The following is a 72,089-nucleotide window of genomic DNA, read 5'->3' on the forward strand; positions in this document are numbered from 1 at the left end:
AGTTTTCCTTCATTAGCTAACCTGTCAAGATAAATTTAGGATCCACGGTTTTTCATTTTGTTGTCCTTTCTGGAGTCCACTTTCTTGCCCATGGAAGGAGGACTGGTTTCCTCAGAAGCAGCTTGAAGTGCTATGTTTTGCTTTCAAAAAAAGGGTAGATGGGACTGTCTCAATGGTAGATGTAGACCCAATAGTTTGGAATGTATCGATGCAAATACACTTACTCTGCTCAGATGGACAAAGGGAGACAAAAATGCCAGTCATCTTGGCATCCACAATCAGCAAACTAGAAGTAGATAAATTTGATCCAGTTCACTCTTGAAATATACTCAGAGTCGAGTGTGGATTTCATGCTCTTTATTCAGCTCATAGTAGTGAGGAATGGAAGTTCCCCTGAAATGTCTGCTTTATATACATTATTTACACAATGGGCCCCACGTAATTGGCTAATTCCGGGATTCTCCTGTAGGTTGCCGATTCATTTCCACCTGGAGTTGGATTGGATGGCTCCTGCGGACCAGTCAGACTGCTGCATTTTGGATCCTATTCAGCTCAGTACATAACAACTCTTAAAGGTGATCCTAACTATTTCACACTCACCAAAGCACTATGCAAACTGAAACATAGCTACCTTTCAAAATCCATACTTCTCTTAATGTTGCAATGCAATTCTCCAGTCAAATAATAGGCACAGAAATGCATGGACCAGGTAAAGTCTCCTTGATGATCTACTTTCCCAGGCTGATGAGCGCCACCTGCTCCTCTTGTCTCTCTGAAGCACATGCAGAAACTGCCTTCTTGACCGTTGTCCCCAGTATTGGTCTTGTCTGTTCAATCCACCAAAGTCTGTTTTTGCATGAAAGGAAGTCACTGTGGGTTTGAGAACTGTCAGCTATCCTCACCTGCTTCAGTCAACTAGTCAAAGCGATTTCCCAGGGTGTGGACACTGTCACATCCTGACAGCTTCTAGGAGACACAGGTGAGAGCTGAATGCAGGCTAGGGACCAAATGTGGAGTATTGGAGGAAGGGTAGTACCTCTGTCGTGTGACACCTTGCATGAGACTTACTAGTTTAGAGAAAACGTATGTGTGTGGTGGGATGTGACAGAGGTATTTAACATTATCATGGTTTGGAAGAAATGGAATAAAAGGTTAATACTGGAACTCGGGAATATTCAGTGAAGCTGAGTGTTGGAAGATTCAGGACAGACAATAAGGAGTACTTCTTCATAGTGCATAGTTAAGCTACGACATTCACTACTACAGCATGTAGTGATGGCCACCCACCAATTTGGATTAGACAAATTAATGGAGAAGAGGACTATCAGTAGTTACTAGCTACCATGGCTATGTTCTACTTCTGCTGTCAGGTGTAGGATGTCTGAATACCAGTTGCTGCGACCCACAAGTGGGGAGGGTGCTGATTACTTAGGTCCTGCTTGTGGTCTTCTTCTAGGTTACCTGTTGGCCACTACAACTCCCATCAGTCCCAGTTAGCAGGGCCAACGGTCAGGGGTGATGGGGGCAGGAGTCTAAAATGTCAGGAGGACAATCGGTTGGAGAAATCGAGTATGGCTGATGTTCCAATTGACAGTGTATCCTCAAGTCAAACATAATAATGTTTCTGGGAGCCGCCCAGAGTGGCTGGGGAAACCCAGCCAGATGTTGTTGTTGTTTAGTCGTTTAGTCGTGTCCGACTCTTCGTGACCCCATGGACCAGAGCACATCAGGCACTCCTGTCTTCCACTGCCTCCTGCAGTTTGGTGAAACTCATGCTGGTAGCTTCGAGAACACTGTCCAGCCATCTCATCCTCTGTCATCCCCTTCTCCTTGTGCCCTCCATCTTCCCCAGCATCAGGGTCTTTTCCAGGGAGTCTTCTCTTCTCATGAGATGGCCAGAGTATTGGAGCCTCAGCTTCAGGATCTGTCCTTCCAGTGAGCACTCAGGGCTGATTTCCTTCAGAATGGATAGGTTTGATCTTCTTGCAGTCCGTGGGACTCTCAAGAGTCTCCTCCAGCACCAGAATTCAAAAGCATCAATTCTTCAGCGATCAGCCTTCTTTATGGTCCAGCTCTCACTTCCATACATCACTACTGGGAAAACCATATACAGACCTTTGTTGGCAAGGTGATTTCTCTGCTCTTTAAGATACTGTCTAGACCCAGCCAGATGGGTGGGGTATAAATAATAAATTATTATTATTATTATTATTATATTATAATGTTTCGCATTCTAGCAAGGAAGGCACTTTGAAGGGAAGAAACAGAGCTTGATGTAAGGCATCACCATTCGCTAGTCCTGGGCAAAAATATTGGATCCATCTTCCTTGTGGGTGGAAGGGATACGGCTGAGAGGGTTAGGAACTTAATGGGACTATTGAGGGCAGTCCAATTGATCAGAGCTGTATTTTATCCTAGGTAAAGGAGGGCAGGGTAGAGGACAAAAGTCTCACCTGCAGTGATGGGTTGTGTGCCCCTGTGCTGGAGCTGCAGCCATTAGGCTGCCCAGCAAGAGAACTTCACACCACAGGAACAGGTTATAAATTGGCTTAAAAAGGTAAAGGGACCCCTGACCATTAGGTCCAGTCGTGACCAACTCTGGGGTTGCGGCACTCATCTCACTTTATTGGCTGAGGGAGCCGGCGTACAGCTTCCAGGTGATATGGCCAGCATGACTAAGCCACTTCTGGGGAACCAGAGCAGTGCACAGAAACGCCGTTTACCTTCCCGCCAGAGAGGTACCTATTTATCTACTTGCACTTTGATGTGCTTTCAAACTGCTAGGTTGGCAGGAGCAGGGACCGAGCAATGGGAGCTCACCCCATCACGGGGATTCGAACTGCCGACCTTCTGACTTGCAAGCCCTAGGCTCTGTGGTTTAACCCACAGCACCACCCACGTCCCACACAAATTGGCTTATGCCCAAGCTATTCACCTAAACTGGGTTTTTGCAGATGGTACTGAGAGGTGCATTTTAATGCTAGCTAATTAGAAAGTAAATCTAGCGATAAAAATGTTGGCTGAAGTGTTGCAATAACCCCTATCTACACTCCCAGATTGCGTGGAGGTGTTTCTGACCTCTAGCCATTCTCTATCCCTGCCACACACAACTTCCCTTTTAACTTTCCAGCACTTATTAGAAGCTCCAGTCAAACCGTTACACTGCCTTTGAAAATGAAGAAATTAATTCTGAACACCCCGTTTAATGTGGGGAAGGGGGAAAAGATGTCCATCGTTCCTTTCAGAGCATCGCCAAGGTAATTTTGCAACTGCCAATTGAACATTTATAGAGAACACATCTCAAAATGTTCAGCCAATGAATCCCCTGAGTGTCTCTGCTTCATTAACTGTTTACACGGTGACCTCAGTAGAAACTTCTAGCTTGGCGCAATCTCTATTTCTCACACCGCCTCAGGCAAGCCGGTGTAATGGGTCTCCGGGATCTTTTTAAATATCTATATTTTAACAATCCGCTCCAAACTGAGAAATATGGCATTAGCATTCTTAATCCTGCTGAATTAGCCATCCCCGCACCCCTTGTCAAGTTTATCTCTCTGTAGCCCTGGTAATGCTTTATAATTTGCTAACAAAGGCTTCTCTCATCTCCTCTGTCCTCCATTTGCACTCAGCCAGAGTGAAGGGGATACATTTGCATCGGAGTCTGGCGGTCATATTTCAAGGAACTCTAATTCTCAGCTTTTGCAAGCGACTGGGCTAACTGCTTCCACTCTCCTTTAATGGTGCCATTATTTGCATCATGAATCACAATGTCAAGGAAGCTCATGATATTTAAATTTTACGAGGCAGCCTTCCAAAGTAACAACTTTCTAACTCAGCAGAAAGTGGAGAGAAACGTTTTTTACCTTCCAGGGTAGTCGACTCGGCTTTGCAAGAAATCATTCCCCGGAGGCCATTGATTGTCCAGATTATTACCCTGGATGTCCCACTGTAGACATTCTACCAGGATAATAACTCTTCCTCTCCCCGCCCTCTCCAGCCCATGTTTCCACTTGTAAACAACAATATAGATAAATAGATGATATTAGTTAAAATCCCATGATAGGTGATATCATTTGACAAATGAGCTTTTGCTCATCAGCAATTTCCATGGCAGAAAAATAAGGCAAAGCGATCTCCCCACATTGTTCCCATTTTTATCATGTCATAAAAGGTCCTCCACTAATGGTTGAGGGTTCCATGGGTCCTGATGTATAATAATGAGGAAATAAGTCAAGTTATTGGAGTGGCAAATTCTGGTATTTTACTCCAAGCATCGCTTATCTATTCAGGATCTGTGCAGAAAGGGAAAGGGGGGGAAAGGAGACATTATTTAAAAGGGTAGTAAAGAAGATCTATTACCGCTGGAGGAACCAGCAGCCTGATTCATAGAACAGGGAAGTGGCAGTGCAATAGATATATTCGTATGCATCTGTAGGTTCGGATTAAAAGACTTGGCAGGACTGAATCAATCTGTGACATCTCCAGGCAGGTCCAGGAAAGGCTCCTCCTCAGTGTAGGCTGGAGAGTTGGGGAGAATGGGGCACTGGCCCTCCAACCTCAGTCTGCCCTCAGATACCCCCCCCCCATCTGCCTGGCTTCCTACAACCAGCCAAAGGGGTGACACTGACTGCTGAACTGGGTTATTGCAGGTAAAAGAAAGCCAGTGTGGTGTAGTGGTTAAGAGTGGTAGACTCGTAATCTGGTGAACCGGGTTCGCTTCCCCGCTCCTCCACATGCAGCTGCTGGGTGACCTTGGGCCAGTCACACTTCTCTGAAGTCTCTCAGCCCCGCTCACCTCACACAGAGTGTTGGTTGTTGGGGAGGAAGGGAAAGGAGAATGTAAGGTGCTTTGAGACTCCTTCGGGTAGCGATAAAGCGGGATATCAAATCCAAACTCTTTTCTTCTTCTTCTTCATCATCATCATCATCATCATCATCATCATCTTTCTTCACACAGTGCATAATCAAACTATGGAAATTTCTCCTGCAGGTGATAGTGATGACTACTTGAAGGAGCGTCTCCACCCCCATCATTCTGCCTGGACACTGAGGTCCAGCTCCGAGGGCGTTCTGGCGGTTCCCTCACTGCGAGAAGTGAAGCTACAGGGAACCAGGCAGAGGGCCTTCTCGGTAGTGGTGCTCGCCCTGTGGAACGCCCTCCCATCAGATGTCAAGGAAATAAATAACTATCTGACTTTTAGAAGACATCTGAAAGCAGCCCTGTTTAGGGAAGTTTTTAATGTTTGATCTTTTATCGTGTTTTTAATGTTCTGTTGGGAGCCGCCAAGAGTGGCTGGGGAAACCCATCCAGATGGACAGGGTATAAATAATAAACTAATAATTAATTAATTAATTAATTATATCAATAAATTTATTGGATTACTTAAGAAGATGTTTGAACACATTTGTGGAGGAGAAGACTATCAGCAGCTACTAGCCATGATGGGAGGTGTGCTGGCTTCTCCCCACGATTGAGGGGGGCGTCGCCGCATGATGTGTTCACACCACATGCTCACACCTCATTGCTGGTGCATGTGATGGGAGCACATCGAGTGGCATGAGCGAGTGACACAAGCATGCCACCGTGGAATATTGAGGAGGCTTGGCACCCTCCTTGAAAAATTGAGGGGCCTTCGAGCCCACCTAGTGTTGGGAAACTGCCAGGGAGATAACGTCCATCTGAGCCCCCAAGCCGGAGTTCTGGACGTCCATCGGCCTCCCGTAGTCACGCAGATCCAACAGTTAGGGGCACAAAGCCTTTGGAAACTCCTAGCCACATTCCTAGGCTGGTGCACCCTCTTTCAGCAGAAAGCACAGTCAAAAGCTTGCACCGCAGAAGAGCAGAAGAGCATATTTACAGACTTTATTTAGAACATGAACAGAACAAAAGAAAACACGTCCATTCTCAGTCAGCGTCTCTGACCATCTGGCAAAAACGAAAGGAATATCAGAACATAAACATCCTGTGAATAGGACATGCGCAGACTCTGTGACTCCCAAAGCCTGCTCCCTTTAAGGTGGAACGGAAATATCCTAACATCCTCCCCCTTTCCGTGTAACCTGTAGTACCTGTGGTTCAACCCAATTGCAACCTTTGTGTGTAAACCTTAAGTTGTTCTCTGTTAACAACCTTAGACAACAGATCAGCAGGAATTTCATTTCCTGCCATGTAGGACACCCGAATCAGTCCTTTCTGAATACACTCTCTTGCACGATGTAGCTTAATCTGCAAGTACTTGGTTCTCTGCTTGCAACTCTCGGAGTTCAGCAAAGCCAAACACGATCTATTGTCTTGATACACTTGTACAGGACATTTCACAGACACTCTGATGTCCTTAAACAGTTGCATCAACCATTCACAATCCATGAGTGAAAATGACAGAGCATTGAGTTCTGCTTCACAGGAACTTAGGCTCACTGTTGTCTGCTTCTTGCACAACCAGTCAAACAGGCAGTGGTTGTACATGTAGCATACTCCAGAAGTGCTTGTACCATCCGTGGTGTCACTTCCAAAACTTGCATCTGCAAAGATTTCAAGACCTCCAGTCTTCTGACTGGTGAACCTCAGCCTGTAGTGCATAGTCCCTTTCAAATAGCGGGCTATGCGCTTCAGAGCTTTCCAATCCTGAACCGTAGGATTGTTGGCATGTCTGCTAAGCAAATTACAGCTTACAGCAATGTCAGGTCTTGAACATCTGGCAATGAAATTCAGCTTGCCTAGAATGCATCTGTATAGCGTTGTGTCAGAAAACGCTTCAGCAGTACTGTCTACCTGGTAACCTGTCACCATCAGTGTGTCTGCTGGGTTTGCATCAACCAAATTCAACCTGGTTAACACATCAGCAATTTTCTGTGTTTGGTGTACCAGAAAATTACCTGCTTGGTCCCTCTCCACCTGCAGAGAAAGATAGTTGGATACCTCACCAAGATCCTTCATGTCAAAGTGCTCCTTCAGTTGAGCTAGGGTGCTTTGGTAAAAAGCCTGATTCTTCCAAAACATCAGAAGATCATCAACAAAACATAAACAATACAGTTTGTTTTGCCCCTCCTCCTTGACAAACACACACAGATCAGCTTTGCCCTGGTGAAAACCTAGAGAAAGCAATGTCTCAGTGAGTTTTGTGTTCCAACACCTGGCACTCTGCTTGAGACCATATAAGGATTTCCGCAGTTTACAGACCATTCCCTTCTGTATCTCCATCCCATCAGGTGGAAGCATGAACAGCTGTTCATTCAAAATCCCGTACAAAAAAGCTGTATTAATGTCGTGGTGGGAAACATGCAGTTTCTCCTCCGCAGCGACCTTGAGCATCAGCCGAATGCTCTCATATTTGACTGTGGGTGAGTAGGTCTCGTGGTAATCCTGTCCTGGTACCTGTGAAAAACCTCTGGCAACCAATCTGGCTTTGTGTCTGACTACCTTGCCATTCTGGTCTGTCTTGGCCTTGAAGACCCATTTGCTGCCAACCAGTCTCATTCCTGGGACTACCGGTACCAATTCCCAAGTTTGGTTCCTGTTCAAGGAATCAACTTCAGCCTTCATGGCATTAAGCCAAGGCTCAGCATCTTTAGAGGTTAACTCCTGAACCTCTTTGAAGCTTGAAGGTTCCCACACCTTCTCTGAGCTACTAAGAACAGCAGTTGCTGTCTTAGCAAACTCATCAGCATACCTCTTTGGAGGTCTGCCCTTGGTCGCCCTTTCAGACCTACGTACTAGACGCAAGTCTTCTGGACTCATCTCCTCTTTCTTAGGAGAAAAATGACCAATGGTGAACAGTGGTTCTTCCAGTTCATTGTCAGACGCATCAGATGGTCTGACTGAGGCTTTTGCGCTCTGGTAGTCTGCTGTGTCATCACTTTCACTGGCATCAGCAGCAGCGCCGCCCACTGAACTGGAATCCGAACTCTGATCATCATCATCATCCTCATCATCATCCTCATCCTCATCATCAGCAGCAGCATCCTCAGCTTTAGCTGCTTGCTTGACATCACCTTCATCCTCCTCTGGGTAACTCTGGAAAATTCCCACATTTTCCCCCCACTTAGGATTGTACTTGTGATGGGATGATGAGCTGCTTGTGCGTAAAAGCGTAGTCCCTCAGAGTCTGTGCAAGTTCACAAACCTCTGTCTGTGACGGAGCCCCTCAGACATGGCTCCTCTAGTCACTTGCAGATTCTGACAGTGGTTGTTTTCGGAAGCGTTTCCAGCATAACAGTTCCTTAACGGAAACACGTCTTCTGGACTCACGGCATGACAGTTTCCGGCGAGGCGTGGGTCTCCCTATGGGAACTTCAGATACCTCCCCACTGTTCTCGCTGGAAGTGTCTCTGAGCCCTCCCGCCTGCTCGCATTCCCTCAGAGATCCACTCCTCCCCCTGCTGGTTCCTGCTTCAGCTGTTGAGTCTCTTCCAGCCTCCCTGAGCCCCTCCACCACCTGTTCCTCCGATGGCAGTTCCCTGACATCCACCTCCCCTCCAGGGCCCCCCTCACCCCCTCCCGTTCCCTCTCCTCTGGGAGGTGAGGAGGTAAAACCCCGAAAAGAATCTTCTTCATCTTCAGACGTCTCGAACACTTCCCTCCATCGATCGCCGTCCCGGCTCGCTGAATCCTCCTCCTCCTCGGAATCTGTGAACCCCTCCAACTCCTCTTCTTCGTCTGTGGTGGCAAAGTATTCCCTCCGGAACCTCGCTACCGGTTGAGGCTTGCGTGGGAACCTCTGATGAAAAGTTTCTATTAAAACCTCGTCATTGACATCCTCTGCCCTGACCCAGGTGTTTTCCGACTCCGGTTCCCCTTCCCACATTACCAAATACTCTACTTGATCTCCCTTCCACCTGGAATCGAGGATCTCCGCTACATGGTAGCTTTGTTCCCTTTCCTCCATTGCTGGTCCCCGAGTGACCCTCCCTTCTCTGTCCCCTTTATACAGTGACAGCAATGACCTGTGGAAAACTGGGTGCAGCTTCATGTGGTTCGGTAACCGGAGTCTGAAAGCCACTGGATTGACCTGTTGTGTGATTTCAAATGGGCCCAATCTTTTGGGTCTTAACTTCTTACAACCCCCTTTGAACAGCCTTGGGTTGACAGCCACACTTGGTCCCCCACCCTAATGGTTTCACCTTCTCTCCTGTGTGTGTCTGCCTGCCTCTTATATTCCTCCTTAGCCCTGTCTAAGTTAAGTTGGAGCTGGCGATGGATCGCTTCCATTTCTTCTACGAACTGTTCGGCAGCTGGAACGCTCCATCTCTCCCCTTCCCCCCCTGGGAAAGCCCTGGGATGGCACCCGTAATTAGCCAAAAAGGGGCTCATCCCCGTGGACACGTTCTCCGCATTGTTGTAGGCAAATTCCGCCAATGCCAACTTCTCCACCCAATCATTCTCTCTGTCATTGACATAACACCTCAAATATTGCTGGAGGATGCCATTGGCTCTTTCCGCCTGCCCATTGGTTTCAGGATGCCGGGCAGTCGAGAAATTAACCTCTACATGCAGTAAGCTCATGAGCTTCCTCCAGAACCTGGAAGTAAATTGTTTCCCTCGGTCAGAAACCACCCTCAAGGGGGCGCCATGCAACCTAAACACATTTTCTACAAACAATTTAGCTGTTTCTTCTGCCGTAACAGCATGTGAGCAGGCTATAAAGTGTGCCATTTTGGTTAACAGGTCTACCACAACCATGATGGCTGTTTTCCCTCTGGACCTTGGCAGATCAGTCATGAAATCTATGGCCACTGCTTCCCATGGTCTTTCTGGTGTGGGTAGCGGTTCTAATAACCCTGCCGGCGCCCGCCTTTCCCCTTTGGCTCGCTGGCATTGGTCACAACTCCTCACATACTCCCGCACGTCTTCCCTGACCTTGGGCCACCAAAATTCCCTGGTCACCAGCCACATGGTTCTGTGTTGCCCAAAATGCCCCGCTGTGGGGCTATCGTGCAGCTGCTTGAGTACCTTCCCCCTTAACTCTCCTTCAGGTATATATAACGCTCCCTTGTAGTACAACGCCCCGTTTCTCTCCTCAAAACCTCCAGGTTTATCTCCCTCCCTCCTGAGTCCCCTGAGTTTGTCCTGGGCGTATTCATCATTCTCCGTTCCCTCTACCAGTTCTCTTTGCCCCACCAATGCCGCCCCACACACCCAGCGGTCCTCTGGAATGACATGTCTCTCTTCGGGTGCTCCCTCCCCCTCCAAATATTCAGGTTTGCGTGAGAGAGCGTCCGCCCTAACGTTCTCTGGGCCTGGCACGTAACAAATCTCAAAGTTAAATCTGGAGAACTCCTGGGCCCATCTCAACTGCCGTTGGTTGAGCACTCGTGCCGTTCTCCAATACTCTAGGTTCTTGTGGTCAGTGCACACTTGCACCTTATGTTGTGCGCCAATTAGCAGGTGCCTCCATCTCCGAAAAGCCTCATGAATAGCAAGAAGTTCTCGGTCGTACACCATGTAGTTCCTCTCGGATTTGTTCAGCTTTCGCGAAAAAAAGGCACACGGTCTCCACTCTGACTCCTCCTTCCCTGGCTGCAGAAGAAGCACCGCCTCTATGGCTCTGTCTGATGCGTCTGTTTCGACTCTCATCTTTTTTTGTAAATCCACATGCAGAAGTTGTTCTTCAGAGGCGAAGTCCCTTTTTAGCTCCTCAAACCTTGCTCTGCCTCCTCAGTCCAAACAAATTTCTTCTTACTGCTGAGACAGTCCGTTATGGGCGCCGTCAGGTGGGCAAAGTTTCGGATGAACTTACGGTAAAAGTTCCCAAACCCTAGGAACCTCTGCACATCCTTCTTTGTTTTGGGTGTTTTCCATTCCAGCACTGCCTGGACCTTGCCGGGATCCATGGCCAATCCCTTGTCTGACAGGCGGTACCCCAGGAACTCCACCTCCTTGGTATGAAACTGACACTTCTCCAGTTTCACCCACAGCCGGTTGGCTAGCAGCCTGCGCAACACTTCTCTGACGTCTCTCACATGCTGCTCCTCATTCTCAGAATACACCAACACGTCATCCAGGAAGGCCACACAATTCTTGTAAAGCAAAGGCCCTAGTACGTGGTTCATCAGCGATTGAAAGCACGCCGAGCCTGCTTGTAATCCAAATGGCATAACAAGATATTCAAATGCCCCCAAAGGGGTGAACATGGTGGTTTTCCATTCATCCCCTTTCCTTATACGTATCAGATTGTACGCCCCCCTTAGGTCCAGCTTGGTAAAAATCTTTCCCTTCCGCACCCTGTTCAAAATGTCATCTATTCTAGGCATGGGAAAGGCCAATGGTTCTGACACTGCGTTTAAGGCCCTAAAGTCACACACAAGTCTCGGCTTGTCCGTGTTTTTTTTATCCACAAAAAACACTGGACTACCTCCCACCGCTCTTGACTCTCTGATGAAACCCCTCTTCAGGTTCTTGTCAATTAACTCTCTTAGCTCCTGCATTTCTCTGTCTGACATGGCATACAACTTGCCTGCGGGGAGCTGCGCCCCAGGCAGTAAATTGATTTGACAATCAAAGGGTCTATGCGGGGGTAGTTGGTCAGCTTCCCTTTCGCTGAACACGTCGCTGAGATCTGCGTATTGTCATGGTACCTTCACCTTCTCCGTTACTTCTGTCCCTGCTAGGGTAGCTTGGGCTCCTGCTGAACCCTTTCCCTCCTTGCAGTGTTCTGAGCAATGTGCGGAACCAAAGGAAACCACTCTCTGATGCCAGCCCACCAGTGGATCATGTAACACCAGCCAGCTCATCCCCAAAATAATGGGAGCCCCTCCCAAGGTGGCCACATTAAACGCTATCAGTTCTGTGTGCCTTGCCACCTTCATTATCATTGGGACGGTCTGCAAGCTGACTTCCCCTCCCAACAGCTCCCTGCCATCGATCGTGGTCACCTGCAGGGGGTTGCTTAAAGGGATCGTCTGTATCTGGTGTTCAGCTGCAAACTCTTTGCTCATGAAATTGCAGGAGCTGCCTGAGTCCAACAGCGCCTTAATCTTCAGAGGGTATCCGTTTTGCAACTCTAGTGACACTTCTATCACTAGGGCAGGTTTGGGAGGTTCTGGCGTGGGCACTTTCACTGCTCTTTGGCCTGGCTGCTGTGCCCCGACGGTGGCAGCCAGGCGTTGGCTTTTACTTGCTCCGATATCTCCTCCACTCCTCCCTCAACAGCTCCCACCATCCCTTGCCATTCCTTCCTCTGGGGGCAGACTCTGGCAAAGTGACCTGGCTGTTGGCAGAGATAGCATTTCCGGGTGCCTTTTCCCTCCTTCCTACCCCCTTCACTGGGCTTTGAAACTGCGCGCACGCGCGCTGTTCCGATTTCCATCGGCTCTGCCGGCGGGAAAGCTGGCTCAGGAATGTCTGGAATGCGGAACTCCTTCCAACGTTCCCCCTTACCTTCCCGCCTCTCCAAGGCTCTCGCCTCCTGGCGCGCTCCTATGGTCAGCGCAGATTTGGTCAGCTGATCCATAGAAACCGCCCTGGGACTCCGGGAAAGTTCGTCTTTCACAGCCGAAGAAAGACCTTCTTCAAAAAGCATTTGAATGGGTTCCGCCGATAAATCCCAACCCAATCTGTGAACCAGCATGGTAAACTCAGTCCAGTACTCACGGACAGATCGGCTCCCCTGCTTGCAAGCCATTAACTGTCTGCGCACCACTCCCTGCTCAATATCGCTGGAAAACATGAGATCCATTGCACGAAAGAACTTCATTGTGTCCTTTAGGACGTCATTATGCGTTGCCATCAGGGGTCGCACCCAGTCCCTCGCCCCCTTTTCAAGGTGCCCAATCACGAAAGCCACTCGCGATTCCTCGTCAGGGAATTCATCAAACTGCACATTGAGGGCATATTGCATCTCTGTTCTAAAGGCATGGTAGTCCTTGGGGTCCCCCCCGAACTTCTGCACCAATCCTGGTACCTTTCTGGTGAACTGGGTGGCTTTCCCCTTCTTGTCTGCATCCTGAGCCCTTCTCTCCTCAAGCCTCGCCGTCTGCAGCGCCAGTTGGATCTCCAACGCCCGGTACCTTTCTTCCAGGCTTGGCCCTGCTCCAACTCCTGCTTCTCCAGTTCCGGCTGGGTCACTCATGATGCTTTCTCCTGCACAAACAGCTTACAGAGACTGTCGGAATGCTGTGATGGGATGATGAGCTGCTTGTGCGTAAAAGCGTAGTCCCTCAGAGTCTGTGCAAGTTCACAAACCTCTGTCTGTGACGGAGCCCCTCAGACATGGCTCCTCTAGTCACTTGCAGATTCCGACAGTGGTTGTTTTCGGAAGCGTTTCCAGCAGAACAGTTCCTTAACGGAAACACGTCTTCTGGACTCACGGAATGACAGTTTCCGGCGAGGCGTGGGTCTCCCTATGGGAACTTCAGATACCTCCCCACTGTTCTCGCTGGAAGTGTCTCTGAGCCCTCCCGCCTGCTCGCATTCCCTCAGAGATCCACTCCTCCCCCTGCTGGTTCCTGCTTCAGCTGTTGAGTCTCTTCCAGCCTCCCTGAGCCCCTCCACCACCTGTTCCTCCGATGGCAGTTCCCTGACAGTACTCAGCACTCCTTGTGAACTTTATGGATTTAGAGTCAGTCATCCATACCCTGTATGCACCTTTTTCGTACCCCATGAACAAACCATGTGCCCCACGCTTCCCAAGCTTGTTGGTTTGTTGTGTGCGTACCCACATGTCCGAACCAAATATTTTCATGTGTTTGGTGTTGGGTTTCTTGCCAAACATCTTCTCATAGGGGGTACAGCCAATGGGTGATGACAATCTGCGATTATAGGAGTAAACCAAATTCCCCAGAGCCTCCCCCCAAAACTTATCAGGGAGATTGGCATCATGCAACAAGGTTTTGATTCCTTGCAGCAATGTTTGATTTGCTCTCTCCGCAAGACCATTCATCCATGGCGATCTGGGCGTTGACATGTCATGCTGGATTCCCTTCTCAGTCAGGAAAGCTTCAAACTGCTGAGAAGTAAACTCCCCGCCCCGATCAGTAAACAAACAAGAAATACGTTTACTGTGCACATTCTCCAACCAAGCACAGAATTCCTTAAACTTCGGAAACGCTTGCGATTTCTGTTCGAGCAAATACACATGAATGTACCTGGAAAAAGAATCAATCAGAATCATGAAGTACCTTGCTCCTCCTAAAGAGGGCGCTAGTGGCCCTACCAGGTCTGCATGCACTAGCTGGTAGGGTTTGGAAGCCTGCCTGCTAGACTCCTTGCCTTTGGGAGCAACTTTCACCTTGTTCTCTGCACAAGATACACACTTCATGTGAAATTTACAGGGTTTGATGTTCAAACCCTCAACCACCTCTGGCATCTTGGCCAGTGCCTTCCAAGAGAGGTGACCAAACCGTCGATGCGCATCGTGAATGCAACCTGCATGAAGAACTTTGTTAGTTTGTGCAACACAACAAGAATCAGCATTAGATACAACAGCAGTGTCCTCATAAGTTATATGGAACAAACCATCCATAAACTTTGCATGCAAATAGTCCTCTTTGCCTTTACTGATGACACAGACGCTCCTCTTGAAGGAAATCTGAAAACCACGCCCAGTAAGCTGTGGGACGCTCAACAAGTTGCTTGCAGCGCCTGGAACATACAGTACACCGCTGATGGTTGTGTGCAAACTTGCAAGTTTCACAGTCCCTTCTCCTGCAATTTGCAACGTCCTTCCATCAGCCAGGTGGATCTCACCTTCCTGAGGCTTGAAGGAGATAAAGAGATGCCGATCCTTCGAGATGTGGCAGGTACAGCCTGAATCAACAACAAAACTGCCTTTGGCTGTTGGAGCAGTCTTTACAGCAAACAAACCCTTGTTTTGCAGTGGTGTGGGCTTTTGCAGCTTGCCCCCCTGCTGCTCCTGGCCATCAGACGTGCCTTTAGCCTTTGGTGAAGCAGTGCCAGCAAGCAAAACCTTGCTTTCCACTGGCGTGGGCTTTTGCAGCTTGCCCCCCTGCTTCTGGTCAGCAGACGTGCCTTTAGCCTTTGGTGAAGCTGTGCCAGCAAACAACGCTTCACCCTCCCTCTGCTCCTGGCCATCTGCAGACGCCTGCGTCTGGCTCTGTTTACCTTTGCCTTTCCGGCCTCTGCAAAGGCGATGACCTTGGTTCTCACGAGAAACAGAGCTCTCAGCTGCCGACTCCTTGGCTCCCCCTGGAGGCTGGAATGCTGCCTGGGATGACGTGACGGTCAGCTCCCCCTGCAGCTTGCAACCGGTGCCCTCAGCATCCCTGCATTCACTCGCATTCTGGGAAACAGCTAGGACCTCCGATGCAGTCAAACTCTGGGCTGGGATTATGGGCTTGTGAGCTTTCAACAAAGCATTCCACATTCCACGTGCAGTGGTGTTGCCAGCCAGCGTCTTAATTTCCTCAAGAGAGACGGATAAGACTATTACGTCAATGGCCTTCGAATTCTGGCCTTTCCATCTCTCTGTCAGAGGAACTGGGGGGGCCTCACTCACGGTATGCCACACCCCAAACTGACGCAGCAAAGATTCACACCATTTTGCCCAGGTTTCATAATTCTGCCCATCCAACCTAGGGCATTCAGCATTTCCATAAGCTTGGAAAAACTCCATTCCAGCTTTTGGCATTAGCCGTGAGTCTATTTTAACTCAGAGACGCTTTATCTTGGCAGCCATTAATCACGAAGCCTTTCTGGCTCGGCTCCCAGGCCAATTAATCTGCCGGAGATCAAAGACTCCTTGCGAGGTAAATAGAAAAGCCAAAAGCCTCCCTCATTTCTTTCGCTTTTCCCACCGTACCTCTTAAACGCAGTCTGTTGCAGCTTTACTCTCCTGTAGGTGCTTTGAATCTGGGCCCGAAACCTTGTTGTTGGGAAACTGCCAGGGAGATAACGTCCATCTGAGCCCCCAAGCCGGAGTTCTGGACGTCCATCGGCCTCCCGTAGTCACGCAGATCCAACAGTTAGGGGCACAAAGCCTTTGGAAACTCCTAGCCACATTCCTAGGCTGGTGCACCCTCTTTCAGCAGAAAGCACAGTCAAAAGCTTGCACCGCAGAAGAGCAGAAGAGCATATTTACAGACTTTATTTAGAACATGAACAGAACAAAAGAAAACACGTCCATTCTCAGTCAGCGTCTCTGACCATCTGGCAAAAACGAAAGGAATATCAGAACATAAACATCCTGTGAATAGGACATGCGCAGACTCTGTGACTCCCAAAGCCTGCTCCCTTTAAGGTGGAACTTAAAGGGATCCTAACACCTAGATGGCACCCCTGAATGATGGCTGTGCTATGCCTTCATGGTCAGAGACAGGATGCTTCTACTTACCAATCGCTGGAAGCCACAGGAGGGGAGTGTTGCTCTTGTGCTGCTTGTGGGTTTTGCACAGACATCTGGTTGGCCACTGAGAGAACAGGATGCTGGACCCAGCAGGCTCTTCTTATGGTCCCCCTTAGTCTCAGTGTTCCTTGTCAGGAGCTCATGCTACACTCGAGTAGGACCCTGGCAGAGACACATACCCGACTGGCATGTTCTCTCCCTCTTGATCATTTGTTCGGGAGCTTCAAAATCTTTCTTCTGCCTGAACATCACAGCAACCGATGCCAACAGACATCGGCACACTTAGGGATCCGCAGAGTTTGCGCAGCTTGCGTAACAGACCTCAGCAACTCAGCATTTTGGCTAATCTACTTTATTTACATATAAACACACACGGAGCACTGCAACATGGCTCCCTCCCTCTCTAGCATCAGACAGCAAAGAGAAAAAGAACAAAGGACAATAGTCCCACTTCACGGAACACAGTAACACAAACATCCTGTCTCCGTCACTTTCCACTCTGTGGAGTCAAAACATACACCTTCATGTGATAGACAAAAATTCCATGACTGCAATCATGGAGCAGGAATTTTAACTCTTAGAAGTCAGCAGGGATCTCTGCCTGTCAATGGCTCTGGTTCCACTTAGTGTTGGTCTCCCTGCCTTCCAGCTCACCAGTCCCATAGGGCATAAACCGCCACTGAGACCCAGAGAGCCACTGCCAGTCAATGGGGACCATGGGTTGCCAATGTGATGTCCTCCAGAAGATGCTGCTGGACTACAGTTCCCATCACCTCTGTTCATTCGCCATGCTTGTTGAGGCTGATGGGAGTTGTATTTCAGCAACATCTGCGTGTCGGCCAATCCTGGTGTAGACAATACTGAGCTAGAAGGACGAATGATCTAACTCAATATAAGGCAGTATATTAATATGTTCCTAGGGATAGTTGGAAGATAGACAATGCTGTTGGAAAATTGAAGTTCTGGCTCTTTGAGCTACCGGGATGGGAGACCATCTGGGAGCCATATGCAAGCAATATCTCTCACACTTTTAGAATAAAACTTTTCTTGCACCACACTGAATTTTTTATTCATAAAAAATACATTGGAAAACAAACAGACACAATTCCTAGCAGTGCTTGATTCATAACACAGAACACAACTACTCCAGAATATGATCATGGGACATCCAGAAAATATAAAACAATTCAGCTACATAAGAACACAAACCATTCCCCAAATATAATTATAAATGAGCATCTTACACATGTACCTTAATTATGTATACAAAGTCAATCAAATGTGTGAGCTTGATTTTGCCGGGTAATTTGAGGCAAACAAACTCTCATCTCACCAACACAAAGAAGCCTTTCTCTTCCTTGATCTTTAATATTTGTCAGAGTTGAAAATTACTACCCACAACAATAAGTCATGGAGAACTGTAGAAGAATAGTCAATGCTTTTGAAGAGAGGTGTGGATACTGTCTCTGATTGCATATCCATCTATACTGAAATATTTAAATGTTTCTTTGATTGTGCTTGAACCTTCCCATCACAAGAGTGTGGTGTGCCACACGCTTTGAGAACCACTGGTATAATGGCTCTTTAGCAGATGTAATATATACCTGGTGGGTAGCAATATGGTCACTTTCACTTACCAGGAGGTAGAATCAAGACAGTGGGGAGGTCACCACGGGGTACTCACACAGACCTCCTGTTAGAATTCCTGCTCCATGATTGCAGTCATGGGATTTTTGTCTTTCACATGACTTGGTATGTTTTGACTCCACATCGTGGGAAGTGACAGAGACAGGATGTTTGTATTACTGTGTTCCATGAAGTGGGACTATTGTCCTTTGTTCTTTTTCTCTTTGCTGTCTGATGCTAGAGAGAGAGGGACCCATGTTGCAGTGCTCCGTGTGTGTTTCTATGTAAATAAAGTAGATTAGCCAAAATGCTGAGTTGCTGAGGTCTGTTATGCAAGGTACGCAAACTCTGCGGATCCCTAAGTGTTCCGGTGTCTGTTGGCATCGGTTGCTGTGATGTTTGGGCTGAAGAAAGCTTCTGAAGCTCCTGAATGATTGACCAGGAGGGAGGGAACATGCCAGAGGGAATGTGTCTCTGCCAGAGTCCTACTTGAGTGTAGGCTGAACTCCTGACACCTCCCTGACACTTGCCCCTCTCCCTCCTAATAAGTGGCTCTCACCCCACTCCTGGGAAGCTAGCATTGCTGCTCTAACTGACGAGGTGAGCAGCTTCCTGGGAATAATGGGAGACTACCCTACTTGTGTCGTGGTGAACAGCCTGTTAAAAAGGAAGGAAGCTGCACAGGCAATAATTATTATTATTTTTAAAATCCCTTATCAGCCATGGATTCTTTTGAAGAATTTGGATACATTCCCCTAAGAGGTTTGTTGAAAATATTTCCCTCCAAGGACTCACAATTACTGGAAACATATTTGAAAAAGACTCATTTGTTGTAACAGACTAATAATTGGCATTCCGTCCTGTGTGTATTGCTCATTGTCCTATGTGTATCATTGTTGATTCCCTTTTATGAATGTCTCTTGAGTACAATATTGTATATCTTCATATTTCTGGGTCTTTCTTGCGTATTAGTATTTCAAAACCTACCTGCTCATTCTGCCCAAAGGGGCCCTGGGCTTAGGCCCCAAAGAATTGATGTGAGGGGACCACTGTCCTAGACTCAGAATTATTTAATTCAAGTATAGGATTTTTGAAAAAGCTCCAATTGGGTGAGTTTAGGGTTGTAGTTCAGAAAATGAGTAGATACCTTAACCCAGAAGAAGTAGCAGGTGATGCCCATTGGAACTAGTTTTGTTCCCATCCTCCTCTCTGCTAAGTTCTACAAGGATAGCACTAAGATGATGGAGATGAGGGCTTCATTCAGATGTGAGGATTATTCTGTTAGTTTTCCTGTTTATAATGCTACATTTCTATGCCTGTTCCTAATGTTCTTTATCACTACATTACCTGTCATATTATGGACCCGCCAGGTAATGCTAACTTTGGTTCACACCAATGGGTGTGGTGTGGCACAACAGCAGATGTCATTGGAAATGTCACCACTCTTTATGCGCATGCCTGATTCTGTTCCCTAATGAAAATGGCAGGCAAGAACTTCATGCCGGAATACTGCCCCAACCATGTCTAGTTCTGGGCACCACAATTTAAGAAGGATGTTGACAATCGGGAATGTGTGCAGAGGAGGGCAAAGACTCTCCTCCTGCAAAAGAGGGGAGTAGTTGTGGGCGGGAGCCGGTTCCCGCCTCAAGCAGGGGGGCGTTAGCCCCCTGCCTCCTCTCACCTCGCTGGTGCACCACGCCCACAGGCAGGCACCCAACCAGGTGCCTTCGAAGGGACGTGGATGGCAGCGTAAATCGCTGCTGCGCCAGCCATGAAGCCCTCACTCCTCGTCGTCCCGTTGCGAGTCACCCACCCTCCACTCCCTTAGAGATCAGGGTCTCAGTTTCTTTTGGCCTTGCTATGGACCTTAGGTTGGTCACCCCGGTTGTCCGGGGGGCCTGGTAGGAATTTTTCCATTTGGCATTAGGCTTTGTGGTTTTTTCGCCTACCACGTAGCAACTGTCACAACTTTCGTGGTATTAGTGGGTAGGTTAAGCATTGGAATAATGTGCTGTGGTGTGTGGAAGGGCTAGGTGTGACCATCGCCTACGCCTTCAATTTTTGGGTATTACATTAAAGGAATATGGTGGTCGTGTATTCTGTACGATGCCTGCGTGGCGGGAGGCCATGGCACGACCCTCGGTGACATCAGGGGAGAGCTTATAGTTGGATTAGCATCAACAGGCTCCACCTACTGGTGAATAAACCCCCCTCTCTAGACTCACCTCTCTCTGAGTGGGTGGAGTCAACTGACGTAATCCAATGCCTAAGCCAATACCTTTTCACTTGCTGTAATCAATAAAGTTGTAGCCTTTTCTTGCCCATTAACCTTATATCATGTGTCCGTGTGTTTTCATTCCACTATGCGGGGATCGGGTCCTCGAACCACAACAAAGTTGACCAAGGGTCTGGAAACCAAGCCTTGTTAGGAATGGTTGAAGGAGCTGGGTATGTTTAGCCTGGAAAAGAGGAGACTGAGGGGAGATATGAGAGCCATCTTCAAATATCTCAAGGGCTGTCACATGGAAGAGGGAGCAAGCTTGTTTCCTCCTGCTCTAGAGGATAGGACTCAAAACAATGGCTTCAAGTTGCAAGAAAGGAGAATCTGACTCAACATCAAGAAGAATTTCCTGACAGTAATAGCTGTTCAGCAGTTGAATAGACTCTCTTGGACGGTGGTGGACTCTCCTTCCTTGGAGGTTTTTAAGCAGAGATTGGAAGGCCATCTGCCATGGATGCTTTGGCTGAGATTTCTGCATTACAGATGACCTCCAGGACGTGTGTGTCACAATTCTATGATTCCATGAAATTTCATCACATGACATGATCCATGAAAATGGGGGGTGGAGGTAACAATGCAAAACTTCTGTGATTTTCTGGGTTAACGAGATTGCAAATGGATTTTTTCTGGAATCGGATAACATAGAAATGAGTGCTAATCCTCTACTAGATCTCCAGAAGTGGCTAGTATGTCATGTGAAAGATCATATACAATGTGGAAATTACCAGATAAGGAAACATCAGGAACATTTAATAAAGTGCTGCCCAAATGCCAACATGGACTGGTTGTCCAAGTAGGGGGCTGGGTGAGGGTCTATTGAGGTTGGTGGGGCACTGCCCCATTCATCCTAATGGGTCATTCCCCACTGTCCTGAAATCTGCCCACCTCTGCCCATCTGTTACACAGCTATGGCAGAGCCACAGTGCAGTGTGTAGGTCTCATTAGATAAGTATTTAGGATGTGGGTAATTAAATGAAGGAAGCCATCTGGAGAAAGTATGGGATCCCATTTAAAAACTGGAATGGGGTGGGTGAGGAAGTCCTGGATCAATGAGGACTGGAGTCATCTGGGAACGTGCTGTCTCTGAGAGAAGACAGAAAGCAAGCTGCAGGGGAAGGAAGGTTTATCAGCATTCTCTGTGGGGCTGGATTATAATGCGCCATAAACCTAATGGAGACCTGGGGGAAACCCAGCGAAGGCAAGCGAGGCTGAGAAAGGGATTTACTGCCCATGGAATTAACCGAGGCACCAGCCTTGGTTTATGCGCCAAGTAATACTTTGTAATAAATATAAACTGCTTTTTGAGCTAAAAGAAAAGCACGGTGCTTATTTCAGAGAGGTCAGGACTGTCTTACAGCTGTCCTGTGTGACGCTATTAATAATGTCCAGAACCAGCATTGATCTGACTTGAAGGGGACTTACAGAGCTTTCCCAGAAGACTAAGCTGGGCAGCAGTCAGGCATGGAAAAAGCCCATAAAGGCTAGCAGAAAAAGAAGGGGAACATTCCATACTTCTCAGATCTTCCTAGATAGCTCAGTTGGTCACAGCATGGTGCTGTTGACACCAAGGTTGCAGGTTTGATCCTCATATGGGACAGCTGCATATTCCTGCTTACAGACATGAGCTTTTTCCAGATGTACCTGGAGATGCCAGGATTGAACCAGGAACGTTCTGCAGGCAGAGCAGATGCTCTACCACTACCCTACCAAAATATGAATATTGGTGGCATCACTGGCTTTTCAGATTCTATTTTTGCCAAATGATACACCGTCTTGATTAGAGAGATTCAACTCATGGAAGGCACGCCTCATACCTAGGTATCTTGTGGCAGCAATTAATTAATGCTTTCTGTTAACAATGACTTATTTCTAGTTCCGCTTTTGTCGGGCTCTGGTTGTCAGCTGTTGGAAATCTCCTCCCCTGTAGGTAGCTGTGGCTTGCTCTTAATCTTCTCCCACGCTCCCAAAGTCTCTCAGCACATTGCTTTATAATTACTCTATAATTAGCCGACTTGTGTCACCACCGCACCAGAATGCTTAAAAGAACATAAATTGTCTATCAGTGACAGCGCTGACACAATGGTCTCGCTTTCTCAAATATTAAGTTCTCCGGTCTTCTGTGAATGAACTCTCAACATGCAGGGTCATATTTTGATTCCTGTCGTTTGGCTTTTCCTGGTGCGGCTCCTGTAATGAGTTCTCTGTAATTGTCTCTCTCTCCTGTTAAAATGCTGCATGAGATTTAAAACACAATCTTCTGCTGCCTTGTGAATGAAGGAAGGGAGAAACCAATGGAACTCTTAAAGCTGCAGTCTCAGCCGCTGATGACTTTCACAGCTCAGTTCGTAGAACAGGAAACTCTTAATAACATGGTCATGGGCTCAATCCACACATTGGGTGAGAGATTCATGCATTGTAGGGAGTTGGACTAGTTACCAGATGATCCTCACGGTCCCTTCACAGACTTTTAGAAGACACTGAGGTCTAGTGCTGAGGGCCTTCTGGCGGTTCCCTCATTTCAAGAAGCAAAGCTGCAGGGAACCAGGCAGAGGGCATTCTTGGTAGTGGCGCCCACCCTGTGGAACGCCCTCCCATCAGATGTCAAAGAGGAAAACAACTACCAGACTTTTAGAAGACATCTGAAGGCGGCCCTGTTTAGGGAAGCTTTTAATGTCTAATAGATTATTGTATTTTAATATTCTGTTGGAAGCTGCCCAGATTGGCTGGGGAAACCCAGCCAGATGGGCGGGGTATAAATAATAAATTATTATTGTTATTATTATTACTATTCCAACTCTAGAATTCTATGGTTCTATGATCAGTACCGCTGGAAGGGATTAGGATTTAGCACAGTGGTTCCCAAAGTTTTTTGGGACGCTGCCCTCTTGGTTCTATCCCCTGCTCCTATAAAAAGCATTATTCAGAATAATGGCTTGTACGTCCCAGCAATGATATCACAATTAAATATCCTTAAATATCCAAATAATTGCAGACTTATTCTAAATCCAGTTCAAACTATTGCGTATAATTAATTCAACAAAGTGTATGAACTTGATCCAATGATACAGTTCTGTGATTCTCTTCGTCTAGCGGTTTTTTCGTCTTACGAAGCAAGCCCATTGACGGATTAGCAGATTAGCGCTATTAGTGCTTTTAGTGGCTTTTAGCGGCTTATCTGCTGATTGGATCAGCTGATAAGCGGCTTAGCGGCTTAGAAAAAGGGGGGGGGAACCAGCAGGAACTTGCAAGACATTGTCGTCTTGCGAAGCAAGCCCATAGGAAATTCGTTTTGCGAAGCACCTCCAAAATGGAAAACTCTTTCGTCTAGCGAGTTTTCCATCTTGCGAGGCATTCGTCTTGCGGGGCACCACTGTATCAGCTTTCCAAAGCCTAAATAATAATAAGTTGTTGTTGTTGTTGTTCCATTCTGGGCAACCTTCCAAGAGCTACATGCCAGTGGTGGGTGGGCCAAAGGTAAAAGTGGGTGTAGTTTGCACAGTTTAATAATAATAATAATAATAATAATAATAATAATAATAATAATAATAGTATTTATATCCCGCCCTCCCCAGCCAAAGCTGGGCTCAGAGCGGCTAACAACAGTAAAAATAACACAGTTTACATAAAATCACAATCAATTAATTGAAATACATTCTAAAATCAATTCATTCTATAATCAATTCGAAATCAAATCAATAGCAACCATGGATTACAGAGGGATAGAGTAGGTCAGACTGTGCCTTGGCCAAAGGCCTGGTGGAACAGCTCTGTCTTGCAGGCCCTGCGGAAAGATGTCAAATCCCACAGGGCCCTGGTCTCTTGTGACAGAGTGTTCCACCACATGGGGGCCACAGCCGAAAAAGCCCTGGCTCTGCTTGAGGCCAGCCTAACCTCCGTGTGGCCTGGGACACAGTAGGATTGTTTCTAGGCATGCTCTTGCAGCCCTCTCTATCCACCATCTGCACAAGCAACAGCATCCTCAGAGATTAAGGGCACATTCCAGCCAGGCAAAAACACTTGGGATATGGATGAAGGGCAATGGGGCAATGAGGGGAGTGGTCTGGGGAGAGAGGATGTGGCTGGAGAAGGTCTCAAAAGCCAAATAGAGAGGTCTGGAAGGCCACATTTCTTCAGGGGAGCTGCCTGAAATTCCCCTCCCATGCTCCAATCTGTAGCCAACTGAATTGACTCTTCTCACAATGACGTGGCTGTCATTTGCTAACTTCTTTAATATCTTACATGCTGTGCCAGTTACTCACAGGGGAAGACTTTGCCCGTTTTCTCGGTTTAATGTTGGCTTAATTCATTTGAACAACACATCTGAGATGGACTTGGTAGCTTTCTGCATGGGATGGCTCCAACCCCTAATAGCTACATGCATGTCTCTAGGGAACTGATTTTGGCCCACTCAGTAATTGTGCAATAAATCGGATGATGACAAGGGTGTGCTATACTTCAGTTGCTGCGTTTTCTTACAACTGGATCATGCGCGGTGCCACGTGTAATATAAACCAGAAATTTCAGGGATTGGGGAGAAAACGATAGCTTCTGGCCTTCTCCAATCTATGCATGAATGAAACCAAACGAAGACATTTCCTTATTGGCACATCATCATCATCATTTTTTTTTTTAAAAAAAACACTTGCTGAACATTGCTGTCCTCTTAGAGGTCGATCCTCTGATCTGCACTGCGTTCTCAGGAGCCTCTGATACTCTTGCACTGGCCATCTTGTGTCTTTGAAGCAGGATGAGTCTGTTTACCATCCAAAAGCACACTTCTTCTTCTTTTTTTAATAATAATAATAATAATATTTATTCATAGTTTCAGAGTAATAGAAAAAAAAGAAAAAATAGAAAAACAACAACAACATTACAATACATAAAAAAGAAGAAAAAGCGCAAAACATAAAAAACAATACAGCAATACAACAACAAAAATAAAAGAAGAAGAAGAAAAGAGACACAAATCCCAAATTTCATATCTTTAACTTCCATTTGCTTGTTTCATTGTTTCATTGACCTCCTCATACCTCCCTTTTTGTATTCTAGTTTAATTAGTTATTTCAGCAAATTCTTTCCATCTTTCTCAATTTTTGTTAAATAATTTATCTTAACAATTTAACCTAATAATTAACTCAACAAATCCTTTCCATCTTTCCCCATATTCTGTTATTCAAATTACCTTAATTTATTTAACCTTATCTTACCATAAAGTACCTTAAAGCTTGAATCTTAATACTCAAATATACATAACCCCTAATATCACTTCTGCTAGAGTCATATAGTTTCATTCCAACATTTTCCTTAATATTCATTGATTTTAGGCTAATTCCCCAAATAAAAATTTTTCTTTATAAATTTTCTTCCAATCTTCATCCAACGTCTCTTCTTCCTGGTCTCGGGTCGTGTCAGTCCTTACTGTCCATTCCATCTAGTCCATCAACCTGGAAGTCTTATGTCCGAGGCCCTTAAGTCTCTTCCATGTCCCTTCTGCAGATCTTCTTCTTCTTGTTTATACTTGCCCTTTTCCTTGTCATTTGTTGGTCTCTTTCTTAATTTCTTTCCTTTCTCATTGAGGAGTAGGTCTCTGGGGGGTTCCAACCCAAAATTGTCTCCATCATCCCTTCATAAGCACACTTCTTAAGGCCTTTCTCCTGCCGCTGCCGGTAAGTGCTGGCTAGAAGTTCAAAGTCCACCCCTTAATGCCATTAATTAGGAACTGGCAGGCTTCCCGGGACAAGAGCACATACCTCTCATCAATCTTCTTGACACGCAGAGAAGATAAGCTGCATTCCGTTCTTCTGCCGTTCGTCATCTGGGCCCATAACCAAAAATGTCGGGAGCTCCGTTCGACCGAGCCTTTGACATCACCTCCCGACGATTACTTGATGACCTGATCCTTTGATAAGGCCTCAGGCACGTTGTCCCAGCAGAGGATCAAAACAGCATGCGGAAGTGATGGGATTTATGGCTACATTGTAAAGAGTTTTATTTTCTAGCTACACAGAACAGAAAAGACATCCTCTCTCTATGGATGCAGAGAGCAAATGAGGAAAGGAACAAAGGAACAAAGGAAACAGGAAACCACTAACGTCGCATCCCGTCTCCCTTTCCCGTGAGACTCCAATAGTCTGGAATGTAAACAGAGTCCTGTGACTCACAGCAGCTGCTCAGTGAGAAACAGAAACTAACAGTACAAACTGGGGGACTCAGCTACATTAGTAAAGAAAAAGTGTTTTATATGCGTTATAACACTGTGATGCCAGATGGCATCGTGGAGTCCCATCTTTCACCAACGTGATTTCCCATTATGAAGTTTACAACACGTTTTCCTGAAACGTTTCTTTTTTTATGTGTCTAGATCCAGCGTTGGTTAACACTTTGGTGGGATGTCGTGCTGCGGTTGCACTGATACAAGCATGTGAAATATTAGTTGAGAGGGCATAGAAGGGTCAGGATGGGAAAGTGGTAATTCTATTGCAATTCCATCCACAGCAATGGGATCAAGGACTCCTTGTTCTGGTATAATGTTTCAATAAATAGGGAGGAAAGACCATCGATACTACATTAAGAAACATGAAGATGGAGTGGCAAGTGAAAATAACCTCCCAAAATTCTCCACCCTGTTCCTTGGGTGATGAAATTGTCTCAGAGGGAGCCCAGAAAAGAACACCCTTAGACAATTTATGAGAACATTCTTTTTTTGAGGAATGTTAGCCTAGCTCCAGTTGCTTAGGCATATTGCCAAACAGATCATAGGACGACAGTTATGAGCAAGAAACCTATCCGTAACTGTCAAGCTATGATAGGATGCTGACTATGAGCACACAAATACAGCCATTTGCTAAGGATGAGCTGACAGCTCTCCGGCAAACATTTTGAGCCTAAAAAGTGAGCTTTGAGGAGGGCAAAATGGTTTCCTGAAGGGCCCCAACCTTCTAGTTTGGGATGGGAGAATCTGCCCGCTTCAGGTCCTCTCAGTATCTCATTTATCCCAGTCTTGTGTTCAATTCTCTACATTTACACGAGTGTGGTTTTTTTAAAAAAGTCCTCATGAAAAAAACTGAACATCTCTTATTATACATTTTATATGTCATTTTGCCTAATTTCTTCTTCTTCTTCTTCTTCTTCTTCTTCTTCTTCTTCTTCTTCTTCTTCTTCTTCTTCTTCTTCTTCTTCTCCTCCTCCTCCTCCTCCTCCTCCTCCTCCTCCTCCTCCTCCTTCTTCTTCCCTATTGATTTATTGGTTTATTTATAGTCTGTGTAAAATATTCTGTTCTTTAATGTTTGATGTTTTATTATGTTTTCATATATGTTGTAAGCCACCCAGAGTAGCTGGGGAAACCCAGCCAGATGGGAAGAAGAAGAAGATGAAGAAGAAGAAGAAGAAGAAGAAGAAGAAGAAGAAGAAGAAGAAGAAGAATTGGCTCTGCTATGTTATTTCTCTGTTATATGCATTCCATGCACATTTTAGCCTAATTTATACGTTTCTGTACACTTCTTAACAGGGGTCCCTCAGACCTGGACGTTCTGGGGATTGAACTTGAGACCTTCTGCACTTACAGCAGATGCTCTACCACAGAGCCACATCCCTTCCCCTACCATCTGGCATTTTTAAAGAGAACATAAGTCGTTCTGAACCTCACAGAGCAGCATTCTAAACCATGCTGGGAGCTTTGGGGACCAACGAGGGCAGCCCCTCTCTCCCATCTCCACCTGACGACCAGAATTTCTGAAGAAGGCTGCATTCGACAGAACCCAAAACATTTTGCACCTAAAACTGAGGGGAGTTTCTGCTAGAGTAACATTTGAAATCTGTAACGGGCTCACAACTGGCTGCAGACTCAACATCTTCCCGCAAGTAAATCTAGGGTGACAGTGAGGAGAAGTGTGTGTGTTGGGAGACAGAAAGGCAGAGAGTTCGCACAGAGGCCAAAAGCAGAAAAAGTAACTGTCTAAATCATATATCATTAGAGTGATGCTGACTAAATTAGCTCTCTCTGGGGCTGTCGAAACATGTGGTGCCCTTGCAATATGATGTGAATGAAATGCCTCATGGCCCCTGAAATATTGTTTTCAAGGCCAAACGCCGCCCCCCCCCCAGTTCCCCTCCTGACGTTGCAAACAAGCATTTCCACAAAATGGATTGCCTCCTACGGTTCTTCGTTCTTTTTGGTCACAGAGCTAAATAATTATGAGGTTGCACATGAGCAGGTTCCCAAGATTTGCAGGCTTCATTCTGTCCTAAATAAGATGCACCACCGCAGCCAGCAGGAGGAAGCACTTTGCTTCTGCATTCTGGTCACAGAGCTCGTTGTTTCTACACCCCTTCCACATCAAAAATTGTAGGAAGAAATCTGAAACTGTTCTCCCAGGACTGGATCAAGACTTTTTGATGTCCGAGGCATAGGACAAGATGAAGCCCACACTTTGCCATCGGCAGAACCTGACTACAAACTCTACAAGTGTCCCTATTTTCCAGGGAAGTCCCTGATTTAGAGAAGCCATCCCAGTTTCTGATTTGATCCCAGAATGTCCCGCTTTTCCTTAGGATGTCCCTATTTTCATTGGGGAGGTGTTGGAGGGTATAGTATGGTGTCCTTGTTTTCATTGGAGAAATGTTGGAGGGTATGGAGTTATCCAACCCTTGAGCCGTCTGAAGGCAATCCTGTATAGGATTTTTAAAATGTTTAATGCTTTATTATGTTTTTATGTACAGTGGTACCTCAGGTTACATATGCTTCAGGTTACAGACGCTTCAGGTTACAGACTCCACTAAGGCAGAAATAGTACCTCAGGTTAAGAACTTTGATTCAGGATGAGAACAGAAATCGTGTTCCGGCGGCGCGGCAGCACTGGGAGGCCCCATTGGCTAAAGTGGTGCTTCAGGTTAAGAACAGTTTCAGGTTAAGAACGGACCTCCAGAACGAATTAAGTACGTAAGGTACCACTTTATGTTGGAAGCTACCCGGAGTGGCTGGGGGAACCTAGTGAGATGTGTGGGTTATAAATAGTAAAACTATCATTATGGAATGGGACATCCCTATTTTCATCAGAGAAATGTGGAGAGTATGTGTCTAGTCTAGCAGTTCAGTCTTGTTTCAGTACCAACAATGGGATTAGGTCCTCCGACAGGTTAGGTCCTCCGACAGGTTCTTGAAAAGGACATAGTACTGTCCTTATAAGAATTATAAACTGTGACTTCTGACCACTCCATTCTTTCCAGTGCTCCTTAACTTACACACTTACTGCTACATACCTAGACTGCATACCCACTAACCCATTAGGAACACAAAAATGTGTGTGTTTTTTCTCATCCTGGAATCACTCATTGCCATCCTCAACATTCTCCTTTCAATCTAGATTGACTCTAGTTCCTGTCATCCACAAGGATGGGTGTGGTTTCTTGATATACATTTGAAAACTCCCCCTTTGGTTAGGTGACCTTTTCCTCCCTGCATATTCCCCAAGTGGCGATTGCCCACAACGGGGTGAGCTCCCGTTGCTCTGGCCCAACTTCTGCCAACCTAGCAGTTTGAAAGCACACCAGTGCAAGTAGATAAATAGATACCACTGTGGCAGGAAGGTAAACAGCATTTCCGTGCGCTCTGACTTCCATCACGGTATCCCGTTGAACCAGAAGCAGCTTAGTCATGCTGGCCAGATGACCCGGAAAGCTGTCTGTGGACAAACGCCTGTTCCCTCAGCCTGAGGCAAGATGAGCGCCACAACCTCATAGTTGCCTTTGACTGGACTTAACCGTCCAGGGGTCCTTTACCTTTACTTTTTTACCTAAATGACTATCAGACTTTGAAATGCTGGTGCCACTGGATGAAATTCATCAGTTTTGTTGAATTAATTAAACTGAATAGTTTTAACTGGATTTTGACTAAAGCTGCAACTAAGTGTTATTGTTTTGGTTTATGGTGTTGTTATCCTCCTTAGTGGCTCACACAAACTGTCATTCTGAATAATGTTTTTTATAGGGTAGGGGGTACAGGGGATGAGTTTGTGGAACCACGGGGGCAGTGACCCCAAAAGGTTTGGAAAGCACTGATCTAGATTGTGTGTGGGCTGCGTAGCAAAAATCAAGCACTCGTCCCAGATTCTAGAATACAACACTGTGTGCTTGCAGCCCAAGTCTCACTGCTAAACATTTCATTTCAAGCCAGTGGTGTGTTGAGCACAATGTCAGACAGACCTCAGTGGCCCAATGTGATTGTGGCCAATGATCATGTCTCCAGATATACCACCGTATTACCCTGAAGGTTAAAACACTCTTTAGATTATAGCAATTCATTATGTAGCGGCCAAGGTTGATGGAAACGGGATGAGGAAATAACACTTAGGAAGATAAACTGAGTGAAAAAGTTCATTTCCGTTGAGTATGTTGCATCGTTTCATTAGGAGAGCTGAAATTACTGTTATGAGTTCCTCCTGGGTGTGTGGAGATGCAAATGAGACTATAGCCTAAGTAGTACAACTGGTTTGGAAAAGGCAGATCAGACCTGACAACGTTTATCACCACCCAAGGTTCGTTGTACTTCATCGTAACACACCAACCCCTTCCCATCAGCTCAAACCATAATTGCTTTGAACTGGGCTGATCACATTGTCCACATTGTAATGTCATTACAATATATGGTTCCATAAGGCGCTCAGATGGATTTCTCGTTTGTTAACGACTTTCACATTTCATCTGAATGCCTGCTGCAGGCACTCTCTCCATGTGCATGTTGCAAACCACCCTCACCCCCCAAACTGTGTTGTTCTTGCTGCTGCTGTTGATTACGATTTTGATCTCATTTCAGTTTTCATTACAGAAGGGCTTCCCTGCTGTAATTAGAATGGTGGGTGCGTGCACACAGCTGCAATCCATTTATGAATGTGCTTTAAATGACAACCGAAACTGGGACTCGCTGGGTAGGCCATCAGATATCTGCCCTGGAATCTGTTTTGCCAACATGCTCCTGAGGATGAAGGGAGAAACCAAGAAACCAAGGATGAAGGGAGAAACCAAGAAATGGCAAGAGGATCATATGTATTAAATATATCAGTAGAAGATCTGCAAACCAGCTAGTCAAATTACAAAGGTGCAGGCAGGTGGCTGGACAGCCCTCCTTGAGAGGTCCATGATGCCTCAAATCCCTGTGAGGGGAGAGACTTCATCAGACAAGGCCTCCTTCCACCTGCCTTGCCCCCACCCTCCGACCCAAGGAGTCCTCATAAGGGAGCTGTTCCTGGAGGAAGAACTGTGAGGGGAGAGACTTTGTCAGACAAGGCCTTCTTCCACCTTGCCCCACCCTCTAGTCTCTGCTTCTCAATTTGTATTGTATTATTTTACGTACCGTGGCTTGCCGTTGTTTTATTGATTGTAGTTTAGAAATTAGTTATTGAAATTGTTAAGAGTGAATTTGTTTAATTTTTATATGCTGATATTATTCTATACTATTCTATATTTTTTATGATATTTATTAAAGTTTCAAAGAAAGATTACATAAATAAAAAGAGAAAAAGAGAAAAGAAATAAAAAAATACAAAATACAGAAAAAAGATAATAAACATTTTTTAAAAAACACATCAATCTTTCCGTACCTTACATTTCATTTCCTTTCTTCCCTGACCTCCTCACACCTCCCTTTTTTGTATTCCAGTTCTATTAATTAATTCAGCAATTCCTTTCCCTCTTTGTTCTTATCTTAATCCTTTAACTTAATAAATTATAACTTTGAATTTTCATCTGTTAACAATCCATTTTTACATACACCTTAACATTGCTGCTAAAACCACTTAACTTCATTCAGACATCATTCTAACATTCATTCATTTTGCAATATTTCTGTAAATAGTCTTTGAATTTCTTCCAATCTTCTTCCACCGACTCTTCTCCCTGGTCTCGGATTCTGCCAGTCACTTCCGCCAATTCCATATAGTCCATCACCTTCATCTGCCATTCTTCCAGAGTGGGTAAATCTTGTGTCTTCCAATACTTTGCAATAAGTATTCTTGCTGCTGTTGTGGCATAATATTCTATACTATTCTAATGATTCCAGTTACAGATGGGTAGCCGTGTTGGTCTGCCATAGTCAAAATAATAATAATAAAAAATTCCTTCCTGTAGCACCTTAAAGACCAACTAAGTTAGTTCTTGGTATAAGCTTTCGTGTGCATGCACACTTCTTCAGATAGAAGAAGAAGAAGAAGAGTTTGGATTTGATATCCCGCCTTTCACTCCCCTTCAGGAGTCTCAAAGCGGCTAACATTCTCCTTTCCCTTCCTCCCCCACAACAAACACTCTGTGAGGTGAGTGGGGCTGAGAGACTTCACAGAAGTGTGACTGGCCCAAGGTCACCCAGCAGCTGCATGTGGAGGAGCGGAGACGCGAACCCGGTTTCCCAGATTACGTGACTACTGCTCTTAACCACTACACCACACTGGCTCTTTCAGATACACTGAAACAGAAGTTGCCAGATCCTTCTATATATAGAGAAGGTGGGGAGGGGTATTACTCAGAAGGGTGGTGGGAATCGGAGATTGGCAGATAGCTGAGATGAGCCTGATGAGCCTGTTGACGACTCTTAACGACTGTAATAGGTCTTACAGGAAAAGGCAAGGGGTGAGAAGGTGAGAAATGGCTTAGTCATGTATAATGAGATAAGAATCCAATGTCTCTGTTCAGACCAGGTCTCTCCATTGTTTTAAGTTTGGTAATGAGTTGCAATTCAGCAGCTTCTCTTTCCAGTCTATTTCTGAAATTCCTTTGTAGTAAAACAGCTACTTTGAGATCTTGTATAGAATGTCCTGGGAGATTGAAGTGTTCTCCTACTGGTTTCTCTGTTTTGTGATTCTTGATGTCAGATTTATGTCCGTTTATTCTTTGGCGTAAGGTTTGGCCTGTTTGTCCAATATAGAGAGCTGAAGGACACTGTTGGCATTTGATGGCATACACAATGTTAGACGATGAGCAATTAAATAGTCCCGAGATGGTATGTGTGATGTTGTTGGGGCCAGTAATGGTGTTGTCCGGGTGTATGTGGCAGCAAAGTTGGCATCTGGGTTTATTGCAGGCTCTGGTGCCAGTGTCCGTGTTAAGTCTGGTTGTAGTATTATTGTGGGTTAGGAGTTGTTTAAGATTGGGTGGCTGTCTGTAGGCAATGAAAGGTCTTCCTCCCAGAGCTTGAGAAAGAGAACTGTCATTGTCCAGGAGAGGTTGTAGATCTCTGATGATGCGTTGAACTGTTTTAACTTGGGAGCTGTATGTGATGACTAGTGGTGTTCTGTTATTTTCTTTTTTGGGTCTGTCTTGCAGCAAGTTCTCTCTGGGTATCAGTCTGGCTCTGTTGATCTGTTGTCTAACTTCATCTGCTGGGTATTTTAGTTCTGAGAAGGTTTGCTGTAGATCTCTTAGGTGAGAGTCTCTGTCTGTAGAATTGGAACAGATGCGGCTGTAACGTAGTGCCTGGCTATATACAATGGACTGTTTGGTATGTTTGGGATGGTAGCTAGAGGCATGTAGATATGTTTGTCGGTCAGTTGGTTTGCGGTATAAGGTGGTGTCTATGCGTCCATCCTGTATTTTTATAGTAGTGTCCAAAAAATGTATTTCTTGCATAGATTGATTCATTGTAAGGTTGATTGTGGGGTGAAAGTCAACAATCATTATTCTAATGATTGTTGAATGTTACTTTTTTGATGTAGGTTGCTTCTTTTAAATGTTACGTTTTATTATCACATTTTTGTATTGTTACCATCTTTGTTTCTTCAGCTTGTAAACCACCTTGAGTATTGCAAGATAGAAAGACTGTATATAAATTAGAAGTGATGAAAGTGATGATGATGATCCCACCCCTTTGGAGAAACCATCTTGAAGCTTCTCCAAGAGAGGGCATGGGTGTAGCAAAGTCAACATCGCTATCAACTATATGCAGACTCAAGTCGTGTGCTCTTATGCTCAGATGCTGCTTGCCGGTTTCCCACAGGAATCTGGCTGTGAGAGCAGGGTGCTGGTCTAGATGGGCCACTGGTCTGATCCAACAGGCTTATCTTATGTTCTTCCCCTAGTTGGTCTAGAGCTCTGCTCCTTGTCTTTTGCCTAGATCTCCATGAACTTTTCCAGTTTTCATTTACCCCACACCTTCCTCCTGATGAAGGTGTCATGGTCTGGTTCACGGGTGATCGAAGTCCCAGCAGTGGACATCAGGACCAGGGGGCAAGATGGTGGGGTGGGAGCAGGAATGGGGGTCCAGAAGCCAGGAGTCAGGAAGCCAAGAGTCCAAGGGTCAGAGAGCTGGGAGTCAAGAAGCCAAGGGTCCGAGGATCAAGAAGCAAGGAGTCATGAAGTCAGGGGTCCAAGGATCAAGAAACAAGGAGTCAAGAAGTCAGGGGTCCGAGGATCAAGAAGCAAGGAGTCAAGAAGCCGAGGTTCAAGGATCAGTAAGCAAGAAGCCAAACACAGCAAGGCAGGAAGCGTGTTGTTGTGGCAAAGAGCCGAAGGGAAATGCTGACCTTATATCCCTTCCCGGCTCTTGCCACCAGGTGCTGTGAGTTACCAATCGGCCAGCGGCGTAGCGTGGGTTATCAGCACCCGGGGCAAGGCAAGTAATTTGCGCCCCCAAACCCAGGGCAAGGCAAGTAATTTGCGCCCCCTAACCCCTAACCATGGTCATTAATACTGACGGCTCTACTCTGGGGCAAACGTCGTGGTGACTACTGCCCTCCGTGGTGTTGTTTTTGCAATTAAAGGACCCTTGCCTCAAATAAAGCATCTTGGGGATTGGGGACTGGGATTTGCCAAGGGAGCTGGAAATTGCAGTTCAGTGGCGGGACAGGGGGAGAGGGTCCCTTCCGCGTCTGGGTGCCGCGGGCCCCTTTGCGCCAAGACGCGCATCTTTGGGCGTCGCGGCGCAGCCTTCTCAGTCTCCCTCCCCGGCCCAGCTAGTCCCGACGCGGCTTCTTTTTGGCGCGGGGAGGGGGCTTCTTTCTGGCGCGGGGAGGGGGCGGCTCTGGGGCCAGTGCGTCGGCCGGCCTCCGGCGCGGGTGAGGGGAGGCCCCGTTGGGGCGGGTGGGCGGTCTTGGCGCGCAGGCACTAGAGCGCCGCCGATGGTGCGTTTGGCGGGCTGCGCGCGTCCAGACAGCGACCCGAGCCTGGGCGGCGTGGCGCTTGGTGCCGGAGCCTCCGCCCGCAGCGCCCCGTCGGGAGACCCGGCCGGAAGGAGCCTCGAGCCGGCTGTCGGACACGGTTGAAGCAGCCAGGGCGGCATGGCAGGCGGCGTGCACCCCCTGCACCCCCCACGCTACGCCACTGCTCTCTGCCCCACCGCCAGGCTTTGGAGCAGCCTTCCGAAGGCTGGCGGCGGGAGGAGGTCTCTCCGCCTGGACAGTGGGGTTCCTGCTTCCTCAAGGAGGGCCGGCCAAACGCGCCCCCCCCAAATGTTGCGCCTGGTGCGGCTGGCACCCATGGCACCCCCACGCTACGCCACTGCAATCGGCCTCACCTGTGAGGCCACGCCTTGCCTCTTCAGAACAAACTTAGGAAGGCCCCAGTCCTGCATAGTCCTACTGGTCACAGGGCCTGGCTCCTGCATGCACACCTGACAGAAGGGAGGTCCGAATGGAAATTGCTGCTGTCTCACATCCCTGCCTAAAAACAGTTCATCTGAATCAGAGGGTTTCGAATCTGGGAAATGTGGGCCATCTTGAATTGGGTGTACTTGCCCCCACCTCCACCACCACCATCGAGGGAGTCGATCAGGCTTTTAATTTCATCCCAAGGCATGCAAGTTACTTTGCAAGGGTTGGGTTAAAGCTATTTTGTATTCTGTTCAACGTTCAGAGATGACAAAGTAGCAGTAATTATAGAGGAATTGTAAAGCAAGGTAGTGAAAGATTTAAGCAGATAAAAAAAAAGAGAGTGAGAGAAGAAGATAGGATTTGATCATACTTCCTGCATTCATAACATCGAAAAGAAGGTTCTAATAATAGGTTTTGTATAATTTAGCAGGCTTTTGTGCATAATCTTGTGATGGAAAATGAAGACAGAAACTTCTAACATTGTGAGCAATTAAGAATTAGAAACTCTGCCTAAGTCACAGGGCTGTTCTCCATTTTTTTTGGTGGGGAGGGGGAAACCAGGGGAAAGATGGTTTATCTAGGGCTGTACATAAGCTTTGGGCAAAACATGGAACCCAAACTGATTCAGATCAGAGACTGGGGTCCATCTTGGACAGGTTGGCTGAAGGCTGGTTGGGAGAGATGCCTTTCGCTCCAGGGCTGCATTACTGTGGGGGACGAGCCCCTCTTGAAATGACCATGCTGTAGGATCTGGACTCCCTCCATGCAAACCAAAGGTGTAAATAAGTAAATAAATCATATTTCTTAAAGCTATGATAGTCTCCACCACATCTTCAATTCTCCAAAGGAGCACAAAGGCTGGGTGAACACCTGGCACCCCCCTAGAATCTTGCTACCACTCGGCAGAGAGTGGGGGTGGCACCCAACATTTGTGACACTATTCATTGAGTTATCCTCTATGACCCCAAGGGCTTTCTCCTGCTCAGTCACAACAGTTGAGACCCCATGAATGTATATATGAAATAAAGCATCGGCAAGGATGTTGTGGTTGCATCCTGCAATGCAGATCCTGCACTGAGCTCACAGTTTGGCTAGGTGATCTCCAAAGTCCTTTCCAGCACTATGATGGCAACAACAACAACAACAACAACAACAACAACAACAACAACAATATATTATTTATATGCTGCCCATCTGGTTGGGTTTCCCCAGCCACTCTGGGCAGCTCCCAATAGAATATTAAAAACACGATAAAACATCAAACATTAAAAACTTTCCTAAACAGGGTTGCCTTCAGATGTCTTCTAAAAGTCAGATTGTTGTTTATTTCCTTGACATCTGGTGGGAGAATGTTCCACAGGGCAGGCACTACCACCAAGAAGGCCCTCTGCCTGGTTCCCTGTAACCTCGCTTGTTGCAGGGAGGGAACTGCCAGAAGGCCCTCAGAGCTGGACCTCAGTGTCCGGGCTGAACGATGGGGGTGGAGACGCTTCTTTAGGTCTACTGAGTTGAGGCTGTTTAGGGCTTTAAAGGTCAGCACCAACATTTTGAATTGTGCTCAGAAACGTACTGAGAGCCAATGTAAGTCTCTCAGGACCTGTGTTATATGGTCTCAGTGGCTGCTCCCAGTCACCAGTCTAGCTGCCACGTTTTGGATTAGTTGTAGTTTCCGGGTCACCTTCAAAGACAGCTCCACACTCATTGCTGTAGTCCAAGCGGGAGATAACACTTTCTCCTGGCTTCTGGAGCAGGTCACATCAGCTGTATATCCCATGTAGGTACCATAGACTAAAAGAATTTTGCTGCTGCACTCAACATCCAGATGAGCATCATGCTAACGCTGCTAAAGGCAAGCTTCCACTTTGTCTTCTTTGGCAGCAGCTACTGGTGCTGATGCAGCATTTAACACGAGTCAGATTGTGGAAATTGACTGTGTCCTTGTCGGTCTGGAAGCCTATGCTCTGAGAGCCAAAAGCACCAATGGAGATGGATAATGAGACAGATGCCGTCATGAAAATAAGTAGCATTATGCTGAGCACTCTCTTTTTGCATGTGCCGATTATTTCTTCTGCATATTTTATTCTGTTTCTACTATTCACCATCAACTGATGTGAAAATAAATTGCATTCGAAAATTACCAAAGAGGAGAGAAAACTGGTCCAATTCTCATGAGAGATCTCTGGCTTCCAGTACATTTCTGGGCACAATTCAAAGTGTTGGTGCTGACCCTTAAAGCCCTAAGTGGCCCCAGCCCTGTATACCTGAAGGAGCATCTCCACCCCCATAGTTCTGCCTGGGCACTGAGGTCCACCTCTGATGACCTTCTGGTAGTTCCTTCACTGTGAGAAGTGAAGCTACAGGAAACCAGGCAGAGGACCTCCTTGGTAGTCATACCCACCCTCTGGAATGCCCTTCCATCAGATGTCAAGGAGATACACATGCAACGTTCAATGAGTGTACCTTGAGCATAGCTGAACTGCGCAAACCAACAATTGCCCATTCTTGCACATGAATACGACATCTGGTGAGACAGCTTGTACCTGTCTTGAGTGTAATGTATGATGAAGTCTTCTGACATCCTGGAAATCAGGGGCCTGGACACAAAGCCTTAATAGCTCTAGGATAGAGAGAGAACTCTGCTGAGGTCTGCAGCATTTACATGGCAAAATTTAACATTGACAATATATTGTTTGTTAAATCTTAGTAACAAAGCAGCAGCATCGCTTTATGTTTCTGAAAGGTGCTTTGGAAGTGTAGTGCTATCCAAAAAACTACAAGAGAAGCAAAAGTTTTGATAAATATTATGAGATCTAGTTGTGCTCATCGACTGAATTTCAAGGGAGAGGACCTCTCTTGAATGAGGTCAAAGCCAAGCACATCAAGCCAAGCACATACAGTGGTACCTCAGGTTACAGACAACTCAGGTTACAACCACTTCAGGTTACAGACTCCGCTAATCCAGAAGTAGTACCTCAGGTTGAGAACTTTACCTCAGGATGAGAACAGAAATCGTGCGCCAGCAGTGCGGCGGCAGCGGGACGCCCCATTAGCTAAAGTGGTACCTCAAGTTAAGAATGATTTCAGGTTAAGTATGGACTTCTGGAACAAATTAAGTTCTTAACCAGAGGTACCACTGTGCAATGTAAAAGGTAAAGGTAAAGGGACCCCTGACTATTAGGTCCAGTCGTGGCCGACTCTGGGGTTGCGGCGCTCATCTCACTTTATAGGCCAAGGAAGCCGGCATACAGCTTCTGGGTCATGTGGCCAGCATGACAAAGCCACTTCTGGCAAAGCAGAACAGCACATGGAAACGCCGTTTACCTTCCCGCCGGAGTGGTGCCTATTTATCTACTTGCACTTTGACGTACTTTCGAACTGCTAGGTTGGCAGGAGCAGGGACCGAGCAACAGGAGCTCACCCCGTCGTGGGGATTCGAACCGCGACCTTCTGATCGGCAAGTCCTAGGCTCTGTGGTTTAACCCACAGCGCCACCCGCGTCCCGCCACTGTATAATGTAATAATAATAATAATAATAATTTTTATTTATACCACGCCCTCCCCAGCCAAGGCCGGGCTCAGGGCGGCTAACAAGCAATAATAAAAGCAAGTTGAATGAATGTAATGTAACGCAATTGTGATTGCTTTGGAAAGGGAGATGATAGCACGCTGTGAAGATGCACACAGATTGTTTATTTTGGGGAGATTATTGCGCTACTACTTCCACTTCTATTATCTAAAGAAAAAAACCCAAAACGTTTATTTTTGGAAACTTTAGTAGTACTATTCACTGCTATGTCTCTGCATATTGAAGCAGACTTTTGCACAAAATTGCTTGTGGTGGCTGTAACACTTCAAATTTCTCACAGCTTGTCTCTCCCTTTACATCTCTCTCTCTCTCTCTCTCTCTCTCTCTCTCTCTCTCTCTCACACACACACACACACACACACACCACCTATCCCTACATAGTATCACCACCCCACCCCTTGCATTAAGTGAGATGTTGGAGTACAACTCTGTTTAATGATATTAGCATACTGCAGCCTGGGTATGGCTTTTCTTTTGATGTGTTAATTAGCCTGGGTTATGCAAAACAGCATGTAAATAGAGGTCTCCAGAGCTTGGGTGGAAGGGAGAATTTTAAAAAATGCAAATCATTCACGAGGCAATGAATCCTAAAAATAAGCTGGAGTGAACATATGGGGAGGGCACCCATCTCTGAATGCTGATGGCCGTATGCTTTGAATGTAGAAGACCTGGATTCAGCATTCCCAGTTCAAAGGATGTCAGGTAGCATGCTTAGAAAAGAAGTTCTGTCTGAGACTTTGGGGCACCTTCCCCTAACCAGGTTGCATGTCGAGGTCCCCAAGCCACCCCCCAAATAACTCACAGCACACACTTAATTTTTGTTTAAGGTTTTCGGCATGATTTTGGCCACAACTTTATTTAAATACAAAACCATGAGTAGTTGTTTAGGCATTGGTTAAGACTATCTGTCCCCCTGCCTGGGGACAGAACTGACTTCGGGGCGCCACCGAAAGCCAGTGCGGGGTAAAGCAAGTCGTGGAGAAATGGAGCTGAGTCACAGGCCCTCAATTTCTCACTGTATGCTCCCTGAAGGCTTGCCGGCCCTAGTCCCATTCCAGGGATTGGACGAAAAGATGGCAAGCCCCAGGATTCCTTTAACGGAATTCCCTTTCTGCAGCAACCATGGAGGGGCAGGCCCAGCCTATCCTGACCCCTCCTCCACCAATTTATAACCAATGCCTAACCGCAACCTTACAAGTTGTGACGATTTGCTACGCAGTAGGCAAAAGCCAGCTGGCCCAGCCAATCTGCCAGATGGACAAAATTCCTACCAGGCCCCTGCCCCAACGGCAGATGACCCCAAGACAGGCATAGCAAGGTCAACGCAACAACCCCTTCCTCTAGGGTGGGTGGGCGGGTGATCCGTTGCACGCAGCAAAAAGAAAGCTCCTGGCTGCGTGCAAAGTATTTAAACATTTTACCCCTCCCACCAAAATTGCAACATAACTTTTACCCCAGCAACCCAGCAAACCAATCACTGCCCCAGGCCATCCTTAAAGAACCTGCCTGGCAACAGAGGGGTGGCTCAGGAGACCCCCTCGCAACCCATGCTCTCCATGAAGGAGAACACGCTATGCTGGACTAGATAGGCCATTGGCCTGGTCTAGCAGGCTTATCTTATCTCCTTTTCTCCAGGTTTTCAGGCAAGAGTCATCCGAAGCCTTTCCTGAAGATGCTGGGGCCTTCTGCATGCAAAGCAGATGCTCAGCCACTGAGCTATGGGCCTTCTCTCATTTAAAAGAGGATGAGACACCTTTGTGAGAAGCGGTCTATTGCCGGCTGTTAGCTGTGATGACTAAATTCTCCCTCTTCTGAGGCAGTATACCACTTATGACCCATCACTTGGAGAAGTGTTTTTCATGGATGGTTCGACCTTGCTATGGACAATGTCGGTTGCTTAATTTTTCAGGGACCGGGCAGGAATCTTCCCCACTTGGCTATTTGGTACCACCATGTGGGTTTTCACCTAGTTCATACCAACCGTAACAACTTTGTAAGGCAGATAGGCATTGAGTAAGCCTCAGTATACCTGAAGTAGCGTCTTCACTCCCATCGTTTTGCCCGGACACTGAGGTCCAGTGCCTAGGGCCTACCGGCGGTTCCCTCACTGCAACAAGCGAGGTTACAGGGAACCAGGCAGAGGGCCTTCTCAGTAGTGGCACCCATCCTGTGGAACGCCCTCCCACCAGATGTCAAAGAGAAAAACAACTACCAGACTTCTAGAAGACATCTGAAGGCAGCCCTGTTTAGGGAAGCTTTTAATGTTTAATAGACTATTGTATTTTAATATTCTGTTGGAAGCTGCCCAGAGTGGCTGGGGAAACACAGCCAGATGGGCGGGGTATAAATAATAAATTCTTCTTCTTCTTCGAAGACTTCCGGTCGGTGCCAGCGCTTAATGGCGGTCCTAGCCCCGAGCTCCGGGGAAGGACTGCTTCGCAAGTTCGGGTCTTACCTGCTACGGCAAGCGGGGGACCCCTAAAATCCCAGGCGCTGAAGCCTGAGAACAAGGAGACTCGGTGGGCACCTTTGCGCCCCCCGGTACCGTGAAAGCGACACCGGGAGCGAGCGCGGTGCTGAGAGTCGCTACCCAGCCTGCGAAGTGAAGCCGCGTCGCCATTAGCGGAGAGCGCCGATTCCTTCCTGAAAAGAAAATTCGGACTGAATTCCCGTGAGTAAGACTTGAAAAATAACTGGGACCCTCTAAACTTTAACATTTGAACTAAAAACGGGGGAGATCTAAACAAAGGAAGTCTGCCTCCCCCCGACTGCATGAAAGTGAAAGCAACGGAGCTCTAAACTTGCATCCGTTTAAACCAGCTCTTTAATCAGCTAAACCGGACATTTGGACCTTTGATCTCCCCTCTAGCTAGCAGGGCAGAGGGGAGGTGAATTGGACTAATAATTGCATGATCTATTGGAAGTTAAAAATCTCTGCCGTCTCACCCATCTGAAAGCATGAAACGGTCTGCCTTTTTTTTTTTTTTTTAGCACACTGAACTGACTTTTCCCTGTAGAGTGATATCTTGATACAAAGTTCCCACAGTGTCTGGCTACTCTGTAGTATAAGAAGAAATAATACAAACTGGATAACTGTGGCAGCTTAAAGCTACAAGCTTTCTAGCAATATTGATTTGGACTGTGTTAAGCTCTTGTTTTGTATTCTGGACAATCTCCCCTGTTCTTTGTACTTGGAACATTGTTCTATGGCCATTTTGATTTGCTCCCTCTAGAGGATAAAGTAAAGTTTGCCACAGCTTGACAGTGGAACTTTCCAAGGGAGAAAATTCCCGTGGGAAGTGACCTTGACATGAGTGGCCCACAAGAAGAGATAGTCACAAGAGCTAAGACCAAGCACCATCAGCAACAACAACAGCTGCAGCAACAACAGGCAAAGAAAAGAGGATCAATTTCAGGCCCAACAACTGGAGCAGCAGGAACAACAGGACAAGATAAAGGGACAGCCGTCTCTATGGAAGCTGTGACAGATGCGCTGCTTAAGATCAACCAAACTTTGGAGTCTTTAACAAAACAGACCTCAGAGAACACACTAAAATTAGCAGAAATTTCAGTAAGATTAAACCAGAATACAGAATCTATAAATAAACTGGTGGAGGAAAATGCCACTACGCGTCAAATTGCGGAAGATGCCAAGGCTACGGCGGGAGAGACACAGGAGAAATTAGAGCTGATTGCCAAGAAGGTCTATGAACATGACTCAACTTTGGCCTTGTGGGACTTACAGAGGAAAGAGAGAAACTTAAAATTAAGACTGATCCCGGAGAACGAAAGAGACAACCTTGTGGAATATCTGACACGGGAGTTTGTGGACTGCTGGGACCTTGAGGAAGACGAATTCAAAATTACGACTGCTTTTAGATTGGGAAAAAAGCAAGACAGAAAGACCCCGAGAGACTGTTTGATCACATTCAGATCCAAGGAGGAAAGAGACAAAATATTAAGACTACACTTTGAAAAGGCCTTGCAAATTGGAAATTTAACTGCACAGTTCTTCAAAGACATCCCAAAACATATTTTGGATTTAAGAAATTTCTACAAGGACTTAGCTCTTCTGCTAAAGAAAAATTCCATCCGTTTCAGGTGGGAGTTCCCACAAGGACTGTCATTTGACTACAAGTTAAAGAAGGTAAAAATAAAGACAATTCAAGATAAAGAAAAATTTTTGGCAAGATATCAGGAGGAGCTACAGAAGGGGATTGTGGACGTACTTGGAGAACAGAGGAGAGCACTGGAGATCCTGAATCTCTCGACTGGACAAAAACCACCACCATCAGAAGAAGAGCAACAACTTGGAGCTGTTGGAGGAGCCTTAGAAAAATAACAAGATGGCTCTGCAATTCCTTAGTTGGAATTGTAATGGACTCAATGTGCCTTTGAGGAGAAGACAAGTATTTCACATACTGAATAGAGAACAATTGGACTTGATATGTCTACAAGAAACTCACATAACCAGAGCCCACAGGAGACTACTTATAAATAAAAGGCTAGGACAAGAATTTATCTCATCAGACAAAGTCAAGAAGAGAGGAGTTGTAATATATGTTAAGGAAAAATGGGCTCCAAAAATGATATTTAAGGATGAACAAGGGAGATATCTGGCAGTGGAAATACAAATTCAAGGAGAAAAATTTTTAGTGGTTGGAATTTATGCGCCAAATGAAGGCAAATCTGACTTCTTTAAGAGACTTCATGAAACTCTTTCTGACTATTTGGATTACAATATGATAATCATGGGAGACATGAATGGTGTGGTCTCCACCAACATGGACAAGGCACAAAGACTAACAGTTAGTAAAGAAGGGAGACTCCCTAAGACTTTTTTTGAAATGACAGAAAATATGGACTTGATAGACATATGGAGAACAAGGAACCCTCTGGAGAGAGAGGGAACCTTCTTCTCCCAAGCAATGACGACCTGGACCAGAATTGATCAAATTTGGGTTACTAGTGGAATGGCTCCAAAGATTAAGAAAGTGGAAATCTGCCCAAAAACTTGCTCCGACCATAACGCCGTGAAGATGGAGATGAAACTTACAACAACTGGTCAATTCAGATGGAGAATGAATGACACCCTCTTTCGGGACAAGGAGATTCTTATGAAGGCCCAAAAGACTTTAAAAGATTATTTCGAAATAAATATGAGGACCGACGTGGAGAAAAGAGTGATCTGGGATGCAAGTAAAGCGGTCATGAGAGGATTCTTGATTCAACAAAATTCAATAAAGAGGAAAAAACAAAACGAGAAAAAAGAGAAGCTATTGGAAATGATAAAGGAAGGAGAGAGAAAATTAAGAACAAAACCAAAATCTCAGGACATCTTAAGAGAGATCAAGTTATATCAAACACAATATATGGAATTGATGAACCAAGAGATTGAATGGAAGATAAAGCAAATGAAGCAAAAGACTTTTGAATCAGCAAATAAATGTGGCAAACTCTTGGCATGGCAATTGAAGAAAAGGCAGAAACTAAATACAGTTACAAGCCTGGAGGTGGATGGAAAGAATATATCTAAACCTAATGAAATTAGAAACTGCTTCGTAAGTTATTTCAAAAAGCTTTACACTCAAGGCCCCCAAAATGAAGAAGATATAGACAAATTCCTGGGAAAATATGGATTACAAAACATCTCTCATCAAAGTAAGATGGACTTGAACCAGAGAATCTCAGAACAAGAGATAGAGGCTGCTATTCAGAACATGCAATTGGGCAAATCTCCGGGACCAGATGGATTGACTTCCAGATACTACAAATCGTTGAAGGAATGGCTAACTCAACCACTAAGAGAAGTGTGCAACGAGATCCTTGAGGGAAAAAGGGCCCCTGAATCGTGGCAAGAGGCATATATTTCACTCATACCAAAGTCAGAGACTGAAAAGACCCAACTTAAGAACTACCGCCCAATATCACTCCTCAATGTGGATTACAAAATTTTTGCAGACATTTTGGCAAAAAGATTTAAAAGAGTATTGATGGAGAAGATTCATAAGGACCAAGCAGGTTTTCTCCCCAAAAGACACCTGGCAGACAATGTAAGGAATGTAATAGACATTCTGGAAAAGCTAGAGGTGAATATAAACACTAAAGCAGTACTGATTTTTGTGGACGCGGAGAAGGCCTTTGACAACATTTCTTGGAGTTTTATGAGAAAGAATCTTCATGGGATGGGGGTAGGCCAGGGTTTTGAGAATGGTATGGCTGCAATATATTCTGAACAAAAAGCTAAACTGATTGTAAATAATGTTATGACGGAGGAACTTAAGATAGAAAAAGGAACACGACAGGGGTGCCCGATTTCCCCATTACTTTTTATTTCAGTTCTGGAGGTGTTGCTGAACATGATAAGAAATGACCAGCAGGTTAAAGGTGTGCAGGTCGGAGCTAAACATTACAAGTTAAGAGCGTTCGCAGATGACCTGGTATTGACTTTGCAAGAGCCAAACACTAGTACAAAAAAGGTTTTAGAAATAATACAACAGTTTGGCCAGGTAGCTGGATTTAAGTTGAACAAGCAAAAAACTAAAGTTTTAGGGAAAAACTTAACAGATATGGAAAAGGAGAAATTTCAAGAGGAAACAGGTTTGACTGTGGTAAAGAAGGTGAAATACCTAGGGGTTTATTTAACATCTAAAAATCTGAATTTGTACAAGGACAATTATGAAAAATGTTGGTCAGAAATTAAAAAAGATCTAGAAATATGGTCAAATTTGAAACTGTCAATGCTAGGCCGAATCGCTGTGATTAAAATGAATGTATTGCCTAGAATGCTTTTTCTGTTTCAGACCTTGCAGATTCTCGACAAGATGGAATGTTTCAAGAGGTGGCAGAAAGATATTTCGAAATTTGTCTGGCAGGGCAAAAAGCCCAGAATTAAATTCAAAATATTAACAGATGCTAAAGAAAGAGGGGGTTTTGCCCTGCCGGACTTAAAATTGTACTACGAGGCAGCAGCTTTCTGCTGGCTGAAAGAATGGATGCTCCTCGAGAACACTGATATCTTGGATCTGGAAGGTTTTAACAATGCTTTTGGTTGGCATGCATATCTTTGGTATGATAAAGTAAACAGCGCTTTTAAAAATCACATTGTTAGGAAAGCATTGATTAATGTTTGGATAAGATACAAAGATCTATTGGAAAATAAAACCCCTAGATGGGTGTCACCAGTGGAGGCCAAAGCAGTGAAGAGACTCAATACGGAGGCCGGATGGCCGAAGTATTGGGAAATCTTAGAACAGGATGGAGACAAGTTCAGACTACAAAGTCAGGAGAAATTGAAGCATAAAGTTGGAAACTGGTTTCAATATCGTCAAATAATGGAATTTTTTAAACAGGACAGGAAAATTGGTTTCCAGGTGGAAAAATCAAAATTAGAAACTGAACTGTTAGAACCCAATACTAAGATTTTATCTAGAATGTATAACTTGCTGTTGAAATGGAACACACAGGATGAAACAGTAAAATCTGCTATGATTAAGTGGGCTCAGGATGTTGGACATAACATCATGTCAGCTGACTGGGAATGGTTATGGAACACCAGTATTAAATTTACGGCATGTAATGCCTTAAAGGAAAACATTATGAAAATGGTATACAGGTGGTACATGACCCCAGTCAAGCTGGCAAAAATTTATCATTTGCCTGATAATAAATGTTGGAAGTGTAAAGAGACTGAAGGTACCTTTTATCACCTTTGGTGGACTTGCCCGAAGATTAAGGCCTTCTGGGAAATGATCTATAATGAAATGAAAAAGGTACTTAAATGTACCTTTCCCAAAAAGCCAGAGGCCTTTCTTCTGGGCATTGTCGGCCAATTGGTGACAAAGAAGGATAGAACTTTTTTTATGTATGCTACAACAGCGGCAAGAATACTCATCGCAAAGTATTGGAAGACACAAGATTTACCCACTCTGGAAGAATGGCAGATGAAAGTGATGGACTATATGACATTGGCCGAGATGACAGGCAGAATCCGTGACCAACGAAAAGAGACGGTGGAAGAAGACTGGAGAAAATTTAAAAGTTACCTGAAGGACTATTATAAACTTAATGAATGTTAAAAATGTCGTGGTTTTCAGAAACAAGGGGGTACAGGGATATATGGTTAGAAGATAGAAAAGAACTAAGTTGACAGAGACTTGAAAGCAATAATTGGGAGTTGCTAGTTGAAGTATGGACATTGGGATGCAGAGAGGGGGGGTATGGGGAAGTCCAAGAAAAGAGGTTTATAAGAAAATATGTATGAAACTATGCGTGTTTGTTTGTCATTTTCATTGTTTGTTTGTCTTTTTAAAACGTTGTAAAACCAATAAAAATTTTATAAAAAAAAAAAAAATAAATTCTTCTTCTTCTTCTTCTTCGGAGGGGAGGTTGTAGCCTCTGCCTGCCCCTCCACAAGGAAGGGTATCTGGTTAAAAGGATCAAGGAGGTGTGGCTCCTGTCTGATGTCCAACAGGGGCTAGGGTCATACCACTTCTCCAACGGGGACCGCTTGGCGGCTGCCCCAATTTGACCTAGGCCATAGGGCATCCCCTCCCATCTTCTCCCTTAGAGTGACATGGGCAGTAACTTACCACAATGTCTATGGCTAAACCTCACATCTGTAACAAATGAAGTTGTGGCCTTATTTGATTCCAAACCAATATCCTGTGTGGTGTCTAGTTATTTACACCTTAGGGAACAGGCTGGTCACAAGGCCTCGAATACTTTGGTTCGGTGTTTTAGCAACAGGTTGAAGGAGAACTGGAGTTTTGGTCTGCACCATAGCTTGCAAGTAAACCTCATGGCTATAACCTCCAGCTAGATTTTTCTGCTTTGTGGTTTATTAATCTTCCTCATCCAACCATTCCCTGCTTTGTCTAACTTCTACTTAATGAAGAGTTCTGGAGAACTCCAAAACTTGCCGCATTTCTCTGACTTCTTCTGGTTAGTCCTAATAAAGGCATACTTTTGAAATCCCCCCCCCCGCCCTTTTGATTGTTTCCAGAGACAGATAAAGTATCTCCCCCGCCACCACTTTCTTAATGAGACATTCCTTCCTAAATTCTTTCCCCATGTACTGAATCAGTAACCAACTCCATTGGCAGGCAGAAGCAAAGGATTCTGGGAGTTGCATTGATAATTTTAAAACCAATTGAGAGATGACATCAGGGCAGATGTTCCATATGCAAAAGCCACTGGAGGAGCTTCCTTAAAAATGTCAGGATGTTCAAAGTCTTATTTCCTTAAATATTGCCACCTTCCCCCACAGTGGCATGGTGTAGACAGCATATTTATCTACAATAATGGTGATGTAATTTTTTCAGGGCAAACATGACTATCAAACAGGGCATCAATGTGTCTCAAGAATCACTAGATTAAGGCTGAGCTGAAAAGTTTTATTATTATTATTATTATTATTATTATTATTATTATTATTATTAATTTATTAAATAATTTTTATTAACAGACCAATTAAATCAAATCACATAAATTACAAATTACAAAGCCGAATTTTAAATTTTTTGTTGGGGGTACCCATATTTCAAGTTCCAAAAGGGATCCAATCCTCTTGTTGCTGCTGCTTTAATGTCCACAAATCTGTCCAAATAATGTTCACAATTCTATCCAATCCTTTCTTGTTATTTTCCACATCTCTTCTTGTTATTTTCATATATTTTTCCTTTCTTTTTGTCTTTGTGACCTCTGATAGTCTCCAAAAGCGGGTTGAAACAAATTTGTAATCTTCTGTGGGTTTTTCTGTTCGTCGTCATATTCAGACGGCTACCGTATTTCATCGCTTCCATAAAAAAAAAACACTCTTACCGTCTACTCGATAAGTTTTTCACAGGTCTGTCACTCCCTTTCTCAGTCCTCTGAGGAGGTTCTGCCAGGAATCCAATATGAAAACAAAGCTTCCTCCTCCCGATCATAAATCTTTCTACAGAACCTGCCAACATGGTGACTCCCTTTTTATTGCTGCATCATCAAAAGCCCTTGTTCTTTTCTCAATCTCCATAAGCCAAACTTTTGGTTAGTAATTCATTTCCACACAATTTTTAATCATCCTGCTTAGGTCAGTTCTTTCTTGGGGAGGGGTTATTGGTTAATCACATAGAAAAAAAGACAAAAAGTCCCCCCCCCATCCAGTCCAGCTCCGACATACTGAACCTTTGATGTATCTTCTTCATGTTATATTCCGTTAAATCCAACCCGTCACTCCTTTTACAGAGGTCACTTCAATTAGCAGTCTTCACTCCCGTTCTTCACTTGAAATATGTGCATTTGCTTCTTTTCTAATTGTTTATTTCGAGCTGCTGCAGCCAGTGCGCGATCAGAGACAGCATCTGGGAGAGCCGGACCCACACAAGGGCTTTGTGCCTAGTGCCCTCACCCCCTTCTTTCGAATCCGGGGGTGATTTATGGCCACAGCAGGCAAGGCAGTGTTCCCCATGTCCTTGGGGCAACAAGGGAGGCTGCATACTCCCATATCAGCCTCTTAATTACCTTGTGTGAGCCGGAGAGATGGTATTGTCGGTCATCTTCCAATGCGCCCCTGGTGGCCCCCCTATTATTATTTTTTAAAGCAGTCATAAGTAGGAAAGGTTTAGGAGATGAATGAGGATCCCTTCTCTACCCCACTTCTGCTTTTCCCCACCATCACATCCTGGGTTTCATGGCAGCATGGACAGCAAAAATAAGATACTAAAAGCCATGGAAAAAATGTCCTTTATAAGTTTCTAAACAGTTTTTTCAATAGGAAAAAAAGAAGGATGAAAAAAGCAGTGACTTATTTATTTATTTTATCCTGGTGGTGAACTACATAAAATCAACAGTAAAAATATATTCATAAAACAAGTAGCCGCCAGGACCACATAACACCAGTCTTGAAAGACCTGCATTGGCTCCCAATACGTTTCTGAGCACAATTCGAGGTGTTGACCTTTAAAGCCCTAAACGGCTTTGGCCCACTATACTTGAAGGAGTGTCTCCATCCTCGTTATTCTGCCCAGACACTGAGATCCAGCTCCAATGGCCTTCTGGTGGCTCCCTCACTGCAAGAAGCAAAGTTACAGGGAACCAGGCAGAGGGCCTTCTCGGTAGTGGCGCCCATCCTGTGGAATGCCCTCCCATCAGATGTCAAAGAAATAAACAACCATCTGACGTTTAGAAGACATCTGAAGGCAACTCTGCTTAGGGAAATTTTTAATGTTAAATGTTTTATCATGTTTTTAATGCAGTGGTACCTCGGGTTACATACGCTTCAGGTTACAGACTCCGCTAACCCAGAAATAGTGCTTCAGGTTAAGAACTTTGCTTCAGGATGAGAACAGAAATCATGCTCTGGTGGTGAGGCAGTAGCAGGAGGCCCCATTAGCTAAAGTGGTGCTTCAGGTTAAGAACAGTTTCAGACCTCCAGAATGAATTAAGTACTTAACCTGAGGTACCACTGTATTCTATTTGGAGCCACCCAGAGTGGTTGGGGAAACCCAGCCAGATGAGTGGTGTATAAATAAATTATTATTATTATTATTATTATTATTATTATTATTATTATTATTATTAAAAATGCCTTAGATCAGCTTAACACATTAATATACCCGGATCTCACCTCTGAACTGATGTGTTTTAACTATGTGCCTGGAAATCAGTTCTGTGGGTTCTGTAGCTTGAGAATTTCTTTGCAAAATTCGGAGAAGAGCGATCCTAGATTGCTGGATGAAAGTAAGGATGGAGCTTGGGCTTCAAACAGTTGAAGGCAGGTAACATTTTCAAGCAAGGGCTGTGATGCCCCCCACCCCAGTGCATGGACTGTCATAGGCACAGCTGAGTCGAAATGTGTTCACTGTTTTAGAAATTGTCTCCTTTGAGAGAGAAATCTCAGCAGAAATGTCTTGAAGGCAACATTTAAGGCAGCTGTCAGATGCAGTTGGCACTTCAGTGGAATGCCAGCTCCAATAAGACCCCAAACTGTTGTCTGAAAGTACATTTTCCAAAATGCGACCTATAAGTATACATAGATCTTCCTTTGCTGATGAAGTCTGACTTAATAACTTTTCTCTAGTGGGGAATCCTGAGGTTTTGTAGCTGCTGACCAAACTGATGCTTAATTGAACAACTTCCATTCTCATTCTTTAGGGCAGTGAAAATGCTATTTATTTTAGGGAGATCTCTGGAAACTTAATTGTGGCCAGATATTGGCAAACAAGCATTTTTTAAAACAAAGAAACAAGAGAAAACCATTGACACTGTCATTATTCACTCACTAGTGAATCTCCAGGTGTTCCTACCTTTGGTGGGATAGAACTAATTTTGGCCTCTTGAAATTCTGTTTTATTCTTGTTTATCTCCTTTTGGTTTTTGTTTGTGAAGCAACATGCTATGTATTCTTGAAATGAAACGCAGTATATACATTATTTTAATACGACAGTGGTACCTTAGTTCTCAAATGCCTTGGTACTCAAATGCCTTGGTTCCCAAACACCGAAAACCTAGAAGTGAAGAAGAAGAAGAAGAGTTTGGATTTGATATCCCGCCTTTCACTCACTTTAAGGAGTCTCAAAGCGGCTAACATTCTCCTTTCCCTTCCTCCCCCATAAAAACAAACACTCTGTGAGGTGTTTGGGGCTGAGAGACTTCAAAGAAGTGTGACTAGCCCAAGGTCACCCAGCAGCTGCATGTGGAGGAGCGGAGACGCGAACCCGGTTCCTCAGATTACGAGACTACCACTCTTAACCACTACACCACACTGGCTCACCAGTGTTCCAGTTTTTGAATGTTTTTCGGGAGCCAAATGTCTGGTGTGACTGTCGGCTCATGTTTCTGGGGCACCTGCACCAATCAGAGGCCATGCCTTGGTTTTCAAATGTTTCGGAAGTCAAACGGACTTCTGGAACGGATTAAATTTGAGAGCCAAGGTACCACTGTATTTGGCGCTTTTGTTTTTGCTATTTATTTTGCGTTTTGGTTTTTGAGGGTTTTTCCATTAATTTGTTTTTATGACTATGTGGAACCCAGTTCAGCTACTGATAGAAAGTAATGCAAAATGGATTAATCGGTTCCAGACTTTTAAAAACAACCCCTAAAACAGCAATTTAACATGATTTTTTTCTTCTTCCCTGCACTGATGATAGTCATTGTTTGGACCATCAGTGCAAAGAAGAAGAAAATATTGTTTTAGTTTTTATCATCTACAATACTATCTTATTTATTTTATAGTACAGTACATTGATTATTGCTTTCATTTTATGGATCAGTGGGTTCATTAGATAGTAAAATTCATGTCAAATTGCTGTTTTAGGGATTGTTTTTAAAAGTCTGGAACCGATTAATCCATTTTGCATTACTTTCTATGGAAAAACGCGCCTTGGTTTTGGAACGCTTTGGTTTTGGAATGGACTTCTGGAATGGATTAAGTTTGAGAACCAAGGCACCACTGTACTATGTCTACAATATTAAATCTTGTGGTAAGTGAATTATTATTATTATTATTATTATTATTATGGCTTCAACAGCAACGTTTTGAGTGAAAGAGGTTTTTTAATTAAATTTTGAAAGTGTTGCTTTCAGACCTTACAAACAATTAGGATGTTTTTGAGGTCCAGCTTCTCTGTTTCTGTTGACATGCTGTGAGTGAGTGAGTGAGTGAGGCCCAATCATCTTTACACCATTTATGGATTTCTTAATTCTCTCTCCTCTTGCAAATGGCAGTTGGTGTGACGTGGGCCTAGACTACGAGCTAATTAAATGGAGAAACATTTGAGATAAAAAGTTAATATACTAATTAAATGACAAGTATGCTTTGCAAATTGTACCTTTGGCTTCTGGAACATTTAGAGAATTAATTAGCAGTACAATCAGGCCGCTGCAGTTGTAAAATGCCAATATGGATGTGATTTGGAGACGCTGTCATTTCTGCTGTCACATCTTTCCCCTTTAAAAAAAAATATGACACGTGTGCCCTAATGAAGGTGCTTGACTCTTATCAGTTCGTCTCTGCAAAATTAAAACGGGTTTCTGGTGTCTGAGTGGATGGAGAAAGAGAAGAATGGGATTTAAGACAACATTGTCCCTGGCTTGGGACTATCATTAACCAGTTGGTATGGGGTTTGTGGGGGGTTTTTTGGGGGGGAGAGAGATTGGCTGCCTATTAAACTGGCTCATCTCCGGCAAATATACCAATATTTTAGGGGGGTGTATTATATTTGGTTAAACTCTTTGGGGCCAATGTGAGGCTAATGTTGGGAGTTTGGGTGTGAGTCAGCTTGCTAAGAGGGGTTTGCATGGGGTTTAGACAAGCAGAGTGAGGGACTTCCAGATTCCCAGACTATCCCTGTACTTTGGGGAAAAGGAAGAGTAATAGATGAATCCCAAGCCGGAATTAAGACTGCCAGAAGAAATATCAACAACCTCAGATATGCAGATGACACAACCTTGATGGCAGAAAGTGAGGACGAATTAAAGAACCTTTTAATGAGGGTGAAAGAGGAGAGCGGAAAATTTGATCTGAAGCTCAACATCAAAAAAACGAAGATCATGGCCACCAGTCCCATCACCTCCTGGCAAATAGAAGGGGAAGAAATGGAGGCAGTGAGAGATTTTACTTTCTTGGGCTCCATGATCACTGCAGATGGTGACAGCAGTCACGAAATTAAAAGACGCCTGCTTCTTGGGAGAAAAGCAATGACAAACCTAGACAGCATCTTAATAAGCAGACACATCACCTTGCCAACAAAGGTCCGTATAGTTAAAGCTATGGTTTTCCCAGTAGTGATGTATGGAAGTGAGAGCTGGACCATAAAGAAGGCTGATCGCTGAAGAATTGATGATTTTGAATTATGGTCCTGGAGGAGACTCTTGAGAGTCCCATGGACTGCAAGAAGATCAAACCGATCCATTCTTAAGGAAATCAGCCCTGAGTGCTCACTGGAAGGACAGATCGTGAAGCTGAGGCTCCAATATTTTGGCCACCTCATGAGGAGAGAAGACACCCTGAAAAAGACCCTAATGTTGGGCAAGATGGAGGGCACAAGGAGAAGGGAACGACAGAGGAAGAGATGGTTGGACAGTGTTCTTGAAGCTACTAACATGAGTTCGACCAAACTGCGGGAGGCAGTGAAAGACAGGAGTGCCTGGCGTGCTCTGGTCCATGGGGTCACGAAGAGTCGGACACGACTAAACGACTAAACAACAATTGAATGGAAGGGACCAGGGCTGTTAACCCCAGTGGTGAGCCAAAAAGTGTCACGATGCTCTCAGCAGCTCCCTCCCTCCCTCTCTCTCTCTCTCTGTCTCTGTGTGTGTTTGTGTAGGAGCTAGTGCAGACCAGGGCTGTGTCCTGTAAAGTGCCTAAAGAGTGGACCATGGATGAAAGCAACCCTTGGGCAACTGCAAGCAGATATTAACAGCCAGGAGTCAAGACTGATGAGCAATCAGCATCATTAGGCAAACCAAAAATCAGGACCAAACAAGGAGAATCACACACACATGGACCTCAGGAAGACCTTGGTGCACAAATCAAGTTCTTTTGAGACAGAAAGGCCTCTTACACTTTCGCAGCTAAAGAAGCACCCCTTCCCCTCACACGCTAGGGTGGTGGAATTACCAAGAGGCCCCCTCCCAATATGTTACAACTTTTGGACATTCCCAACTGGTCTTGCTGAGTTCAAACAATTAGTAGTCTTCTGTATATTCACTTCTGCAAGTCATACAGATCTTTGAAAGCCTCCAGGAATTCAGTCTGGAGGCACTTCTACATGTTATGTATATATGGGGGTATACATTGCTTTGCCGGGAGTGAAAAGAGCAGATCAGTTTGCATTCAATTAACGTCGATTCCCCCCACCCCGCCTCCAACTCTGTCTAGTCTGTTGGTGCCCACAGAAGAAAACAGTAATAAATCATTTATATAATCCACCCAATCTTTTCTGCGGGGAAATGCAGTGAGGCAGACTGTCTCATAAATTGTTTAGAATAATGCAGCTCTCCGATGATTTAGCCTGATTTGTTTGTTTAAAACATTTCATACATACATATATATAAAGAGATTTTTTCAGTTTTTACCATGGTAGTAATGAGGAGAGATATTTTACTTTTATACATGATGGCTACCAGCTCATCTTTCAATGTGGTAAACCCCTTTCACATTTAAAGTGAGGTTGGATGGGAGTGATTTAAAGAACCGAAGAGTCAGGAAGGTAGGTTGAATGGGTGCTGCTTTCCCCCTTCTCTTACCCACCCACTGGTCTTAACCCTTAGATCAGAGGTGGGGAACATCAGGCCTGAGGCCGAAATTTGCCCCTCAAAACCTTTCTACCAGGCTCCTGGTACAGGCTCCCTGACTATACCCCTCACTTTCCCATCTCCATGTGTTATTCAAGTGGATTTGCTTGGCTGGAATGTGTCCTTGAACTATCAATTATATTTTCATCCCTGCCATCATCCCAAAGGAGCCCAGGTCAGCAAACAAGAAGAAGAAGAAAAAGAAGAGTTTGGATTTGATATCCCGCCTTTCACTCCCTTTAAGGAGTCTCAAAGCGGCTAACATTCTCCTTTCCCTGCCTCCCCCACAACAAACACTCTGTGAGGTGAGTGGGGCTGAGAGACTTCAAAGAAGTGTGACTAGCCCAAGGGCACCCAGCAGCTGCATGTGGAGGAGCAGAGACACGAACCCGGTTCCCCAGATTATGAGACTACCGCTCTTAACCACTACACCACACTGGCTCTCAAGTGATAAAATAATTTAAGAAACCCTCCTTCAAACGTCTTATAAACAGATGCAGACCAGGAAAGAACTCGCCTTCAAAGGCTTGCTCAAAGAGGAAGGTCAAAAAGACAACAGAGATGGTTCCTGTCTAATGTTCAGGGGGAGGAGAGTCCAAGGGGCAGGTTCTTACATTGTGAGGGCGGACTTTCAGGCAAGATAGTATCTGCAGGAGGTCATTGCCTGCAGAGTGCAGTGATTAATTGGGTGTATAAGGGGTGGGATGATCTTTCATGTATCTTGGTCCCAAAACTAGCGCTTTGAATTTAGCCTGGCAGGTGACTGGCAACCAGTGCCTTTTGCTTGTTGGAGTGTAGACTAATACAAAAAGATCTGAGTCACATTCATTGATCCATTGGCTTTTTGCTTCTAGATGTATCCGCTTGTTGCCGTGGTCCCACCCACCACTGGCATGTGGACCCTGGATGACCAGTCAGAAGGAAATGTGGCCCTCTGAAAGGAAAACGTTCCTTAGCCATGCCTTCTTGTCTCTCCCAGTAAGGTTCTTTTAGCAGAAATGAACTCAGCAAGAAGGAAAGTATCTGGTGTAGACATGTGAAGTCAGTAACCTCTTTGCTCTTTGAATTTCATCCAATGTCCATATGTTTATACATGAATGAAGCAGACCCATATTTAAAATGCAGGTGTGCCACCATCATGAGTATGTTGTGGCCTCAAAATTGGAGCATTTTTGAAACCTTGCTGTCCAGATGGATGAGGTTCCTTGTGCTGCATCACAATGGCTCAAATGAAGCATTAAACCATCAGCAGGTGCTGTTATAAAACTAAGTGGACATGCTTCCTAAAGGATTCCTTACAATTATAGTGCTCCCTTCCTTTTGTGGCTGGATAGAAATGGAAAGTGAGCAAACTTCCATAAGCCTTGTGAGACATCTGTATGGAGACTTCTTTTTGATAAAAGGTGGTGACGAGTTTTCTTTTTTGCTAGGCTGTCCTTAAATGATATACCGTGATTCACATGGCTGACCACTTGGTGTTGAGTTTTAAAGCCCTGCCTGGTATACCTAAAGGAGTGTCTCCACCTCTATCGTCCAGCCCAGACACTGAGGTCTAGCTCCAAGGGCCTTCCGGCAGTTCCCTGCATGCGAAACATGAAGCTACAGAGAACTAGGCAGAGGGCCTTCTCAGTACTGGCACCCACTTTGTGGAACTCCCTTCCATCAGATGACAAATTGATGGAACAACTATTTGACTTTTAGAAGACATCTGAAGGCAGCCCTGTTCAGGGAAGTTTTTAATGGCTGATGTTTTCTTGTGTTTTAAATATTTTGTTGGGAGCTGCCCAGAGTATTTGGGGCATCGCAGTCAGATGGGTGGCATATACATAATAAAATCATCATCATCATGGTACTTTGGAGAATGGGTCATTTGGTGGCTGCTGTCCTTTACTTCAATGAAGTCTAATACCCTCCATGTTTGAATGAGGTATCAAAGATGAAACATTCATATTAACTCTAGGGAATGTGGCTGAATATGACTGCAACTGGAATCCATGGTGGAATTATGGTCCTTGGGATTGGGAGAGATGTCTCTCTTGCAGGCCCAGAAACCATGATCCAGACCCACTTAGGAAAGAAAGGGAAGTCCCCTGTGAATGAAGAGGGTGGGGTTTGTGTGTCCCCTGTCCATGCCAAAGGCAGCCAGTGGCAATGCACACTTAAATGTGGTGGTAGAGAAGGTCTCAGGTTCAATTTCTGGCATCTCCAGGTAGGACTGGGAGAGGCCTCAGTGTGATGGCCTGGGATTCAGACTCGGATGCTGAACCTGAGGAATCCCAGTCTGCACAGGAGTCCCCGCCTCCAGAACCAGCTGAGCCGGGGCTGGGGCATGAGCCTGAAGGGTCCTCACCTGTGCTGGATCCTCAGGTGCAGGCATCAGCTGAGTCTGCTCTGGCTCCTGAGGTGATGGAGGACCCATTGCCTGCAGGTGCTCCACTCTCAACCCCGTCAGAGGAAGCTGAGGTTGCCTCTGGGTCCGGTAACCCTCCAGCCTCTCCTGAGCTGCAGAGGCTCAGGGCAGAGAGGCGGAGGCAACTAAGTTCCCGCAGGAGGAGTGCTTGCCTCCAGGCCAGGAGAGGCGAGTCACCAGAGGATTGGGGCCGCCCTATGTCTCGGGGCAGATAAAAGCCAGCCAGCCCCAGTCCCAAGTTGCAGGAGCAACATTGTTGGTAGCCAGTTCCTGCCTGCACCCTGCCCTGCTTTCCTGCCGGAGCTCCTGACCTCACCCGACTCCCTACCCTGCACCCAGCTTCAGCTTTGACGGACTGCCTCCATACTGCTCCTTCGACCTTGGACTGGACTCGGACCTCACCTCATGGTTAACTCACGGGACCAGCACACTCTGTTTGAAATCCTGGCGATCCCCTGGCAAACAGCGTGGACAATAGACTTGATAGACCAATGGCCTGACAGCATTAGGCAGCTTTATTGGTTCCTATGAGTCAGAGTGTGCTGTGGAAGCCACAATTTGGGTAGAGCAGAAGGAAATAATTCCTCTCTCCACCAGAAGTCATTGGCGCAAAGCCCAGAGCCTCTGCCTGTTCCTAACTGCCTGCTCGTTTTTGACAGTCTATCCCTCAAATCTTGGTTTTGCAAGCATCCTTGTCCCGCTTCCATCCTTGTTCCCTGTTGCCTGAGTGAGGGAAACAAGACAATTTTATGCCGAACTGTTAAAGCAAAGCTATCAAGAAAGATGTCACGAGACTCGGTGTTGTGTTTTGCTGCCAAAGACCAGCAGGGCTGCATCTCTGGAAAGTCATTAACTTTGAAAGGGAGCACACAGTGAAGGCACCTGACTTGTAAATATCTGTGGATGGCTGAGATATGCTCAGGCAGTACTGAGATAAATGGACCAATGGTCAGTCTCAGTAGAAGGCAGATTCCTGTGTTTCTATGACTGTAAATTGGAGAAAGGTTGTAGCTCAGTTGGAGAATCCACATTCTTCCTGCAGACAGTCCCAGGTTCAATCCCTGCCTGAAACCTTTGAACCAAGCAGTGTAGACATTATTGAACTAGATAGTCTTAACCATTTCTGTCTAATAACTTTTGCGTGTCGAGGTCCCCAGGGCCACCCCAATAACTCACACATCACACAGAACTTTTTGTTTAAGATTTTTGGCATAATTTTGGCCTCAACTTTATTAAAATACAAATTTGTGAGTGGTTGCTTAGGCATTGGTTGCGACTATCTGCCCCCACCATGGGGGACAGTCTGACATTCCGCACAATGCGAAAGTCAGAATAGGGGAATACACTTGGGGGTAGCGATGGAGCAGGGAACCTGCCCTCACCCCAAATGCAACCAGGAGCTCATTGCTATGGCCCGAGCCCCCTTGACAGAGTGGACAAGCAATAGTTAGCCCCCAATTCCTTTAACGGAATCCCTTGCAGCAGCAGCATTAGAGGGGCAGGCACTCAACCTACCAAGGGCAGGCACTCAACCGCTTCCCCTCAACCAACCAAACCATAAACCAATGCCTAACCGCAACCTTACAAGTTGTGACGATTTGCTACGCAGTAGGCAAAAACCAAATGGCCCCAGCCAATCAGCCAGATGGACAAAATTCCTACCGGGCCCCTGCCCCAAAGCAGACAACCCCATGACAGGCATAGCAAGGTCAAAGCGAACAACCCTAATTCTAGGTAGGGTGGGACGGGCAATCCGATGCACGGGTGAAAAGAGGAAGCCCTAGCCTCGTGCAAGGAGTTTTAACATTTCTGGCTGTCAATCAACAAATGGCAACATTAACTTCTTCCCAACAACAAGGGAAGCCCTAATCGCATCAGTGGCCAACGATCAATTAGCCTGCCCCCAACTTTGGAGTGTCCTGGTGGCCCCCACCGCAACACGTGCTCTCCATGAAGGAGAACACGCTTTGTTGTTGGGATCTGTCTGCTAAGGAAAACCATAGAGGGGCAAACCCTCCAAACATCCCTATTTTCCAGGGACAGTCCTGGATTTACCGAAGCTGTCCCTGTTTCTGATTTTATCCCAGAATGCCCCACTTTCCCCTATTTTGATCAGAGAAATGTGGGAGGGCATGGAGTTATGTGACCCCCAAACCAAGGAGATAAGTAACTGTACAACCTTTAGAAGACATCTGACGGCAGCCCTGTATAGGGAAGTTTTTTAATGTTTTATTATGCTTTTATATATGTTGGAAGCTGCCTGAAGTGGCTGGGGCAACCCAGTCAGATGGGTGGTGTCAGGGAACTGACATTGGAGCGAGAGGCGAAGGGGAGGCTCTCAGATGATGCTGGCGAAGGACCCAGCAGTAGGGGGAGAAACAGCTCAGTAGAGGGGGAAGCCAATCAGCGCAACACCGGGGATAAAGGGAGGCAGACGGGGGAATTGGAGAGAGGGATCAGGGACTCTTCACTGGACATCAGTGAGGAGAGCCCAGGTCCTCCGCTACCCACGCTTTCCCTGCGCAGAAGACTCCCGCGCAGTGAGAGGAGGAGGAGACTGGGTGTCAAACAACTTTTATGCTGGAAGAGGTTCAAGAAACGCCCACTGACGGATTCTGCCAGTGACTGAGGCAGCCACAATGAGAAGGGGCTGCGCAGTCAGAAAGTTTTAACAAGGCAAATTAACCGAGAAAGGCACCAGTTTACGCACGAGTAACTCATACCCATTACAGGTGGTGTATATAAATAATGAAATAATAATAATAATAATAATAATAATAATAATAATAATAATAATAATAATAATAATAGAACAGGACGTCCCTATTTGTATTGGAGAAATGTTGGAGGGTGTGGAGAGGTGTCTCCTTGCAACCTGGACACAAGATAGTGGGTGAGAAATGCAAAACACTTATCTTTGGCCAAGCTGCTGTTGAAATCCTGGACCTTTATCCAAACTGCTCTTACACCTACAAACTAAATAAGGACCTGGGAACTGTAAAGAAGGATTTGGCGTACAGGGTGGGGGAACTGAAAATGAGAATCCAACTTTATCCTCCTCAGTGCTCATTTTGAGAATGACTTTTATTCCAAAAGGAATGTCCCTCCATGTTGAGAAGGAGGACAATTTGCTTTTCAGATCCACTGAGCCTGCCTGGCACATAATTATCGTGGCTCATCTTTATTAAACACTATCTCTGTCCTTGTTTTGCTCCCTTTGCTGATAGATGTAACCTCAATACTGTTGCTATGGCTACAGTAACAGTAGCTGGGAAGATTTTGTTTGTTGTAAACAAACCCAGCTACACTAGTGGGAATTTGAGCTGAGAGCTTCCAATTCTTTACCTCTCCTTAGGATAAAAAATAGATTTTCATTACCATTAATGCGATCTGGATCTGGAGTTCCTTACTAACACATACTCAAATACACAGCTGTGGGAGGGGGGGAACATTCACTCCCCCCCAAAATGCAGAGACAAATCTAATTATATTTCCCCCTCCAAAACAGCAACCAGGGATGGCCTATCCAGGGCGGTGTGTTATAGATAGGTCTGTTATTAAGTTATGTATTTTTGTGTTTTTATACTGTAAACCACCCTCTGATCCTCCGATGAAGCGTAGTATATAAATTTAACAAATAAATAAAAATAAAAAATCTGTCACTTTCAGTTTCTCAATTTCCAGTGTTAAATTCATGGTGTGTTTTTTAAGATTTCCAAATCAGTTTGTATTTTTCAAAAAGTCATCACAAGACTTTTGTAGCTTCTTAGTGAAAATTTCTCCCAATATAAACATCTTTACAATCACTTATCTCTAATAAACTGATTTTTTTGGTGTCATTTTCATCATTTGTGCCTTTTTATGAATATAATATATGCACCTTTCTACACGTTGTCGTGGGGCAGGGTGGCAAATTGCATCGCAGCATTTGGAGACGTGCAAATTTCACAGGGAAGCTGTGCTCTGGTCCAGATACGGCTAGTAGCTGTTGATAGCCTTTCCCTCCACGGTAATGCTTCTTGCTTAAATGATGGATTGGGGGAGACATGTTGCATGGAGCCTCCTTTACAAATATAAGAGTCATACTTGTCTCTCTATCTCCATTTTTTGCATCTTCTTCCACCCACTTCTGGCATGCAGCTCCTGGAACGTTTGACACATGGGGATGTAGCCATTGGACTGAAAAACGTCCCCCACTCCCCATTTCTGGTGTGCCCTTCCCTGGCACCAATACAGTGTGTAGAAAGTGGATGGCTCTGTGGTCTAAAAACCACTGAGCCTCTTGGGCTTCCTGATTGGAAGGTCGGCGGTTCAAATCCCCACGACGGAGTGAGCTCCTGTTGCTCTGTCCCAGCTTCTGCCAATCGAAAGCACACCAGTTCAAGTAGATAAATAGGTACCGCTGTGGCGGGAAGGTAGACGGCATTTCTATGCACTGCTCTGGTTTTTTTCTGTTGTGCCAGAAGCAGTTTAGTCATGCTGGCCACATGACCCGGAAAGCTGTCTGCAGACAAACACCAGCTCTCTCGACCTGAAAGCGCCTTTGATTGGACTTAACCGTCCAGGGGTCCTTTACCTTTTTACCTTACCAATGCAGTTAAGGGCTGTTGAGCTGAACCTGAGAAGTTTTTGATGATGCCTCCCCAACTGTTGCCATTTGCAGAGCCACCCAAAGACATTTTGGCACCTGAAGGGAACCACAATACAGTGGTACCTCGGGCTAAGAACTTAATTTGTTCTGGAGGTTCGTTCTTAACCTGAAACTGTTCTTAACCTGAAGCACCACTTTAGCTAATGGGGCCTCCTGCTGCCACTGCACCACCGCCACGTGATTTCTGTTCTCATCCTGAAGCAGAGTTCTTAACCCGAGGTAGTATTTATGAGTTAGCGGAGTCTGTAATCTGAAGCGTCTGTAACCTGAAGCGTCTGTAACCCGAGGTACCACTGTATACTGCCTCCCTCCCCACCAGGGAAGAAGGCGTGAGTGAAGATCTATGTTAGGAACAAAGGGGTGAATAATGACTGACATCCGAATCTGGGACATCCGGTTCCTGGGAAGCAGAAATGGGAGCAGGCTGCTGCACTCAGGTCCTACTTCTAGGCTTCCTAAAGGACCCTGGTCAGTCTGTGAAGGAGGAAGGATGATGGACTAGATAAAATTTCAGCCTGATCTGCTCAGCTCCTCTTATGTCCTTAATCAAAATGTTATTCTGGCGTAACAGGATTGTGAGATACCAATGACACTTTTAAATTGGATTGAAATCTACCGTTTGATTGGAATAAGGTTTAATTGCTGCAAAGTAGAGTTCGGCTATTATAATTTGCTTGAAAGTGCACCTACCAACCCTCTCCTGCTACTTTCTGAAGGCTTTAATAAAATGGTAATCTGCCCATTGTTTTTTTGGTGGAAATCTCCCTCCAAGGGACAATTGAATCTGCTGCGTTATTTTTAGTAAGGCAAGATAAGATGATTTTTCAAAAAGTCCTGAGCCATTGCCCTTCCTCAGTTTAGCTTCTCCACTGGAGGGCTGTTGAGATTAAATCACTTTGAAAAGCAAATCAGGAAAGAGAAAATGCCTAAATGTTTATTTCTGGTTCCAGAGAAGCTCCCGGAGCCGATCAGGTAAATTATACCCCATTTTAAAATCAGTCTATGTGCAGGAGGCAAATTAAGCAATTGAGTTGTTGAATAAAATCTAAACAGCCTAGTCTCTTATCATCCCACCAGGAATTACACCGGCAACTTGCATTAAAATTAATTGGAATTAGGCCTGTAAATTCCTGTGTATTGACAGAAGTCTGGGTTTTCAAAAGCAGCAGACTGTCCTAAATTAAAGCATGATAAAAATGACACATTATGACAACATCTGTGCTATCTGTGACCCCTTTAGAATGGCATCTAGTTTTTGCCTAAAGCATATTTTGGGGAGAGCAAATATGGAGAATCCCTCTCCTAAGAAACCTCTGGGAAGTTTTGAGGGAAGGCAAAACATAGGCAGTTGGCAGGAGCCAGTGTGCTGAGAATCAGATAGAACTAAGGAAATCTGGTTTCAAATCCAGGTAGATCTGGTGTCAACATCAGCCTGCCCTCAGACAGTCCTCAATTTTATTTTATTATTTAGCAAAGCTTGTATACACTTAATTGTCAAAACTGCTATGCAGTTCATATCTAAAATGAATGCCTTCCTTCTTACCAGGAGGTCAAGGGGTAGCACTGGCCGTCAAATTTCTTAGCGGAAAGAGGCCATAGATCAGTGGTATAGCATCTTCCTGTCTTTCCGTAAAGTATTATATACACTGATCATGTAGTTGTAGCTGTATTACTACTGCCTGCAGTACGGTAGTACCTCGGGTTACATACACTTCAAGTTACATACGCTTCAGGTTACACACTCCGCTAACCCAGAAATAGTGCTTCAAGTTAAGAACTTTGCTTCAGGATAAGAACAGAAATTGTGCTCTGGTGGCACGGCGGCAGGAGGCCCCATTAGCTAAAGTTAAGGTTAAGAACAGTTTCAGGTTAATAACGGACCTCCAGAGCGAAATAAGTACAGTGATACCTCGGGTTACATACGCTTCAGGTTACATACGCTTCAGGTTACAGACTCTGCTAACCCAGAAATAGTACCTCGGGTTAAGAACTTTGCTTCAGGATGAGAACAGAAATCGTGTTGCAGCAGCGGGAGGCTCTATTAGCTAAAGTGGTGCTTCAGGTTAAGAACAGTTTCTGGTTAAGAATGGACCTCTGGAACGAATTAAGTACGTAACCAGAAGTACCACTGTACTTAACCCGAGGTACCACTGTATTATTATTGTTGTTACTAGTATTAGTACCACAGTCGTACCTTGGATCTCAAACGTCTTGTTTCCCGAGCAAATCAGCTCCCGGATGATTGAAACACGGAAGTGAGTGTTCCGGTTTTCAAACAATTTTTGGAAGCCGAACGTCCGACGGGGCTTCCATGGCTTCCGATTGGCTGCAGGAGCTTCCTGCAGCCAATCAGAAGCCATGCTTTGGTTTCTGAACATTTTGGAAGTCAAACAGACTTCCAGAATGGATTCCGTTCTACTTCCAAGGTATGACTGTACTACTACCAGATAATGATGCTAATGATGGTAATGGTTGAAGAATATACAAATACTGTACTCTGATCTTCCCCTAAATTGGACAATATCGCAAAATGCAACATGAGATCCAGATATAGGAACCTGCAGAAAAGAGAGAAGTCTGATTCCTTGCGTTGCGCAATGGAACAGCGGCTGCCTGTCACCCTGCTGTATCAATATCCAGGAGACGGAATGATTGCCGCTCCATCAATCATCTTAAGTGCAAGATGGAGACAAAGTCATGGCATTATCGCAAAATAAATGTCTCCCACTTTGGAGAGATATGCCTTAGAGATTCCAGCAACATCCATTTTTGATTATGCCAAAGGCTCTTGGTGGGAGGGGCAGCTGAGGAAACCCATCAAAAGCGGCCCAAGAAAGGTGCAAGGGGATTAACTGCACCTGGGACATGCTGCAGATCCCACTTCATACAGATTAGGAAGTGAACCAAAGGAAGCCAGCATTGTTCTGAGAATCAAGCAAGGCTGGAAAGACTTGGATGGGCTGCAGGGGAAGCAGAGCTTAGGGGTGGCCAGGAAGGTGAGGGGTCTGGAAACCTCATCCTATGAGGAATTGTCGAAAGAAATGTGTATTTTGAACCTGGGGAAGAATAGATCATGGGACTGCAAGAAGATCAAACCTATCCATTCTTAAGGAAATCAGCCCTGAGTGCTCACTGGAAGGACAGATCCTGAAGCTGAGGCTCCAATACTTTGGCCACCTCATGGGAAGAGAAGACTCCCTGGAAAAGACCCTGATGTTGGGAAAGATGGAGGGGACAAGGAGAAGGGGACGACAGAGGACGAGATGGTTGGATAGTGTTCTCGAAGCTACCAGCATGAGTTTGACCAAACTGCGGGAGGCAGTGGAAGACAGGAGTGCCTGGCGTGCTCTGGTCCAGGGGGGTCACGAAGAGTCGGACACGACTAAACGACTAAACAACAACATCTTATCTCCTCTTGTTCTCCTCCTTCCAAGGCTAATCACACCCAACTCCCTTAACTGTTCCTCATAAGACTTGGTTTCCAGACCCTTGATCATCTCGGTTGCCCTCCGCTGCACATGTTCTAGCTTCTCAATATCCTTCTTAAATTGTGGTGTTCTTGAAGCTACCAACATGAGTTTGACCAAATTGCAGGAGGCAGTGGAAGACAGGAGTGCCTGGTGTGCTCTGGGCCATAGGGTCACGAAGAGTCGGACACGACTAAATGACTAAACAACAACAACAAGGCAAACTAAGGCCTGTGGGCTGGATCTGGCCCAATTGCCTTCTAAATCCGGCCCACGGACGATTTGGGAATTAGTGTGTTTTTATACGAGTAGAATGTGTGCTTTTATTTAAAATGCATCTCTGGGTTATTTGTGGGGCATTGGAATTTGTTCATTTCCCCCTCCCCAAATATAGTCCGCCCCCCCACAAGGTCTGAGGGACAGTGGACTGGCCCCCTGCTGAAAAAGATTGCTGACCCCTGGAATAGATGAATAGAGGGCATAATCCAAGTTGCTTGAATTCACCAGTTCAAAGTATCCTATGGGCAAATGTCTTAATTGTAAACTTCCCGCAAGTATCTGGTTGGCCACTAGAAATAGGTGAATTGGACAATTTTGGTTTCTCTCTATCTTTAGTTCAATTCTCCACATTCCCACATCAGTTTGTGGTTTTTCTTTAATGTCCTTGTGGAAATTTATCAGCATATTTCTCCCAATATACAAATTTTGTGCACAATTTTGATGAATACATTATTTTTTTGCAAAGCAGTTTCCCCATGATATTATGCACTTCTGCACACTATTTTCACCAATATATGTGTTCATAGGCACACTTTACCCTAGCATGTGCATTTCTGCACAAACTGCGTTGCTGGAGAACTGCATTACAAAATTCAGAGAACTGCAAAATTTGATGGGTTTCTATATTTCGGTTCAACCCTTGTTGTGAAAACTGCAAAGGGGGCTGCTTCACATTTCCATGTGAACTGAATTGAATTTCTTGGTATGCATTGGCCTTGGGTCTGATCCAGCAAGCGAGCTTATGTCAGCTGCCTTCAAATATTGCAAGGGCTGTTGTGTAGAATACGGAACAGACTTGCTCTCTGTTGCTCCTGAGAAGAGCACTAGAAGTTGTGGGTAGAAGCTGAGGGGAAGCAAATTCCATTGAAACTTCTGGAGAAAATTGCAAATGGCAGGAGCTAGTTGACAGTGTGCCCTCGCAGGTGATGGGTTCCCCTTCACAAGAGATATTTAAGGAAGTGGTTGTTGGGCAACCGTCTGCTGGTGATATTGCAAGATTCCTACATTAAGCAAGGACATGAACTAGGTGACCTCCAGTGACTCAACCAACTATTTTTTAAAAAATTATTTATGCTTTTCACTAATTTAACAATCATTTTAGCATTTCAAAACTTGACTTCCTTCGCCCTCTTTCTGCAGTTCCTTAAATGTATTTTTTAATATCTTCTGCATATCCAAATTAACTTAATTTGCTCATTTATACATCTACTTTAAATATATACTCTTATAAAACTGCAGGTTATTGCAATAATCCTGCCAATGTCTTTATATGTTTATAGTTTATTTGTAAATATTCAATGAACCATTTCCATTCTTTTATTAAAAGTTTGTTGTCTTGAGTTTTTATTCTTTCGGTAAGTTTCACCATTTCTGCATAAGTTTTTGTATCCATTCTTCCTTCTGCTTCTTTCCATTTTGGGGTGAGTAACATTTTTGCCGCTGTTGTAGCATACATAAATAAGTTTTTATACAGTTTAAATAAAAAAATTCCTTCCAGTAGCACCTTAAAGACCAACTAAGTTAGTTCTTGGTATGAGCTTTCGTGTGCATGCACACTTCTTCAGAAAAACTTCCGGGGTTTTTTAAAACAAACGTTATTTTAAACATCCTTTTCAATTCATTATATATAATTTCCCAGTAAGCCTTAACCTTACTACAGGACCACCACATATGATAAAAAAACACACCTTTCTTTTTACATTTCCAAAACTTATTTGATTTAGATTCATACATTTTTCCCCAGTTTATTCAGTGTTAGATACCATCGATATATCATTTTCATATAATTTTTTCTTAGACCATTGCATGCTGTAAATTTTATATCCATTTTCCAAAATCGTTCCATGCTTCCATGTCTATATTATGACTAAGCCGCTTCTGGCGAACCAGAGCAGTACATGGAAATGCTGTTTACCTTCCCGCCGTGCTTTCGACTTTGATGTGCTTTCGAACTGCTAGGTTGGCAGGAGCCGGGACTGAGCAACAGGAGCTCACCCCATCACGTGGATTCGAACCACCAACCTTCTGATTGGCAAGTCCTAGGCTCTGTGGTTTAACCCACAGCGCCACCCGTGTCCCTAATAACAAGTACATGTGTATTATTACTGATATTTCCACTGAGCATGCAAACGGTTCAGAACTGCCACCAAAAATTCACCTAAAGCAGAATAGGATGCAAATCAGGGTTTCTGGCCCCAGGCAACACATCTGAAGAACAATGGGTGGAGCGAAAAGGGTTTTGATAAGGTGAATGAAAGCCCTTGGTGGACTTTTGCCCGTCTATAACGGGCTGTCTCTTTCGCTTTGCACAAGTAAACCTCAAAATCACCAGTGTTTTCTCTGCATACGCCTTGAATCAAATCTTTGCCCCGCCCACAGCTCTGGTGGAAACCTCAGAGCTTGTTAATGATGCTCTGAATGAGAATCTGTTTAAAGAAAAAACAAAACAAAACCAACTTGCAGACAGCAAATCCTGAAGACTGGCATTCTAGGAAAATGTGGCATTTTCGGAGCCTGGCGCTGCTATTTTCAAATACCGTCCTCATTCTCTAATAGTTTCTCCCTGCACTGATGCTGTGACACAGTCTTAATTTTCTGAGAACTGAAATCAGAAAAGTGTCAGAGAGGCTCAGCGTTTAGGATACCAAGGGAAATGGTTGCCTTGGCAACGGCAAGCACATAAAAAAAAGTATTCAGAACAGACCCTGTTTCGCCTCTGTTTTAAGCTTCTGCTGATAGGAGAATCAAATCTAATTCAGGCCTTTTTTATTGCTATTTTATTTAAGGTGAACAGCAGGGCAGGGGAGCTCTCTCCCTGCCTGGGGTAGACTGCCATCCAGAGCACAGAAGCTGCAATTGCAGCAATGAAGACGTTGGATAGAAGCAGCATTCCTCAGAACGTTAGAGACCTGTCGGGTTAGACCAACAACAAAATAGGTCCACCTAGTTCAGCATCCTACATTGCGTGGACAGGCGGAGTCCCCAGATCCTGAGCGCCCCCCCGTCATGTGAAATAACGACTCATGACAACGTGCTATGGGATTAAATTGGCCACAACTTTATTAAATTTCAAATGTGGGTAGACCTTGGCTCAGGCATTGGGCGTTCTCCCTCCCCAGTCCCCAGCCAGGGACCTAGGGAGCATCAGGGTTATCCAGTGTGTGTGTGGGGGGGGTGGGCTGGCTCTGGAGAACATATGTTCAAGCACACATAGCCGCCCCCATTATGCCACCGCCGCCACAGGGGAGAGCAATGACGACCTTTCGGCGTACGGTCAAAGCCTCCCTTCAGAAACCCCTTTAACGGGGAACCATTTCCTACTTGCTGAGAGCACATTCAATCGAAAGCAGTTGAAAATACTCTTCCGACCTTTGCCAAGATCACACTAAGATCTGATAAGCATCTCAGGGACATTGAGAGTGTGTGCATGCCTGCCACTTCTTCATTCCCAATGTAACTCTGCACATGCTCAGGTGAAATGCCTGAATGCAGCTATAGTCATTCATAGCTAATAGCTACTTCCCCCGTGAATTTGGCTATGCTTTTAAAGATAGCCATCTTCAAATATCTTAAGGGCTGTCACATGGAAGAGGGAACAAGCTTGCTTTCTCCTGCCCTAGAGAGTAGGATTCGAACCAATGGCTTCAAGTTACAAGAAAGGAGATTCCAATGAAACATACAGAAAACCTTTCTAACAGTAAGAGCTGTTCGACAGTGAATAGTCTCAATCAGGAGATTGTGGACTCTCCTTCCTTGGAGGTTTTTAAGCAGAGGTTGGGTGGCCATCTGTCATGGGTGCTCTAGTTGAGAATTCTGCAGTACAGAGCGTTGGACTAGATGACCCTCAAGGTCCCTTGCAACTCTACAGTTCTATGATTCTAAAGCCCTCTAAATCTGTGACCATGGTTTGAATTTGGAGCTTCACACAGTGGTGGAGAAAGGAGCCGAACTCAAAAGGAACTTATTCTGAGTTTGCTCAAAATGCATTCTGCTTTTATGGGCACAACCTGAGTTATTTGAGCTCTTCCTTTTCAGTTGCAGCTTGATTCATATATATATATATTATATATATATATATATATATATATATATATATATATATACACACACACACACACACACACACACACACACACACACATTTTTATTGTTTTTTTACATATCATTTCCAATAATCATTTAACCTAACTTCTTATCTTACACAGTGGTGCCTCGCAAGACGAAAATAATCCATTCTGTGATTCTCTTCGTCTAGCGGTTTTTTCGTCTTGCGAAGCAAGCCCATTGACGGATTAGCGGATTAGCGGCTTTTAGCGGATTAGCGGCTTATCGGATCAGCTGATAAGCGGCTTAGTGGCTTAGAAAAGGGGGGGAGGAAAAAACCCGCAGGAACTCGCAAGACATTTTCGTCTTGCGAAGCAAGCCCATAGGAGATTCGTTTTGCGAAGCACCTCCAAAACGGAAAATTATTTCGTCTAGCGAGTTTTCCGTCTTGCCAGGCATACGTCTTGCGGGGCACCACTGTACAATATTTTAGACTTCCGTCAACAACCTCTGATGATTTTCCGTTCTTTGTCACTTATTCTGCACTTCTTAATTTATTACTCTTAATTATCATTAACTAATAATTCTCTTTATAGTCTTTCTTGCAATATTTCAAATAGTCCTCCTTACAGAACTTCTTGCAGTCCTACAAGCATAATCTGTTCATTACAAGTGCTTTTCAAATACCGTATTTTTCACTCCATAAGACGCACCTAGTTTTTAGAGGAAGAAAGGGGGAAAGCCCCATTTTTGGGGGGATCAGTTCACAGTTGTGCAGCTTCTTTTGCAAAGGGGGAAAGCCCCATTTTTTGAGGATCAGCTCAAAGTTGTTGAGCTTACTTTGCAAATGGAAAAAAATCCTGTTTTTATAGGGTTCAGCTCACATTTCTGCAGCTTCTTTAGGAAAGGAAAGGGAGCCGTTTCTACGGTTTCCAAACAGATAATCTAATCAGCCAGTCACATGTTGCTGGGGAAGCAAACGGCCTCCGTCTGCAAAACATTCAACAATGGAGGCCTGGGCAAGGGGGCTGGGCTGGAAAGGTAGCCAGTGATCAACCACACATTCGCTCCATAAGACGCACAGACATTTCCCCTTAATTTTTAGGAGGAAAAAAGTGTGTCTTATATAGCGAAAAATACGGTAGTTCATATATTTGATGTATCACAGTATTTTAATATTCTTTTGGAAGCCACCCAGAGTGGCTGGGGAAGCCCAGCCAGATGGGTGGGGTCTAAATAATAATAATAATAATAATAATAATAATAATAATAATAATAATAATAATAATAATATATTTACTCCAGTCTTCTAAGAATCTCTGTCCCACAGGTTTCCAGTCACCTGACATCAATGTGATTGAAAAATCAAGCTGCTTATGTTTCAATCACATCAATGTCAGGTGACTGGCAGGAAGGTGGTTCCACTCACCTGTCAAGGTGACCCACAGTGTGCTGGCCACCTCTTTTACTCACCTCTTCTCTACAGTGTCTCAGCATATCTCCAAAGTGTCCAACAAGATTATTTCCTAGCTCTGCCTGGTGATGAAGAGCAGTGAACCTTGGACCTATTTTTCCGGCAAAGCGTGTGCTCTACCACTGC

This window comes from Podarcis liolepis, assembly GCF_965112155.1.
Source record: "Podarcis liolepis genome assembly, chromosome: 11".
Lineage (NCBI taxonomy): Eukaryota > Metazoa > Chordata > Lepidosauria > Squamata > Lacertidae > Podarcis > Podarcis liolepis.